At 41.9% G+C, this 72,089-nt stretch overlaps 1 long non-coding RNA gene across 1 annotated transcript; it reads right to left on the reverse strand.

The window, feature by feature from the left end:
• Nucleotides 1–21,111: 21,111 nt before the first annotated feature.
• LOC142820881 (uncharacterized) lies at nucleotides 21,112–42,528 on the reverse strand. The gene is made up of 4 exons (XR_012897836.1): nucleotides 42,398–42,528; nucleotides 32,545–32,708; nucleotides 30,882–30,954; nucleotides 21,112–21,982 (listed from the first exon to the last, which is right to left on the reverse strand). It is a non-coding gene; the product is annotated as an uncharacterized LOC142820881 (long non-coding RNA).
• Nucleotides 42,529–72,089: the final 29,561 nt, after the last annotated feature.

Raw genomic sequence — 72,089 nt, forward strand, 5'->3', positions numbered from 1 at the left:
CGGGATGGCAGGGCGCAGGTGGGTGCCCTCTCGTTGCAGCGTGGAGGCAAGCCAGTTGCAAAGCTCCAGGAAGGTGGACTTCCGCATCCTAAAGTTTTGGAGCCAAGCCTGATCATCCCACTGCTCCATTACGAGCCGGTCCCACCAGTCCATACTTGTTTCCCTCCTCCAACATCGCCTGTCCGGGAAAAAGTTCGGAGGCAGGAACAGTGCTGCTGCATCCTGAAGGAGCGGCTCCAGTCTGGGCTCAGGTTCCGGACCAGGCATTAACAGCATGATCATCTCATGCAGTTGCAGCAGCATTTGAAGCACCGTGGAGTGGGGCCAGCGCCTGGCCAGGGGACGCTCTCGCTCCATGGTAAACGAAGGTTAGGAAAAACCTTCCAACAAAAAACCCACACTGCTGTGCTGTGCCAGGAAGCAGGGCACTCCACACAGGCACTGCAGAACCTTTGCTATCCCTGCAGGCAGCTGCAGCAGCAGAGCAATGGCTAGTCGGGGGGGGGGTGCCCCTTTTAGCATGCGTCTCTGCAAAGTGCAGGCAGCTGCACCAGGAAGTACATGCTGCCCCTGTGACCTGGCAAAGGAGTTCCGGGTACTTTCTTCTGTCGACAGAGCGCCCTGCAGTCTGGACGCTCTCTGTCGACAAAGCAAAAACTTTTGTCTATAGTTTTGTCTATAGCTTCCGTAGTCTGGACGCTCTTTGTCGACAGAAGTTTTGTCGACAGTATCTGTCGACAAAACTTCTGTCGACAAAGCGCGGTAGTCTAGACGTACCCATAGATAGGCACTATATTTGCCCTTTTTCCATCTTCTGGAATCTCTCCCCACTGCCATGATTTTTCAACGATGATAACTAAAGGCTCAGATATATCCTCGATCAGCTCCTTGATTATTCCAAAATGTATTTCATCAGGCCCTGGCGACTTGCAGACATCTAACTTTTCTAAGTAATTTTTAACTTGTTCTTTTTTAATTTTAACTTCTAAACCTACCACATTTCCACTAGCATTCACTATGTTAGGCATCTCTTCACCATCCTTCTTCTTGACAAAAACTGAAACACATGAGACATTAAGCACCTCTGACATTTCCAAGTTTCCTGTTATTGTTTCTTCCTCTTCACTGAGCAATTGGCCTTCTCAGTCCTTGGTCTTCCTCTTGCTTCTAATATACTCGTAGAACATCTTCTTGTTACCCTTTATGTCTCCAGCTAGATTTAGCTCATTCTCTGCCTTTGCCTTTCTATTCTTACCCCTGCATGCCTGTGTTGTTTGCTTATATTCATCCTTGGTAATTTGACCTAGTTTCCACTTTTTATAGAACTCCTTTTTGATTTTTAGATCATATAAGATCTCCTAGTTGATCCAATGTGGTCTCCTGCCATACTTTCTATCTTTCCTAAGCAGTGGAATAGTTTGCTTTTGAGTCCTTAATGATGTTCCTTTAAAAAACTTCCACCAATAGAAATAATATACATTTTTATTGCACCAACCTCAACTATCCTTTGTCTTGGATTATTTTGGCAGTACCTTTAGAAAGCATCATCAGAGAATGAAAGATCAATAAAGATTATAAAGTTCAAGGAATGCACTTGCTGCTTATCAAAGAGCAATAACGTGGGAGTCTGCCAAATTCAAAAGATCATGAAATGTGACAAAAATAGGAGAACAAAGCGTCAAGGTAGTATTGATTTAGTACTGAATAAGCACTCTTCAGAATCAGCACCAATGCTTCCATAGAAACCTATTCTTTCTTTGTACTACAAATATTGTGCACATTTTACTTGTGATGACATTCACTCCAACAAATATATAGGATCATCTTGGAAAATCAGAAATGAAAGCTGCAGCATTAAACAAAGCAATAATGTATATTTTCCTTCCATTTGGCATTTCCATGTACAGAGGACTACGGGGTTCTGATGACTACAGAAGGAATAAAACCTTACTTGAGCAGTATGCAGATAAGCAGGGCCTTATGCAAATAATCACATTGTGACAGGGTGGTCCCCCCACAGTGGTGAAATAGGCTTAAACAGCCCTTGTAGTAGAGGACTCCAGAACACGGGCGAGATCCAGCCTGCCAAGCCACCAGATCCAGCCTGAGAGTGCCTCAGCCAGCTCCTTGCCTGCCCCACCCCTGCTCGGCACTCAGGAAAGCCAGCTGCTGCGGGACCATGTGCTTCTGTGAATGCTGAGAGCCTCGGGGAGGTGGCAGAGGCTTCTCACAGTGCTCCTCCCCCCACTAACTGCCACTGGCCAGTTTGCAGCCAATATCAGCTGCCTGTTTGCAGGACAGGCAGAATGTGAAATGCCCTTTCCCCCTCATCCCTGGGGCTCACAGTGTTTATAGCAGCAAATATGGCCCCTGTAGCTGCTGTAAGGAGTAAAGGAGCAAGGAAGGCAGGGACCCTGGTTAAGGAACCTGATGGACTGCTGGCTGGGAGCCACCCAGGTAAGGTCTCCCAGTCAGAGTCTTCCTCTGGCATCCCAACCCTCCCTTCCCCAACCCTCTGCCCCCCTCCTGCACCCCTATCCCATGTAACCCAAACCTTCTGCACCTCTGCTCCAGCCCCCATACATCTTCCCAGATACTGCATCACCTCCTACACTCCTCCTCAGGTCACAACCCCTCCCAGATGTTGCACCCTAGTGAGCTATCCCTGGTCTCAGCCCAAATCCCTGCACCCCCTCCTGCATGCCTGACCCAGGTTATGACCACCTCCCAAACCCTGCACTCCCTCCTCCTATACCCCTCAACCAGGCCAGAATTCTTTCCTGCACCCATATCCCTCTCAGACCCTGCACCCTAATCCCCTGTCCCAGGTCACAACCCAAACCCTGCACACCTACCCAGGTCACACTCCCCTCCCAGACTCTTCACCCCCTCCTGTACCCCAGTTTGCTGCTCCAGGTCACAATCTTCTCCTTCACCCAAACTCCCTCCCAGATCCCACAACCCCATCTTTTATCCCAAGTTCCCTTTTGCACCCAACCTCCATCCCAGACCTCCGCATCTCCTCCATTAATATAATGGAAGACTGCAGCCCTGAACCACTTACCAAATTCTTGGAGTTGCCCTCCATCAAAAATTATTGTTCACCCCTAGCTTAAGGGTAACGGGGTTCTCCAGAAGTGGCGGACTCCAGAAAATGGTCATCGCTGTTGGGAAACACCCTGGTGGAGGGGCACAGTGGTGTGAAACAGATGTTGGTTCCAATGTGGTGGAGATTGTGAAGAGAGAGGTAATAACAGGTGAGACACCAACTGGAAGATTGAACTTCTGGGTGGTGAGAGCTAATTCCCAAACGTGGCCAGAAGGAGGCACTGTACAGCAAGTTGAACCTGTTACACATATCTGCTATAATATAAATTACTGAGGTGCATCACTGAAGACACCAAAAGATAAAATAAATCTGTAATATACTCACTCCTGTCTGCTAGACTCATAGGGTATGTCTACACTACCCCGCTAGTTCGAACTAGTGGGGTAATGTAGGCATACCGCACTTGCAAATGAAGCCCGGGATTTGAATTTCCCGGGCTTCATTTGCATAAGTGGGGAGCCGCCATTTTTAAATCCCCGCTTGTTCGAACCCCGTGGAACGAGGTATACCGGTAGTTCGGAATAGGAATCCTAGTCCGAACTACCTAGTTCGAGCCACGGGGTTCGAACAAGCGGGGATTTAAAAATGGCGGCTCCCCGCTTATGCAAATGAAGCCCGGGAAATTCAAATCCTGGGCTTCATTTGCAAGTGCGGTATGCCTACATTACCCTCCTAGTTCGAACTAGGAGGGTAGTGTAGACATACCCATATGTATTAGTTTAGTTCAACTATGAACTTCACATATTAGCAGAGTTTCTTGCTGTCTTGTAGGAGCTATAAGTATGACAGACATTATGGAGCTAATGTGGTTGGTTTACAGACTAGAACTTTTAAAATCATCCTACTCTAAAACACAATTCTGCCGGGCTTTATTGGAACAACCCCACCAGGGGAAATCAGCCATCCTACTTATAAGAAGAGCCCCCATCCATAGAAGATGTTACAATACAAGTTAATCTGTAGTCATACTGACTAAAAAAACCACACCCAAAAAACACAATCAAAATGCATATCTGAAAATGAAACATTCAGAAATAGTACATATAAACCAACAAGCTGCTACCCTAATGAACAAAACAAGCTGTTTAACATCAATTTAATTATAGATATCTGATGAGACATGCTGACCAAAAAAAAAAAAAAAAAGTCTGAGGGGAGAATTCTACAAAAGTGTTGCACAGACTTAGTGGATATCAAAGACGAATTACAACATCTGGATACTAAGCAGTTGACTAGAAAGACTAGTGATGTTGCAAATCAATTCTGGGTTGGCAGAGTACCTCATAACAATCCTGTCTTACCTTTGTTTCTTAGGAGTGATTTGCTTGTACTTCCTGCTTCTCCTGTGTTATATATCAGGCAGAGTAGTCACCTCAGATTCTGCTTTTAGCACAAGAATAGAAGAGAATGTTATCTTCTTCAGAAAAGACAAACAGCATCATATCAGGTTTTACTAAAATGCTTTCAGTTCCAGAGGTTTAATTTTATCAACTTTATAAATGGACAGTAATGTCAGACAGTCAGCACTTATGGGCTGTGTCTAGACTGGCAAGTTTTTATGCAAAAGCAGCTGCTTTTGTGGAAAAACTTCCCAGCTGTCTATGCTGGCCACTTGAATTTCCACAAGAACACTGACTTTCTACAGTCTGAAATCAGTGCTTCTTGCGGAAATACTATGCTGCTCCCGTTCGGGCAAAGCTTTTGCACAAAACTTTTCCGTTAAAAGCATTTGTAGAAATCATGCCAGTCTAGACGTAGCCCCTGTGTTATCATTTTATATTAGCCAATAACTAAGGTTGCATCTAAACAGCGGCGCTATTTCAGTATAACGTCAGTTAATCTCATATAGCGTTCTGCACTGTTTACACAAGAATCCCATTATTTCAATATTCATTCAAAATTACAGGCTTCTTATTCCAGCTTCCTGTAAACCTTGTTGCACGAGGATTAAGGAAGATGCTGGAATAGTGATTTATTTCGAAATTTAGCATTGTATAGACAGTGCCAAATTTTGAAATAAGCTATTTCAAAATAGGCTATGCAATTTGCATAGCTCAAATTGCATAGCTTATTTTTAGGTACATGTTACTGTGTTGACATTCCCTGAATGTGACTTACATCCATTTCTTATTTTAAGTAAAATAGGTAATTTAATCTTACTGCGGGGTAAGGTTATGATTTTGAGATGGAATTTCATAAATGTCAAACATAATGTAGGTTAGACATTAGCAACGGATCAATGATCTTGGAACAATTTTGGACTGACATTTTGCAGATGTCCACTCATTATGCAAAAATTAATTGCATATAATAATACACTAGTCCATTCTGGACTAGCTGTTACCATGCACTTGCCCATGTTGGGGCTAGCTGTTATCTATAACAAAATGTCATCAGAATCATCTGTAAATCTGTAATTCCACCAGACAATTGCAAAGAAGATTTTTGTGATGGTGATGGGTTGTTGAGTCTATATCTCATCTATCTGTGGCTTAGAAAGAAAATAGCACACCACTAATACCCGTTAGAGTAATTTTGTTGTAGCTATTTGAATGGTCAGGCTTTCAGAAAGTGAAAGAAATGCTAAAATAAAAGAATGGTCCAGCATTAAATCTTTTTCAGGAAAAAACAAGCATATTTAACTTTTCTTTATCAAACTGAATAACAACTTTCTTCAATTCCTCCAATTTTTCTGTTTGTTTCAAGCGCTCTGTATCCCTTTTGCATTCATTGCTGATACAAGGTGAATCTATCAAAGTTAGTGTTAAACACAATGAACATTCAAAAACCAATATAATCTATATCTTTTTTAGACCAACCACCAGTCATCATCCAGAGAAGGGACATCATTCATAAGTGATATCAAACCAGTGAAGGTAATGAAAGGGCTTCTTATTATATATTGCTTCTGATCCAGCTCGGCTGCTGAGGCTTAAATACTGAAACCGCACCACTAAGGATACAATGAGAAAACAATGTAAACCAACCACATCAAGGTACCATACAAAAAGTAAACAATCTCTTTCCCGCCTCTCCCTCTCCCCCCCCCCCCCCCAAAAAAGTTACCCTTAGTTAGAATCCATTTCAGCAAAACACAATGCACATGAATGGTCCTCATACACATAATCACACTGAGGTCACTAGCATTATTGCCACCACTTGGGGTTTTGCAGGATAAGTCCCTGAGGTATGTCTAGACTGCATGCTTCTTTCGGAAGAAGCTTTTCCAGAAGAGATCGTCCAAAAAAACTTCATCCAAAAGAGTGTCCACACTGAGAAAGCACATCAAAAAAGTGATCTGATTTTTCGACAGATAGTGTCCACACTGAATAGATGCTATCTCGCATGTAAGCTGTGATTACTATGGGCGGAATGCCCACCAGAGCACCTGTGCTTTTTCATCTTTCCTCTTCTTCCAAAATAACTCCCTCTTCCCCGTTTCATACAGGCCTTTTTCCAAAAGAGCTCTTTTGGAAAAGGCTTCTTCCTCATAGAAAGATGTTTACCAATGTCGGGAAAACCCCTCTGTTCTTTCGATTTTCTTTCGAAAGAACGCGGTTGCAGTGTGGACATAATTGAAGTTTTTTCAGAAAAATGGCCATTTTTTCTGAAAAACTCTGTAGTGTAGGCAAACCCTAAGACATTGGTAGGACCATCCTAAAACATATCTAGCTGGATAGGGCATCTGTGCTGCGTATATCTAGGGACAGGATGTTAAGCAGCCATGGGCAGCACCGATTCCAGAAGCCCCATCCCTCAGCTGCCCCCACTAGGCAGGCCAACAGCTTCCACAGGACATGAGGTAATGTGTGGGGGAGCATGGCTCCACGTACCTGGAAGAGATGGGGCTTCTGGCAGAAGGAGAAGGGCCAGGGTAGCTAGCCCTCACTTCTGCATGGACCATAGTGCTGGACATGCCCCCCCTCCCAGCCAGGCCCTCTCAGAGAATGAGAGGCCCAGTCTACTCTGAGTTTAGAGGCCCCAGCACCAGCCTCAGGCCCCCAACATAGCTAACTTCTCATTCACAGAGTCATACTAAACCCCAAAGAATATATGAAAATGAACACTTGAGACATTTATTTATTAACAATTAAGTCACTATACCAATAGCATGTATATTAAAAAACTCACTTAAATTGTGAGTTTCCACTGGCAAGCAAAGCTGTTCATTTTAGGAATGATTTTCTGACTTTGTGTTGTGCAAACTCATTTACAATTGAAGAAAAATCTAATTTATGTGCAACATCACTGTTAATGTTAAGCATTGTCAAACACTCCTGTCCCATGGTAGAACTATGATCGTTGTTTACTTATTTTAATACATTGAATATGCATTCACTTGCAGCCACTGATACAGGGAAATTTTAAAAAAATACGTAATGCAATTCTGATATTAGGAAATAGAGTCGACAGGCCAAGATCGAATATTTCTTGAAGCAGTCCTTTTGGCTTGCAGCCTGATTTAAAGTGGAAGAATGTATACGTTTCAGGAAGATAATCTTGTCACAGAGATCTCTTGAAATTTTGTTGTACCTTTGTTGAAACTGTTCAGACGCTAAATATAAATCTTCATCACTTAGTTCTCTGAACTCCCAACGCAATCCAAAAAGGATACAAATTTGGCACAGTGACTCAAATTAACATATAAGACTAGATTTGATGGAGTCAATAATAACCAAAAATACTTGACTCAATAGTGCCTTTCTGCATCAGATTGAGATGTTAGACTGTGATAGGTGGAAAACTCAGATGAAATGCCAATACCCTGTGCTACTGATTTGGACTCAAAGGATTGTATTCCATTGATCTTGAATCTTTTGAATATCTTTAAGATGTCATTCAATGTCATCCCTCTCAACATCTATGATAGCATTGCTTGCTTCATTTTTAGCAGCTCCATCCACTTGCACCACTTTCAAATCTTCTCTTCATTTTTATAAAGGGGTTCCCTCAAAACACAGTAACACAAACTAAATTCACTAAAGGCTATTGGCTATACAAAATTTTAATTGTATATATTTTGCTAGGAATATTATATAATAATGGTATGGGGGTATTATTTACTATGGCTCTTATAGCCTTAATTCAAAGTCTTGAAATTTCATCTGCTAGCATGTTTCTGTTATTAAATTCTTCTAATAACTGGTGCGTTATCATGAATATGAACACAGGGCGCTTGCCAGATTAGATATAAAGTTTATTAATCAACTAGAATTAAAAGTTTATCACCACAAAAAAGCTTTTAAAAATTAATCTAAAACTGGACAAAGAGATAGCTTACAGCTGAGCCTGATATGGTTATTGTATATGAAGATACAAAAAAAAACAGAATACACAAATCTCCTATGCAGAGATACACATCTAATTTAAAGGTTAAACTCACCCTCAGACCAAGCAAAATCACTTTACAGTAACAGAATTAAGTACTACTTTCAAAACCTCTAAACTATGCAAAGACTGTAAACTGCATTTCATAACGTAGAATCACTAATCACAGAAGCTACTCCAGTTAAACAGATGAAAACTCAGAAGTTAGAAGCTACTCCAGTTAAACAGATGAAAACTCAGAAGTGACTGAAAAATTGGCAAAGGCCCAAGGTCCCACAATGATTTAAATAAAGTTTGCAGGTATATAGAGCTTCTTTTGTTGTCTCTGTTATAACTGCAAAGTGTATAATACATGGAAATGAATTGGTTGAAAAATGTCAAAATTTGAGGCCCCTTTTTCTCCTGAGGCCTTGGTCAAATGGCCCTTCTGGGCTACCACCTGAACAAGATTGCCCTTAGCTCTCATGGCCACGCGGTTCTCCAACAGCGGCTCTTGTCTCTGCTGCTGCTGCTGCTGCTGCTGCTGCTGCAGCAGTAACAGTGGTAGTAGCTGAGAGCCCAAGGCCTCTTTGAATCACTGGGCTCACAGCAACACTGTCCTCTTTGCTCCCTTTCTGCAGGCCTGGCCCCACTGTGGGCTGAACCCAGCCACAGCTCACCAGATGGTGACTAGCAATATGAGGGTGGAGTGGAGTATGCAGGAGAATCGGGGGGCAACTACATAGCTGGCAGTTTTTCCTTCAAAGTGCTGCTTCTCTCTGGCTGGCTACACAGCCACCCACTGCTCCTCCTGAGTCCGTCTCCCATGTCTCCCACCTGCTGTCCTAAGGCTACTGCCCTGCTCCGGTGGTTGCTAACTCTCCTGGACCAGATATCATTGCACCACACCTATCATTTTTTCCCCTGTGGATACTCCCGCAAGAGATTTATAGGGGTTACTGGGTACCAAAAAGGCTTGGAGCTAGCTCCCCTTCTGGAGGGAAGGAATGGTGCTACACTCTTCTCCTTAAAGGAGCAGAACACAGCCAGGGAGTGTATTAATTCTTCATTTAGCTTTAACCGTACAATACATATACTAACTAACTAAAAGTCTTTGTTTACATTTGTTAGCATATGGACTGTGCTGTTATGTTGATCAAGTCAGGCATCATCAAGAGGGGAAGGATGGGAGGGAGGGAATGAAGGTGTTTAAACAGTGTTTTTGATCTGGTTTCTCCCCCTTGGTCTGAATTATCCATTTTCATACCACATCACATCAAGTCCAAACCATTACAGGAATGTCTGCCTCTCTTTGCACTGACCAGAGGATGTTTGGATACTGATGTAAACCCAGTTCTGCAGCCTCATAGGAATCAGATGTCATCCTGAGTGTACATACTTTGCAGCCAAACTTTTGTTTAATGGAACCGAAGCAGCAAAACAAAGAAAACTGCCTAATTTTTCAACTTTGAGGTGAGAGAAATACAAGTAAACATTATGGGTGTGTCTAGACTTCACGAGGCTTACAGGAGCGGTCGACAAAGGCTTCCCTTGTCGACCACACCATGTCTAGACTGCCGCGCTGTGCCGGATCAGCTAATTGTCAGCACAGCGCAGAGGCCAATTTTATTTTAATGAAGCAGGGATTATTTAAATCCCCGCTTCACTGATTATGTTGAGTAAACTACTTTACATGGCTCCGTTGATGGAGCCATGTAGTCTAGACACACCCTATAATTCTGGACACTGACAGCCCTAAACTTGATGCCTCAAGAATCTGTAAAGAACTTTGCTGAAAATATTTTCTTCATCTTAGCAACAGAGCTAAGATTTATCACACATCTGCCCACCTTCAGGCAAATGAAGCTCCTTCTGAGCTGACATCTTAGGCATTGTCAGTTTCATCCAGAACAATTTACTAACTTGGAACCTAATCTTGTAAACCCTTAATAATTTGATAAATCCCATTGAAGACAATAAGGCTGTTTACATGACTGTGGACTACTTTTGTGGTAAGAATTGCAGGAGTCAGTCCTGTCCCTATAAAGGAAGTTGGATCTCCCATTGAATTGCAATGTTTGGGTGCAATACCACAATGCAGGTGGATGCAGTTTTTGCCTTTTAATTATAGTAAATCATACATATGCTGAAATCAAATGGTTCCTCACCCAACTCACATATTCCATAAAAACACTCAAATACTACATATTTGGGGGCAAAGTGAGTAGTGAAGCATGCTGGTGTTTGTATATGCAAACACCCATTTCATCAATGTACTGGAAAATACAGTTGAACTTAAACTTTCTTCAAATTCCAGAGAAAATTAATAGTCCTGGGTTTTTTCTGTGTTAATCCACGGGTACCTGAAAAAAAAATTACATGCCTTCAAAGAGAAAAGAATCAGTCCAATTACTGAAAAAAGCAATTACTGAAAAAAAATCCTTCCAACTAGTGTTCAGAAGGTCATGCTATAACCTCATGAGCAGAGGCTGGAGAGGACACCTTCAACATTACAATCAGCAAAAATAATAATAAAAAAAAAATCTAAAAGAGATAGAGGTTCACAGACTTGCAAACCCAAAAAGAAAACCTGTTTTATTATGCTTTGAAAGACCTCAGCACATACCAGGTTTATGAACATTAAAAAGTTAACTGCAAAGGAACTGAAACCTATTAACCTGAATGTGTTGCAGCCACAATGCTCTCATTGATTAAAGGTGCAGTCATATGTGAACAGCTAAAAATTAACCTTGCCCCTTTAGGCTAAACAGAGTCATGTCCCCATCTCCACCTATGCTATTATATAACAGATAACAAAACTTAAGTGGAGCATAGTTTTGGCACACAGGGTCTCAGGTATTTCCAACAATTTAACAGAATCTCTTTTGGGAATAATCATGTACATGAAATAGCTGGGACTTACGTTTATGCTATTTCCACATATGTATATTCATGTGGGTGTCTGACACTATGAATATTAGCTATGCTTACTATATATTTGCTCCTGTCATAATGCCAACAAGGTATTTAGCCAGCACATGAAGTGACAAGTCAAGTTGAATGGCCTGTTAAGGAACACTTAGCTCAGACTGGACCCCAAAAAACACTGATCTACACTTAAAGAACTTTTCTTATGAACATTTTGACTTATGAGTTGGATAGAGTGCAGAGACTGTTTTAGCTTCATTGATTGATCAGTGATTTTTGATCAGTTGCTTATCTGTCCAAAGAGAGTTCCGCCAGGCCAATTTTGTTTGTTAAACAGATGCAGTTTTTAAATTTTAGACAGGTAAAGTGGAGAGGATATCAGAGGAGACTGGGAGAGTATGAGGTCCCAGACTGGGAAGGAGTCACATGGAGAGTCATGTGAGGCAGTCGCATGCCCACTCTTGTGTTCCCTCCTCCCCATAAGTGCATCACCAGCAAGAAATGATTCCTACTGCAATCACTGATAGTGTGGAACACACCTCAAAACAACCACCCCCTCACCCCCAACCCCCAACAATAGGGGTATGTCTAGACTACATGCCTCTGTCAACAGAGGCATGTAAATTAGACATACCGACATAGTCAATGAAGCTAGGATCAGTTGACAAGGAAAGCCTTTGCCAACTGATCCCTTATGCCTCATGAAACAAGGTTTACAGGATCAGGTCGGCAAAGTGTTTCCTTGTCAGCCGATCTCCGTCTTGACCGCCGGTTTGTGCCGACAAATAACTGAGCCAGCACAACATGGCAGCCATTTTTATTCTAATGAAGCAGGGGATATTTATATCCCCCGCTTCGTTGACTATGTCGGTATGTCTAATTTACATGCCTCTGTCAGCAGAGGCATGTAGTCTAGACATACCCTAGGATCTGATGTATCCTAAAGCAACTGGATCTTTCTGGAGCAACCAAATGTTTCTACGAACTTTTCTACAGAACTGCATGCTCCCTTCATGACATGCTGCTCAAACCATCACAATCTGTCATTCACCAGCACACTTTCTTCAGAGTCTGAAAATACGGAGATGCCTCCTGCCTTCTCAGAATTTTACTGCTGCACATGCTACTTTGTCCTATTTATATTCTGGTCAGAGTCAAGACGCAGTGAACTCAACAGCCATATCAGATGACAGCCTTCTGCAAAAACTAAAGGACTTTGAGGCTTCTTTTAACAAAGGTACATTGTTTCAATATAAAATGATGAAACAATGGTACATTTCTAAATAGTATCATTAACTATTAAAAAAGGAAAAGGATGTTAAGAAACTTCTATTTTCTGACTAACAGCTGTCTTGCAAATCATTTACACTTCAAAAAATCAGGAATATGTTGTTCTTTTAATAATTTTAAAAAATTAACACAAGAAAATGTTAAAAACTTCAAAACATTTACTTTCTCTTGCTCATTGAAATTACAATGGCTGCCAACAAGAGCAAAATGTTTCCACCAAATGAAAGTAGGCAGCATAGATATGCAGTGTCGCTTAGTGGCTGGAAAATTAGAGTAGCCTTAATAGACCTGGGTTTTATTCCTCACTGACCATGTGGCATGGCAACTAATCAGCCTGAAACATGTGGCAATAACTTCAGTACTGCTCACTACACATTTTCCCTTCAAAAGGCTTTTATTTAATAACATAAATGCATAGTTAACTACTGGCCATTTTTACACTTTGAAAAATAACCCTCTTTCCTGAACTGAGGTGCGAAGTGCTAGTTTGGTCCTAGCCCACTGCCACACCCTGTGTCTCTTTCCAGTTTTATTTTCCAAATATACACACACACACACACACACACACACACACACACACGCCACTTCATCCCATTCTGGGGCTACAAGACGTTTTCCAATCTGCGCCTCTGTCTCTCCTGAGAGACAGTAGGGCTACGTCTACACTGGCCCCTTCTTCGGAAGAGGCATGCTAATTTCTAACTTTGGAATAGGGAAGGAATAAGAGATCCTCTGGAAAAGGGCTTTATTCCGGAGGATTGCGCCAGTCTGGACGCTCTTTTCCGGCTTTTCCCCAAGCCGGAAAAAAAGCGGCGGACATGTTTATTTAAATCCCGTGGGGGATATTTAAATCCCCCGCGCATTTCCCTATTCCAAAGTTAGAAATTAGCATGCCTCTTCCGAAGAAGGGGCCAGTGTAGACACAGCCTGGTTCTTTATAAAGGACATTTCTTCAGCTGAAGTTGATTAATGAAAAGGGCTTGCTTTCATCTTGCCCATAAAGAAGATCACCCTGTTATACATTGAAATTAGGGGTTCAAATCCTAAAGTTCTTACGCAGGCAAACTTCCATTGAAAAAGGACTGCAAGATTTGTCCCAGAATTAAAGAGATACACAAGTGCTATCCTATTTCATATTCCAGTTTGAAAGATATACTTGTTAGAGTAAGATACTCTGAGTGAAACAAACAAACAAACAAAAAGAGGCAGCTACAAATACTGAGATTTTAACAACTGTTTAAGCTAAATATGGGGAAAATGGAAGAGAAAAGAGAAAAATTGTTCTCTAGAAATACATGAACATAGAACTCTGCTGCCAAAATCTGAGCATGCCAAAACAATATGAAGACATGTTTAAGTTTATGGCATTGAGTAAATGGAACTCTTAAGAGAAAAGGCTACATTACATACTTCACAGAGTATTAGAAAGGACTGCAGTCATGCAATTGCCAGTTGTCAGCAAGTCTGCTACACAAAAAAGAAATTTTTTATTATTGAACATGAAATAACAGCTTGAAAATCACCTTTATCTTGTCATCCTTGTAATAATACGTGTTGGAGAATTAATGTGCTGTTTTTACAGTGAGTATTGAGAGGAAAAAAGCAGTAGTGAATGTAACAGGCCACATTCAATCATTCAGGAAGGGCAGAATGGTTAAAAAGATGTTGTGATATACTGGAGTTATTTCAAAAGGTTTTCATTAATCTGGATTCCTTTACCAAATAACCAAGTAACCCTGTCCTGCAAATCCCTTCCTTAAGTAAATATTGGACTACTTACTTGAGAACTCCTAACTCAAACAAGTAGTTGCATCGAACAAAAGTCAGAGTGTGGGGTAAAGACTTTTCCAGACTGACCTGTTGGGCCCTTAACAGGCAATCTTATATATGTGTAATTAATTTTCAGCATAGAAATAGTCCCACTGACTTCAACAGAATCATTCACATGACAAACATTATGTACATGCATAAGGGTTTGCATGATCATAGCCATCATTAGTGAAAGTAAAAATAAAGTTCAGCTCACTCCCTCAAAAGCATTAGGCATTTAATTCTCCTTGATTTCAAGAGCAGTTAGGTGCCTAAATGTCATTATGTTGGGATCCAGACATGAACTTAAAAATAGTTTAGATTTGTTCAGATCCAGAATTTAGGTTGTGTCATTTATAGAAAATGGAGCCAGTGTACTACTAGGATCTGAATTTCCTCAAAGTTTAGGGTAGCTTGGATGAGAGATTTTGGTTAAGACACATCACTGGCATCGAGTTTCAGAGAGGTAGTTGTGTTAGTCTGGATCTACAAAAGTGACAAGGAGTCCTGTGGCACCTTATAGACTAACAGATGTATTGGAGCATAAGCTTTCATGGGCAAAGACCCACTTCGTCAGATGCATGCACATCTTTGCCCACGAAAGCTTACATTCCAATACATCTGTTAGTCTATAAGGTGCCACAGGATTCCTTGTCACTATCACTAGTATTGGGCTTTCGATTTGTAAAAAGGCAGGGCATACGATTATAATTTGCAAGATGGACTAGGCATACTAAATAGTGATAGAGATGCAGCCGTGTTAGTCTGGTCTAGATGAAACAAAAGACAGAAGTTTGTTTCATCTCAAAATACTTTGAACCTCAAATCAACCTGTAACAGCTCTGAAAGAAACATGCAACTTCCTCTGCTAGGAGAAGTGGGGGTGGGGAGAAGAAGGAGAAACTTATTATGAAACCTTATTTGGCGATTGCTCCAATGCCAACAACACGGGCTAGATAGTTCGAACTATGTAGTTATTCCGAACTATCTGTACGCCTCGTGGAACGAGGTGTACAGATAGATCGGAATGGCTACGTAGTTCGAACTATCTAGCCCGTGCCGCGTGTAGCCGCGCGGCACGGGGTTCGCACTAGCCGGCTTTTAAAAATGGCGGAGCCGGCTTTATGCTAATGAAGCCCGGGAAATTCAAATCCCGGGCTTCATTAGCAAGTTCGGTATGCATACATTACCCCGCTAGTTCGAACTAGCGGGGTAGTGTAGACATACCCTTTTATAGTACAAATGATAATTAATGCAGGAGTGTGTATTCCTGAGGCACATGAATTATAAGGGAATGGGGCTTGACAAATATATATTTTTAAGGGAAGACAGTGAGAGGTGGACTTCATTTTCCAAACTGCCATGCAAGTGTAACAGACAGAAATTCTCTGTCACTTCACTTAGTTATTGCTCAGACCACATCAAAGGACAAAAACATCAGAGAAATGTTGAGAGGCATTAATATGCATATTCTGTATATCTCTTCTGAAACAGGGACGCAGTCAGGCAGATTTAACCCTGTTCATATACAGAAGCAGAAACACTTTTTTGAAATTATGAACAGGTCAATTTGTAAAATGTGTAATGACCCAGCTGGAACTATCATGTGTAAATCAATGTTTGAAGCTCTTTGCATCAAAAGAAAATGTTAGCTGAAAACAGTCTCACTTTTGCCTCAAAACATAGGCTTCATCATAAAGCACACCATTCTGAATTTCTATATTTAACAGCACCTTCCAAATTCAAACAGCTTTGACAAAATGAAAATCATTAACATTTAGATAGCTAAAGGCCTCATTACAGCAAATATGCTATAGCAACGCAGCAGTGTAACAGTAGTTAGTTGTTAAATGAAGTTACAATAACAAAACATTAGAATAATCAAATATTTTCATCTAGAAAGGTCTTGCACCTTTGTGAAATGTATTTTGGTTTGGTATCTGTCAGAGGATAAGAAAATAAGAGTGGCCATACGGGTCAGACCAAAGGTCTATTTAGCCCAGTGACCTGTCTTCTGATAGTGGACAATGCCAGATGCCCAAGAGGGAGTAAACAGAACAGGTAATCATCAAATGATCCCTCTCTTGTCATCCATTTCTGGCCCCTGACAAACAAAGGCTAAGGATACCATTCCTACCAATTGTGGCTAGTAAGTATTGATGTATCTAGTTCTTTCTTGAACCTTGTTAAAATCCTGGTCTTCACAACATCCTCTGGCAAGGAGTCTGACCCATGTGCTGCATGAAGAAAAACTCACTTTTGTTTGTTTTAGCAAGAATAATATTTAACAAAACATACCTTTAAGGTATTTTTGCTTTAGCCAGATGTGCATGTGTGAGTGTGTATTACACACAAAAATTACACCACATTCAGGAAGCATTCCAGCACACAAAAGTCAGGAAATACCAGAATTAAAGTTGTCTATACAGTCTCATTTTGGTCTCTTTGTCATATCATCAGTCACCTCCACTACTCCCTAAGGTACATGACATCCTTGTTAATTGATCATCCAGACAATCTCTGGGAAGATGAATAAAGTGGCCTAACTGTTTATTTAGTTTATGTTCATCCCCGGGCCATATAAATTTTTAGCCTCCTTGTGATTGCCAGCCATGTTGTTGCATTCTTTCCTATACTCTCTCTTTGGAATTTGTTAATCTTCCATTCTAGTAAAACACCCATAGCCACTGTGATTGTCTATACCATTATGTTCACCACTTTGACAGAATTCTGAAAAATTTTGTCCATACTATGCCTTGTGAGGCATCATTTGAAAACTCAATCTGCTGAACAGTATTGTCCTGATAAAATATGTGCATCAACACTATATGTAAAGTGCTAAGATGTTACTGTAAAACACTGCTACATATTCCAAGTTAGAAAGGCAGGCCCAAACCAGTTTGGCACACCAACCAGGTGTTAATAACCATCATCTACTTAAGCACCCATTCTCTCACAAGAGAAAGACATGAACAAGAAATCTGCATTTCAGCACAAGGATGGTTCAAGCTTCATGTCCACAAAAGACTGTTTATCACCATGACTCTGCAAGGATGTTTCTAGCATAGCGAGCTGAATTATAAAGAGGAGAGAAAAAATGCCTGACTTCACTCTTCTCCATCTTTACTGTTGGCATCGACTCTTAAAAAACCTGAACTGGGACCCAGAAGGGGGAAATCTGATGGGGTGAGGGATTCTGACTGAAAAGCTCAGCCAGTGGACTGCAAAGAATTGGGTGGAAAAGCTATTTGCTTTGAATCCATTACACTTTAAGTTAGATGTCAGTGCCATTTTATGTTTTTTTTTCTTTTGTAACCAAACCTGATCTTTATGTCTCATTACTTGCAGTCACTTAGTTAAAAAACTTGTTTCACTTTTCTCTAGTGAGTGTGTTTGCATTAAAGAGTATAGAAACTTGATGTAGGATGACAGTTGGTGCACATAGTTTTCCATTGCAGAAATGAATGGGCTTTGTATGAGCTATTGTTGCTCAAGGCACTTGGTAGTTTAAGGCACACATGTTCAGGGGCAGTCTGGGACAACCATATCTTTTGGTGTTCTTCTCCAGGGTAATTAAGGAGTCACTAGCTAATAAAACTCAATATTGTGCAGCTGGGGCAAGTTACATCCTGCAGGCTGCGTGTTAACAGGCCAGCTGTGGCTGCTCACCACTAAATTCATGTAAAAGGCATCTCAGGTTGGAGAACTAGCACCACACAGCTATTCAGCAGTCCAGATGATACTCTGGGGAATGTCACAGAAACTGAACCATTGCTGATTGAGGGGGTTGCTGGGTTTAGCTTCAAATATCCTTGTTTGTGTTCTGGTCCTGCCATTCAATATGGAGCAGTTGACAGACAAGAATTGAAAATGTCAATCCAACTGTTTTTTTCAGTCTTCCTCAGACCTAAACAGTTGGTATAATCATGATGTTATACATTCAGTTTCATAGCAAGGCCGGTGTCAGAACATCCCCACAGAGACCACTAAAAAGCGCAAAACATGACAGCAGCTGCTGCTCTATAGGCATCTATATCTTTTGAGTATCCTCCAGCATTCTTTATGATGATGCCCAAATATTTAACAGTTGCACCTGCTTGATGTCCTATCCAAACAGGTTAGTACTGAACTGTTGCAATCTGGAACTTGGAAGTAATGGCCAGAGACTTAGTTTTATCCAGATTAATAACCGGACTGATGCAGTCTGCTGCTTGCCCAGCCAGTCTGGCTATCAGCTGCAATGATTCACCAAACTGAACTAACAAGGCTATGGCATCAGCATATTTGAGATCTGAAAGCAGAATGGTGCTCACCTCACCACTCCCAACAGCTGCCTCCTCAAGTTTATCCATCAGCTAATCAGAATTGATATCATTCAGCAATGGTAACAAAACAAAGCCTTGCCAAATTCATATGGCATGATTTTCTGACTCCAATAAGCCTTCCTGTACCATTATAGGGCTCTTCTCTCAATGCCACTATCAGGGGAGCTGAAAGCCTCTGTGGGCCCCTGGGCAAGTTGGGAGGGAAGCTCAGTGCTCCCAGAAGGGGCAGGGCTCGGACAGAAGAGGTGGGGGGGAGCCAGCCCTCCACCACTCAGAGCATGGACTGCCCCCACACTCCTCAGAGCTGCATGGAACTCGCAGTGCTTCGGTGGCAATTTAAAGGGCCCAGGACTCTGGCTGCCACTGCTGCCATAATAGCAATTGGAAGTCATGAGCCCTTGGAATCATCAGGCCCCAGGGTAACTTCCCCCTTTGCACCCCCCTTTTCTCCATTGGTGAGCCTGGTCACTATCTCCCTCTGCCCCCAGTGCAATCGGGGTCTGTGGGCAGAGAGCACGGAAGTGTGCCAGCCCTGATCCTTCTGCCTGAGGTCCAGCCCAGGGCCACTTCAAAAATTTGTGAAGTTGCCCCCTTTCTAAAATCATTGCCCATCCCTGCCTCAGATCCTACAAATCTGCTTTATGCTCTGCAGCCCAGGCCTGAGGGAAATCTGTTAGAAGTGCTGAGCATTGCTCATTCTATTCAATCAACTTCTCAAAAAGCTGTTCTGAGGTAAAGAGCTGGTATCCTTGTGACAACTAGGACTAAAGCAGCACTGAGTATTGCAGCCTGAAAGGGCAGCATTGATTTGAGACATTATATACAGTCTATTTGCATTATTGCATACTTCTTTTTCCAGAGGACCCCATTTGCATGCAGTGCATATGCTGAAGATGGTTTGGGGATCAATTGGGAGGGGGGGTATAGCCGCGTAAGTCATCATCGGAGTAAGAATTTGCAAATCCACCACACATATCTGCCACTTCAGCTAATCAGGTGCTGATAGCAGTAATAAGTTGTCACCATCTATTTTGGCAGTGCTACAAAAAGGCCCATGAACAGCAATTCCAGACCCTACGGCAGAACTCTCAGTGGGCCCCCACACACTCAGAAGCTATGCTCGCATGGCTTGAACAAAGACATTTTGTGAATGGGCCATTATATTCAACACCCAAATGACATCAAAAGCTGAGTATCAGGCTCTTACATCCTACTCCCTTAGCCTCATTGAGCATGGATACTTTGACAGGGTTTTTTTTCCCCCTTTCTTTCTCTCTCCTCCCTTTCCCCCCCCTTTATATTCAAAATCTGCACCTCTTCCTCCATATTTGTCATCTGAAGAAGTGGGTTGTGCCCACAAAAGCTCATGACACTATTTATATATTTATTAGTTTCTAAGGGCATGTCTACACTACAGCATTATTTTGAAATAAGTCCTGTTATTTCAAAACAACAAGGTGAGTGTCTATACAGCAAGCACTTTATTTTGAAATAACAGGCTTCTTATTCTAAAATAATAAACCCGCATTTCATGAAGAAAAATGCCTATTTCATTATTCCTTCCTATGCCTGCTTGTCCCTAGGATGTGGGGGTAGCAAGGCTCCCCTGGAACATCTATGTCCCTGCAGGAAAGTGGCTGCTGTCTAGGCCACAGATGACCTTGCTCGAGGCACATTTCCATCATCTGAACTAAGACCTCTCGGTGTTGGCTCCCACATGTGGGCTAAGCTTCAGGCACCCTGTCTCCCAGGATGACTCCCTTCTCTCTATTCTTCACAACTGGACCAGCTGCAAGTGAGGCATGTCCACCACCACCCACGCCAGCCTCATGGCCCCATGAGAGCAGACAACTCCCATGCCACAGACGACCACAGGAAGAACTGCAGTGAGAACACATTGCCGGCCTGCATGCCTTATAGTGGTCTCTGGAGCAGCAGGACTGGAGGTTGGACACTGACCTGGAGGTGTGCCATGCTAACAGGAAACTGCTGCACCGTCGGCTGGAGATGTCCCAGGAGATCTGTAACTCATGAGTGGCACACACCACTGCTGCTGACCACCTGATGGCCACCAGTCTAGAAGCCAACCCCCTGCCTGCTCCTGCTTCCGCCCTTGCTCCTCCAGCTTCTCCCCCTAGTTCCGCTCTCCATGGCTGCCAAGCAGTGGGACCATCCAAGGCAGGCACCAGTCCCTGCCTCATCCCTGAGTCTTCTCTCACCCCTTATACCTTCCTCCTTCTCCCTCCCAGGTTCTTTCCCTAGCCCCTCCCCAGTTATATTTACCCTAAATAAAAAACAGTTTATTCTTTCAAAAACAAGTCTGGTTTATTGTATCTGCAGGGGATGGGAGGGAAGGAGGGAAGGGAGGACAGGAGAAGGGAAGGGTGTGGGAGGAAAGGCACAGAGGGACAATGCAGAGGCCCCTTGTGGGGAGGCCCAGGGGAGAGTGTCAGAGGCCTCCTTGTCTAAAACTCTCCCTCGGGGCCTTGCGGATGCACACACCCACCTGTTGGGCCTGCTGGATGGCAGCAGCGTGTGGCTATTCAAAGGCCCTTGCGAGCTGCTTGGCTTCTGCCCCCACCCCGGCAGGAATGTATCCCCCTTGTTCTCATGCAAGTTGTGCAGGACACAGCAGGTGGCCACCACCTGGGGGACATTCCATTTACTGAGGTCCAGGTGGGTGAGGAGATAGTAGAACCTCCCTTTGAGGTGGCCAAAGGTAGTCTCCATGATGATGCGGGCCCTACTGAGCCTGCCATTGAAAGGTCCCTTGATGGGATCTAAGTGTCCCGTGTAGGGCTTCATTAGCCAAGGGAGCAAATGGTAGGCTACATCCCCACAATACACATCAGCACATCCATATCCCAGACCCTGATGGTTCAGTCAAGAAAAAACGTGCCAGCATGCATCCTCTGGAAAAATCTGGAGTTCCTGAAGACACAGGTGTTGTGTGCCTTCCCTGCCCACTTGATGCTAATGTTGGTGAAGTGGCCTCAGTGGTCCACGAGGGCCTGCAGTACCATTGAAAACTACCCCTTCCAGTTGATATAATCAGAGGCCCAATGGTCGGAGTCCTGGATGGGGCTGTGGGTGCTGTCAATGCCCCCCTCACACAGTTGTGGAAGCCCATAGCATCAAAGCCAGTGACTATGGGGTCCATGTCACCCAGGATGATGACCCTATGCAGCAGGAAGTTGTTGATGGCCCTCTCCACCTGTGAGAATACAAACAGACAATCACTGGGTTGCAGAGTCCTCAGGAGTTGCCCAAACCTCCCCCTGCCATAACACACACACACACACACACACACACACACACACACACACACACAACAGGAGCAACCTCCAACTTATCCCATCCCTGGTAGGGCTTTTTGAAGGTGAGTCTTCAAAACCTCGAGGGAGGGAGAGTCCATCCCTCTTCCCCTTCCCTAAGGAGCCCCATTCCAGCTCCTGGGAGAATAGCACAAGAACGCCAAACCTGCATGAGCATGGCACTGATGGTCTATCTCCCCAAGTGAAGCTGGTTCTCAGTGGATTGATAGCTGTCTGATGTGGCAAGCTTCCAAAGTGTGATGGCTACCTGCTTCTGGAGGAGGATAGTGAGTCAAATGTGGGTGTCCCATTGCCTGACGGGAGGGGCGAGCCACTCTCATGATCCAGGAAGGTGTCTTTCTGCATGCAAATGTTCTGGAACCATCGCTGGTCCTTCCACTGTCCTATGATGATCCGTTCCTATCAGTTGGTACTGGTCTTCCAGCACTAGATGGCTGTGTCTAGACTTCAGGCTTCTTTCAGAAGTAGCTTTTCCGGAAGGGATCTTCCAAAAAACTTCTTCCAAAAGAGCATCCACATTGCCAAAGCACATCGAAAAAGTGATCTCCTTTTTTGAAAGTGCATCCACACTAAATGAATGCTATCTTGCATTTAAGCTGTGATTACTATGAATGGAGTGGCCACCAGGGCACCTGTGTTTTTTCCTCTTCTTTTGAAAGAACTCCCTCTTCACCGTCCACATACACCTTTATCCAAAAGAGCTTGTTCGGAAAAAGGCTGCTTCTTCATAGAAAGAGGTTTACCAGTGTTGGAAAACCCCCTCTGTTTTTTCAATTTTTTTCTAAAAGATCACAATTGCAGTGTGGATGTAAGTGAGGTTACCAAAAAAAGCTCTGCAGTGTAGACATATCCGAATTGGCAGTGCATGGTGTGCTGGGTAGAATGGGAGGAGCTTTTCTGCATGAGCAGAATGTGGAGAGAGGTGAGGAGGTGTCCTGCAGTGAGCTGCCAGCAGTAATTGCATCAGGAAGCATAGCATGAAGTCTAAGAGCCAGTGAGTGCTTTGCAGCAGGTCTGGCTCCATGGCAGAAGTGCTGGGTGCCTGCAAGGGCAACCAGAGCGTGCAGTGAGATGTATTTGCTATCCCTAAAGGAGGTAGGCAAAGGTGAAGAGTCTGAGACATGGCTATAGAGGGTACTCCCTTTAAGAACAAGCCTCAGATTGTTTAAGGCAGCATCTCCAGGAAGCCTGAAGTGCTTCCGGGAGCTTTAAATGCAATTCAGCCTCCAATCACTATGAACGTGGCATTTCTGTATAGATCTGAGCTATTTCAATGGGCATTTGTAGTGTGGATGCCTATTTCAAAATAGATATTTCAGGAGTTTTTATTTTGACTTAGCTTATTTTGAAATTAGCGTGTAGTGCAGACATGCACTCGAAATAAGCTACACAATTTGCATAGAGCAAATTGCATAGCTTATTTTGACCTAAGGGTGCTGTGTAGATGCACCCTTATGGTATTTCAAAATTGCTTATTTCGTAATTTGTCTTCACAGCACCAAATTTCAAAATTACGCGCTATTCCAAAATTCCCCTTAACTCTCGTGGAACAAGGGTTACCAAGATGTCAGAATAAAAGCCAGTTATTTCAAAATCTATTTTCAAAATAGGCCGCTTCAGTAGACCACAATAGCTATTTTGGGATACTTTCAGGATCCCAAAATAGCTCTGCAGTGTAGACATACCCTTAGGCACTACATGGCCATTGTTTTTGGTTACAGACTAACACGGCTACCCTTTGAAAGCCTAGAAGTAAACAGTCATTAAATCCAAACAAGAACAAAACATTTATAATCATTTGATCAAACGGGCTAAGCCTAAGGATGTTTAGACCCATATCGGTTGGCTCCAATGTGGTCAGGCCGATGTTAGCAATGAATCCTTCATGAGTTTTCTTTATACAATTCAAACAAGTGATGTCTTTGCCAATTACAGACTTCAGCTGAAGTCATGTTGACACGGTTCACCCTTATTTCTAGTATTAGTTTAAGTATTCCCGTTGAAATTGGGAAGTTAAAAAGATATATACTTAAAGTCTTTTCAGGATCAGGACCAAAGTCCAAACAATAAAAAATTAAAATCAGGAATTGCATCTAGATCTTAATTACTGGAGATTGTTTTTCCAACTGATATATTAATTTTCAATTCCAAGAACACAAATTAGTTTAACAGAAACTAAACAGATATGGTTTCTGAACAGATGTGAGGAAAAAATTCTGAAATCATGGATATTATGAACAGGTTTAAAGTATTGAATATCCACTTCTTCCTATAATTTTATTAACTAGTATGTTATGCTGATCTTATACGTGAAGACAAACATATTTTTGAAGTTATTACATAGCTGATCTAAAATAAAATGATAGATTAATGTGCCTCACAAAAACAAAAATCAAATACATTTACTTGTATGTGTTTCATCAATACTACAGTGACAGATTATATGCATGTCAATGATCCCTTTGCATATGCAGCTTTATTGGGTTTTGTTGTTGTTTTGTCTTCCAAAGCAAATATTCTCTTCTCCACCTTTGATGTTCTAAAGCAATTTCTGCTGCAGAACATCTCTATTATACTTTCCCAGACATGGCTTAAATTTGGCCTCAAAGGAAAAACATCAATGGCTAAGTTTGTAAAAACTGTAGTTGTAGGAATCAGCGAGTTCTGAACAAATTGTTGCCTTGCATCCTGATTGCTCATCAAAATACTAATTTCACTTCTTAATCAACCACAAATATTTCAACGGAGCATATTCAAAATAGGTACTTTAAGTATTTTAATATAAATGTATTTAGCAAGTATTTAGCAAGTCACTATTCCATGGATTTCAAACTCCATTTAATCCTGTCATTCTAATTTCTATCATTTGGATCTTGCTTTTCATGAACACTTTCATATCATATATTAGTTTCTACACAGATTATCTACAGTGCTAGTCACTCAAAAATACTTTTTGCATTCCAAAAGTAAGCTGCATATTCTTGCTCCTGTTCTGTTATAATGGACTTAATGTATTCCTATTCATGGACTACTTCCTAAAGCCTATATCGTATTTTTTCATTCTGTGTATTTGACAGATAGCTGCTTTTGGCAAGGATTCACAATTAGGTTCAAGGTTATGTCACTGCATAGTGTCCATAAATTTGGATTAGAAAAATTGACAAAAAAAGTTTTCAAAGTTTGTCAATTCCTTTAAAAAAACCCTGAAAATGTTGCAGAGACCATGCAATTTGTTCTGATGGAAACCATGGCTCCATGGTGGCCTGGGATTTCACAGTCTGTTGAAAGGTTTTGTGTGTGATCTCTTGATCTGACCTCTGGGCCTCTTGGATGTGCATCCAGGTGTCCAAGAAATTAAGAAAGGGAATACTTGCTATAATACATGTTTCCAGTAATTCATAAAGTAGAGATTTGGTGACAGATGTCTTAGTTTACCAGTTATGTAAAGAGGCAATGACAGAACTCTATGAGGGTATGTCTACACTACAAAGTTAATTCGAACTAACAGACGTTAGTTTTAATTAACTTTGATAGAAACTACACTAGTGCTCCGCTAGTTCGAACTTAATAGAACTAAGTAAACCTCATTCTACGAGGACTAAGCCTAGTTCGAACTTACTAGTTCGAATTAAGGGGTGTGTAGCCCCTTAATTCGAACTAGTGGGAGGCTAGCCCTCCCCAGCTTTCCCTGGTGGCCACTCTGGCCAACACCAGGGAAACTCTATTGCCCCCTCCCAGCCCCGGAGCCCTTAAAGGGGCATGGGCTGGCTACGATGCCCGTGCCAGGTGCAAGCCTGCCAGCACCCAGCTAGCAGACCCTGCACCTGGCACGGCTCAAGCCAGCCACCCGATGCCCCCCAGCCCTCCCCCTCTTCCCGGGACCAGGCTGGCGGCTCCCGGGAGCTTGCCCGGGACCGCAAGAGGCGGGCACCCGCCTGGTCTAGTGCGGACATCGTGGACCTCGTCCACGACCTCCGCACTAGGCACAGGAAAGTGGCCGTCTAGGGCAGGAGAGCTGCCGGCCTGGCCACCCAGGAGCAGGTGTGCATGAAAATCAAGGTGGTCCACTGAGACCCCTGACCTTGAGCCCTGAGCTTACAATGGCCGTACTGGGTCAGACCAAAGGTCCATCTAGCCCAGTAGCCTGTCTGCCAACAGCGGCCAACCCTAGGGACCCTGGAGGGGATGGACCGAAGACAGTGACCAAGCCATTTCTCTCATGCCATCCCTCTCCAGCCTTCCACAAACTTTGGGCAGGGACACCACTCCTACCCCCTGGCTAATACCACTCCATGGACCCAACCTCCATGACTTTATCTCACTTCTCTTTAAACTCTGTTCTAGTTCTAGCCTTCACAGCCTCCTGCAGCAAGGAGTTCCACAGGTTGACTCTTTGCTTTGTGAAGAACAACTTTCTGTTACTAGTTTGAAGCCTACTACCCATTCCTTTCCTTTGGTGTCCTCTAGTCCTTCTATTATGGGAACTAATAAAGATCTTTTCTTGATGCACCCTCTCCACACCACTCATGCTTTTATAGATCTCTTATCCCCCCTTAGTCTCCTCTTTTCTAAACTGAAAAGTCCCAGGCTCTTTAGCCTCTCTTCATATGGGACCTGTTCCAAACCTCTGATCATTTTAGTTGCCCTCCCCTCTCCCACCCTCTCTCTTCTCCTCTCCCACCTCCTTTTCCCAGTCTCCCACAGTTTTGTTCAATAAAGAGAGATTCTATTTTTGACCACACGTTTTCTTTATTTTGTACATCAGGAAGGGGGGCTAGGGAAGGGTAAGTGGAAGGAGGTGAGGGAGGAATGGGGTACGAGCCCCCGATGGGGAGGTCTGGGCTGGCTCTGGGGGCTTCTGGGGGTTGAAGCTCTCCTGCAGCCCCCCAATTGCTCCCTCTCCCCAGATGGCAGCCTGCGGCAAGTGCAGCCGGTCTGATGGCCGAGTGCTGTGATGTGCCCAGTGTGGGCACTCAGGGCACTCCAAGCCAGGACTGCTTTGCAAGCGGGGCACCCCTGAGAACTGTCTGTCCGGGGTGGGGGTCGGGTCCCTTTACGCACAGCCCTCGGCTAACCTGAGGTAGCAGCTCCACGCTCTAAGTCCTCATCTGATGCCCTGCCGGCACTGCTTCCGGCCATCCTCAACCCCGGTTCAGGGTCCACTTAATGTGGACATGCTAGTTCGAATTAACTAAACGGTAATTCGAACTAGTTTTTTAGTCTGGATGCGTTAGTTCGAATTAGCTTAGTTCGAATTAAGTAATTCGAACTAAATTAGTTCAAATTAGCGCTGTAGTGTAGATATACCCTGAGTCAACATGCCACAAGTATGGTTATTTTTTTTGTTTAATTTTCTTACACAAGCAGAAGCCATCCCTTAACTAACACTGTTAAATAATAAGTCCTTGTATACACTATATTTATTAATGGTCTGAAAGTACTTTATAAAGCATAACAACGGTCCTTTTGAGTAATTCTTACATAACTCCATTTTACAGAACGTAAACAAAAGCAGACTTTAAATGAATGTCAGTGTGCAGTATTGGCTGGGTCCTTCTAGTGGATCATCTCCAGTCTCTTGTAATTCAAACAGCATGTGGGATCTAGGCAGCACAGAATAACTGTTTCTAGCATTAGGCATCTCAGGCGTGCTCCCAGGTGTAGATGTACAGATCCTCTGGCACCCTATCTGTGTTGTGGGACTCTGCATGCCAACAACCCTAGACTGTAAAACCAGTGATCTGATAACCTAAGCCTCACTAGTCACTTATGCACTCTCTCCCCAAGTTCTACCTCTGGAGTTATCTAGTTCATATTTCAACTCCTTGGACTCCAGGTGGCAAGTAAAGTAAGGAGAACAGGTTTTTCTAAAACCACAGTAACTTTCAATCTCCAAGCAAACAGGGGTTATAGATGTTTAGGTTTTTATTGTTTTACCTACAAACTACTGCAAAGTCCTTCAGCCTACTCTGTGCTTCAGAAAGAGACGACCACCCTGCAATCTGCCTCCTTTAACCCTTATAGCACCTGGAGGTAAACAGGCAATGAAAGTGCTCAGCAAGAGCAAACATGGACCACATAGAGTTTTATAGCTTTTAAATATAAATGTTCCCGCTGTCATGTCACTAAGAGCCCAGGTAGGTGGTTAGCCAAGAAGTTCCAGCCTCCTGGAGTCCAGAGTAGGAAAACCTACTTTATCTGCAGCAAAACTAAGGATCTGAGGGTGGATCTTTTTGATTGGTGAGACAATCATTGCTGATGACTCTTGCCATTGTCTCTTTAGTGAGGAATACAGTGTTGCAACCAACGGTGTGTCTAGACTACAGGGTTGTTTTTTTTAAAGTGGCCTTTTTTCAAAAGGCATCTAGGCTGCCATCACTTTTTATTTTTAATTAAATCGAAAGAACGCGGCAGTTTTTTTGACCGCAGTAAACCTCATTTTATGAGGAAGAACGCCTTTTTTGAAAGTGCTCTTTCCAAAAAAGGTGTTCTTGAATGCAAACAGGGCTTTTTCGAAAGAGAGCATCTAGACTGCCTGGGCACTCTTTTGAAAAAGCGACTTGCTTTTTCAAAAGATGTGGTTGCAGTCTAGACACTCTCTTTCGAAACAGGCTTGTAGTCTAGACATAGCCCAAGTCATTTCCAGGATATTACAGACTAGGTGGGCAATATCTTATATTGGGTCAATTTCTGTGGGGGAGAGAGATGCTTTGGGAATTTACACAGTTCTTCAGGTCTAGGAGAGGTACTCAGAGTGCCACAGCTAAATACAATGTGGGACAGATTATTTAACATATGAGTTAACCTATTTCAGGGGACCATTCAAAGTGAAGTGGCCCATTTATAACCCCCCTAAAGGGCAAGGCAGCTGTAATTAGAGATTAGATTGTTGCAATAAGGCACAAATCTACTGTCTCTATTCAGTTTGTGATTTTTAGTATCTAGAGAAGTTATAAACTTAAGTTCCAAGGCTCAGCTTTTGAAAGTGTACTGCAGATTTCCCCATTCAGGATGAGGACTAATAGGTCAAATAGGATATGTCCACACTATGGGATAAGGTTGAATTAAGATATGCAACTTCAGCTACATTAATTGCGTACTTCGACTTTTCTCCTCGAGAAAGCAGGACTACTGGCATTGACTGGAGTGCCCCTCTCAGTTCAAATTAGTGTGTCTTCACTAGACCCACTAATTCAAACCCTAGAAGATCAACAGCAGAAGCTTCAATCTTCTCTGTACTATATACATACACATACAGAGTAATCACTTTGTGTGGGGGAAAAAGTGTTCGCCCAAAGGTAATGTGGAGTTTGTCTTATTCTCCTGAGAAAGTTCATGTGAGAGCAAGATTGTAGGAAGGGTAAGGTTGTTTTTGATGTGGGGTAGGGGGGAAGGTTGTTGTTATTTTGGATCTTTTTCAGGGGTGTGTGTATGTTTTGTTTTTGTGGGTTTGGGTAGGGGGATGTTGGGTTTTTTTTTATGTAGCAGGGGCTTGGTGAATGAGAAGGCTCTCATAGGAAGATAGATTCCAGTGAGGTTTGCATACTGGAAGTGCTGTCTTATAATTACCAAATGGAGTTACAGTTAGTTCATGATTGCCCATTTGTTAGACATTGACTAGTAGAAATAACCTTCAACAGACCTAAAATTATTGCTGTTGGCTTCACATCTAAGACAGTAAAAAGAAATTACTGTAAGAGTTATGACTTACATGAAAAGCATAAGAGATTAAGGGGACCCTGTCTTTGCAGCCATGGACCACAATCAAGGAGCTGTTTGCCAGAGTGTCAATAGATATTGTAGGGCCCTCTCACTATTGCTTTCCATTCCTGGAAGGAGTTGCATACACTTGTTAGGGTGGATTCTACCACCAGATACCCTGAGGCAACACCTCTGTGTGATGTGGACATAAAAACTGAATACTGCCCAGTGATCATTTAGTGGAGTAGATTCAATGAGTCTGTTTATAAAAAAAATTCTGATTCTCTGGCCCAGAGGCAAAGACTTGGAGCAATGCAGCTCTAGTTTTCTCTGCAGACCTCATTACATCACACAGCCAGGCTGCCTTCCTGATGCTTCTGGTTTGGGGAGGCAATGCTCTCCCCCACCATCCAGAATAGAGCACTGATATTTGGGAAGACTTGAATCAAATGCAAAAGCAGGAAATGTTCGACCTTTTTGAAGCACCACAGACAGGTATTTTTCAACTGGCCAGGTTCAACAGAATGAGATTATCTGTGGTGTGCCACTGAAACTACAAGCTTGCCAGGCCCCTAGGCATGGCGAACACTACACTCTTTAATGAACTCACATAGAAAATAACAAATAGACAAAACAACCCTATCCCATGTGGGTGAGCACTTTGCAAAATCACTATATCTGAACTACCTGTCCTCACTCTCAGGGGAAATTGCACAACTGTTTCAAAAGACAAGCTTCGGAGCTTCAATTCATAACTTTACCGGACACTAAAAATCATGGACTGAATAAAGACACTAGAGTTATGGCTTCTTACAACAACCTGTAACCCATTAAAAACTCTCTGCCCGACCTGCTTTCCCTCCTTTTCCTCCTCATGACTGGAGGAGTGTTAACAGGGCACTTCACCTTGAATGGTCCTTTGAAATGCACTAACTACTTAAATAAAAGATGGAACTGTTTGTTTAGCTTAACTGAGGCCCACTCAGTACTTCTCCCAGTCTTGAAAAGCTTGGTGTAATCACAAATGCTCATGTCTCTCATGAAAAGAAGTTGGGCCAAAACAAAAAGTTACCTCACCTTACTCGCCTGTCTTCAGGGGAAGTGTTGGACGTCAACTGTACAGCTTCCTTTGTCTGTCCTTCATGTATCTCTGCAGAAAAATCACATTTCTGAAAACTGTCCTACACCGATTGTAACCACATTTGCTACAGACTTGTACAGACATAGGGATTTATCACAAACATAGGTCAAATGGTAACACAATGGCAAATCGGGAATAGCTTAGAACATGACCTCAACCCTACGAAGTTTAGGAAACTGGGGATCTCCACCAGACCACCTTTCTATCTTGCTAAATGGGAGAAGAATCTCAGCTAGATGCTAATTCACTAAAAGGAAGGAAGCCCCTAATATAGAAAGTTTCAGAACTGCTGGTCTAGAATGATACTATATTGACACAGGGTATGTCTAGACTACATACCTCTGGCGACAGAGGCATGTAGATTAGGCTACCCGGCATAGGAAAATGAAGCGGTGATTTAAATAATCGCCGCTTCATTTAAATTTAAATGGCTGCTGTGCTGAGCTGATCAGCTGTTTGTCGGTTCAGCGTGGTAGTCTGGACGCTCTGCGGTCAACATCAAAGGCATTTGTCAACCTCCCTGGTATGCCTTGTGTTATGAGGTTTACCAGGGAGTTCGACAAATGCCTTTGATGTCGACCGCGGAGTGTCCAGACTACCACGCTGAACCGACAAACAGCTGATCGACACAGCGTGGCAGCCATTTAAATTTAAATGAAGCAGCGATTATTTAAATCACCGCTTCACTGTCCTATGTCGGGTAGCCTAATCTACATGCCTCTGTCGCCAAAGACATGTAGTCTAGACATACCCAGAGTGATTAGGGAACTATAAACAGAGCCATCCCATCCACAGAATGGTTCAGGGTGGCCACCCAAAGTACCACACTTTGGAGCCCCCGCGGCAGCCACCCCAACTGTCCTATGAACAGAATGGTTCCCCATATCAAGGTTAACTCCTGGGGCCAGGGTAGCCTCAGGAATTGCCTCTAGGGCTTTGCATGAGGAGGCAGCAGGGGTTGGGTCCATTCAACACAATTGCAGCATTGGGAAACAGACCACCTGGACTGGGAGATGGGTGGCAGAGTGTAACAGGCTGCTGCATCACTCTCCTTCCTATGGCTCCTGCTGCCACAGTGAGTGCAGGGAGCTCAACCCCTTCTGCTGCCCCAAGTCAGGTCTCCAAGTAATCCTCCGACTCCCGGCTCTCAGGGGAGAGATGGAAGGGGGCAGAGCAGGAGTGGGAAGAAGCAGGGAAGAGGTAGAGCAGGGACAGGGATGGAGCAGGGGCAAGAAGAGGCAATAGGGGGTCAGGGCCTAGAAAAAGGGGTTGCCCAGAGCCCACGTCTCCCTAAAATACCTTGCCTATAAATAACTGATATATAAAAAAAAGTTCTTCCTCCCAATCCTGTGCACTCAGACTGCTAAACCACATTTTTCTATCAACGGCATCTATGGAATTTTGAGATTAAATGAGAAAAAATAATCTGTAAATACCACCACACGCTTCTCTTAAAACAAACAGAAAAGCAAAAAACCTGAAAATAGTCTTTTCAAAAAAGATTGGGGCTTTTTTTTAATTAATAACTTGTAAAAAATCAAATAAAATTCAAGTTTGCAAGGAGGATCATATTTGTTAAAAAAAAAAGTTTCCAATTACCTCTTTCTTTTCCAGAATGTCATTGATTTGCTGTATCTCCATGGGCAAGACAGCTTTTCTGTACTTGAACGTCCCTAATGTGTAATCAGAGATTATAATGCTTGTCCACCTTTTTAAATGGTTACATCACATGTGAGTTGTGTGTCTAAATCACTTAGGTACTTCTGAAAATGAAATATAATAAAGAGAGTAAATAAAAATAGAGATTGGAGCAATGTTATAAATTATTCCAAAACTTTCTTCATTTTTGTTTGTTAGAGTGTGCCAAAAATAGTTTAAATGCACAACCCATGAAGTGCTTCCAGACTGTTTCATTTAATTGCTGTTCATTATTTGATGTTTGAGAGTGAACATCTAAGTCAGACAGAAATAATGTCTGCTCCCTCAATAAGAACAGAAATGTAACAGGGAAAGTGATAGTGGATACTTTTATTCAGTCTTGAATATTTTTATTTACATGTCAACATGTGTATTCATAGAAACAGAAGCCATATTCCAAATATATGCAGAGGGGTGAAAAGGTTTGCAGGAGTATTCACATGTAATTATTATGGTGAATGAATATAGTTAAACTAAATGGCTGTTGGAAGTCAAAGGTCCACAGCTACCAATTCTGAGCGATTCTGTAGAGCTTTGATTCATATTCAGTGTAGATATTTAATGGCATGGATAACAAGCTATGTGATTTGACTTAGTGGTGTCCCTCACAACCTCCCATAGTCTGAGACTCCAATCTTAAAAATAAGTATTTTGTACATCTCTCCTAAAAGAAAGTACTATGTAACTACAGATAAAAAAATAACCTTAACAAATCTAAGGGTGATAACCTGACCTGATGCCAAGAGCAGTTTTGCCATTAATTTGAATGGGGGACTAAATTTCACCCTGAGCCTTCAAGCAAAGATAGGAATTATACACACAAAACCAAAACAAAACAAAAACAAAAACACAAAGGGAAAGGTTGAACAGCTCTAAGAGCTGAAAGATCAAATGAAATGGAGTAAATAACACAGACAGACCCTTAGGAAACACTAACCCTATAGACACCGGACCACTACATTTGAAATCTAAACTACCACCTTAATGAGAATTCACAGAGCTGATAAATACACATCTATAATATGTTTCTCTTTAGTTGAAGTATTAGTGTGCCATAACAGTTAAATTTCAGACACTTCTGAACAACGGAGTATTTGCAAGAGTGGAGTAGAACTACTATTGAAGTATTTGTTCAGATGCTAGCCACTTAACTTCCTCTGATAGAGCCAGTAATAAATTGGAGGTGCAGGATTAACCTTATTTAAAAGAAAAGATGAAGCATCCAAGAGTAGGTCTAGACTGCATCCCTCTGTCAGGAGAGGTATGCAGATTAGGCAGGTCGACATTGCAAATGAGGCAAGGATTTAAATATCCCACGCCTATTTTGCATAAAAATGGCTGCCACGTTTTGCCCACTCAGCACTTTGTGGGCAAAAAGCGGCAATCTAGAGGGGGATCTATCAAGAAAGAAAGCCTTTTTCGACAGATCCTGTAAACCTCCTTGCAGGAGGTATAAGGGATCTGTCGAAAAAGGCTTTCTTTCTCGACAGATACCTCTCTAGACTGCCGCTTTTTGCCCACAAAGCTCTGTGCTGAAAAAAAGCGACGGCGATTTTTATGCAAATTAGGTGTGGGATATTTAAATTCCTGCCTCATTTGCAATGTCGACCTGCCTAATATGCATCCCTCCCCTGACAGAGGGATGCAGTCTAGACATGCTCTATTTCTCTCGGGGTATGTCTAGACTAGATTAGGCAGATCGAAATTGCTAATGACATGGGGATTTACAAATCCCGCACTTGATTAGCAAAAAAAGGCCACCACTTTTTTTCGGCATGGAGCTTTGTCAGAGAAAAGCGGCAGTCTAGAAGCTGATCTTTCGCTAAAAAAAAGCCTTTTCTGATAGATCCTGTATACCTCGTTTTACAAGGCATAAGGGATCTATCAGAAAAGGCTTTCTTTAGCGAAAGATCAGCCTCTAAACTGTCACTTTTCTCTGACAAAGCTCCATTCCGAAAAAAAGCGGCGGCCATTTTTTTGCTAATCAAGCGCGGAATATGTAAATCCCCACATCATTAGCAGTTTCAACCTGCCTAATCTGCATCCCTCTGCCGGCAGAGAGGTGAAGTCTAGACATACCCTCAGTGTTTTCTCTTTCACTGTAGTTGACAATTTTGACATTCTGAGTTGCTGCAGTGGGTTGAAACACTGTTTTCAAATCTCGAAAACCTAACTCCAGGGCAGTCTGAATTTTGTTGAGGTCCTAATTTCTTGGCCAAAGTATAGTAAAGGTTCACAAGACAGAGAAACACAACAAGTAAATAATTTGGGTACATTTAAAAGCAACCCAGAGGTCTGGAATTGACCCACAGTCTGTCTATTGGCAGTCCTTTCCCTCCCCCTCCTTGTCTCCTCCCACATGCCTTATTCAAATCCTGCGTTGGTAACAATTGAAACTATCACTCCAGTTTCTGCCTAGTCCTGATTTGTTCATACCACAAAGGTACTACAAAATGCAGCCTTTGATCATGTTTTTCTAAGCACGAATTGCAAGTGAATCACTTAATTATTCATTTGCTGCTGGCTTGATTTCAGAAGTATTCGAATGTCCAGAACACCTAAGCAGGTTTCTTCCTTTCCCCTCCCCAGGAGCATGACCTGCTTCAGCAGCATGTCGATCTCCACTGACTTATTTCTGTGTGAGGTGGTCCTATAGGATTTCCCTCGCACACTCATCTTCTTCAGAATGCTCATCTGGGGCTGGCCCTTAGCTGTCGGTAAAGCCAAGCAAACTACAGCTGAAATATGCATTCTGCAAATGCCTGTACCTTTATCTTTTCAAGATAAGTATCCATTGTGCTTTCTTCCACTTATATTTGCTGGGGAGAAGGCAGTCTCATACTACTAAAACTCTTCTATTTAGTTTTGACCTGAGAGTTTCCTTTAGCTTTCATTCAAGTGTGAAGTATGAAATGTTCATTTATAAATTAAGCTACAGTGTGAGTATTGTAATAGATTCAATTGCTAGCTTTTGAAAGGCTTGTGAGGTCAGTTTTTATGCCAATTCATCTGAGGGGGCTCACAAAGGAATACCAAGTGGATTTTTGAAACCATATTTTGAACATTTCATTTTTAATATTTTTTCCATTTAAAAAAGCCCTTCTGTATTAGACTCATTGCTTGCTGGGCTATTCACAGAAGTGAAGAACAGCTGCACGTACTGTAGTAAAACAGGCAACAATACTCCCTGTTTCCTGACATTACATGAATCTGACATGCTTTCTTGGCAGTCATTGTTAAAACACTGAGGATTCTAGAGAAAGGATTGTGTCATTTAAATCTAATTAAGCCTTTAATAAATTCAATTTCATTGCTAACCATGATGCATTCCTTAGTCTAAATTCATTGTCAATTCTCCGGTAAAGAAAAATGTTTAGTGACAGAAAATTGAGGGCATGACACCATATAAATTAGGTATGTCAGAGATGAGAGACAGAGTGATGCAAAAACAGAACACGAGTAGAATGTTTTCCCACAATGTATAAAAAAATTCTAGTTGATATTTTTGGTGATTGGATCATTACATATATTGATATCATATGCAAGTGATAATGTATCCTTTTAAAAATTATAAGTGTAGTAAGATGAGGGCCATGAGACAAACCCATATTGCATGGGCCTGATCTGAGTTCTGAGGCCTAGGTAACAATGGACAATACATGGCTAAAGAAAGGTCGAGATAAGCAGGAAACAGACTTGTTTGTTTAACCAGGCATAAAGAAGCTGAGACAGCACAACACAGCTCATTGAAAACGGCCATGACACCCACTCCCCATAAATACCAACTCAGGGTCAGGAAAAGGGTCTAAGATAAACAACCTGATATTTGTGGGGTGTAAACAACTACTAACTCTAGTTCAAGAAAAGTTCCAAGTTGATACATGATGGATGGAGATGGTCTAGTCACATCACAAGGCACAAGGTGATTGGTGGTAGTCTGGAAACATCAGAGGGTGACAACCTCACATGTCAGCAGTGAGGGTGTGTACCTGTATATAAGGTGGTGTCTTGGAGTACAGACTTTGAATGGCCTATGAGGTAATGGAAGTTTTTCATTGTTTTGAGCCATTTCATTGTTAAGAGGTACAAATGTATAGTGGTTCAGTAGAGTCTGTTAACAACTATTAATGTACTTTGCTTAATAATAAACCTAGCCTCGCACCTTCACTCTTTACCAGATTTGTGGTCTTTGGGGGCTCTCTTGGAATCTGCTGTGAAGACTAAGTGCACAAGTCTACACAGCATACATCACTGAGTATACACGCAAGCAGCCTTCTGGTTATCATCATCAATGGAGTCAGAGACGCATGAGGACATCGTGACAGTGAGTCCTGGCCCCTGCTAACTAACAGCATTGCTGAACAGCTGCATGAGTAACTACAATAAACTATAAGTATCACCAAAAAAAGGAACCATAAATTATTTGAATGACACTTACTCACTATTAGCTTTCTCTAGTAATATAGAGTGTGATGTTAATTTGTGTAGTTACCATGAAATAAAGCCAGTTATTAAGGACTGTGTGGATGATGTCACAATGAAGACACACTAAACTGCATAGGCAAATTCATTGAAGGTTACAGGATAATTCCCTTATTCATTCATTCAAGTTGTAAGTTTCTTCAGAGTGGAAAGAAAGGCACTCTCACCACCATCTTCAGAGTGTTACACGGCTGGTGAAGTTTGAGTTTAACAGTTCAGTTTTAAGATTAATTATGTCAATTTCCATTCATGAACATTGAGATGTAGTATTTAGTAATGAGGCAGAAGAGCAAAGGAGTCTAGTGGTTATGGCAGGAGGCTGGGCTCTGTTCTTGGCTATGACACTGACTCAAGGGTGACGAACTTAAAAAAGCATTTAATTAATAAAGAGCAGTCTCACCACTGTACAGATAAACTTTCTAGTTCTCTCAAGTGAAAAGCCAAGAAAATGCTTGGAGCTATATAGGTTAATACTCCTCCTTCAAGGAGGTCAGAGCCAGATTTTCAAAGATATTTATGATGCTAAAGATAAGTCCGTAGTGGAGTTTTTCAAAAGCCTAGCCCTCTATTGACTTGAAAATTGCTTTTGAAAATCTACACTAGGTATTTATCTGACTCTTTGGCTGTGTCTAGACTACACCTCTCTGTCGACAGAGAGATGTAGATTAGGCACGTTGAAATTGCTAATGAAGCAGGGATTTAAATATCCCGCGCTTCATTAGCATAAACATGGTCACCACTTTTTTTGAAATGGAGCTTTTTTGAAAAAAAATGGCAGTCTAGATGCAGATCTGTGAAAAATAAACCCTTTTTCAACAGATCCTGTAAACCTCATTTTTTGAGTAATACAGGATCTGTCAAAAAAGGGTTTATTTTCAACAGATCAGCATCTAGACTGCTGGGGGGGTTTTTTCAAAAAAGCTCCTTTCAGAAAAAAAGCAGTGGCCGTGTTTATGCTAATGAAGCATGGGATATTTAAATCCCTGCTTCATTACCAATTTCGACATGCCTAATTTATATCTCTCTGTCGACAGAGAGGTGTAGTCTAGACGTACCCTTTAGGTACCTTTGCCTCTTAGACAAAGGGACTAATCCTTGCTCACTTGAACTGTCCCATCGATGTCAAGGTTGACTACACATATTACAGAGCTGTACTCTTCAGAACAAGTATTGCATGCTTGAGTTGCTGAGTAACACGAGGGCTAGTATACATATTAGTATGCATGAAACACCAACATTAAAAACAAATAGAATAGGGATATAGCCTAACCTGGCCCATACTATAATTCTGTTCAGTTTTGCTAAGTATCCCATAATCCCTTGCATTTACTGAAGTGCTGGCATTCGTAGAAAGGACATGTGCCAAAAGTCAAGATACAAAAGTCAAGTTCTATGACTGAGTACAAGCCAGCTACATACCTTCGCAGACCAGCATCTGGAATGCTAGTATCCAAAAGAAAGATAAGGAAGGAACAGAAGGGAACAGGGACAAACTGACGAGTTGGAGTTTTGCAAGATGTAAAAAGATGTTGAACTTGTAAAAATCAACTAAATGATACCAGCTAAAATGTGAAACTTTGGGAGCACACCTTCTATAGACTTGCAGGGCCCTTGGGCAAGGTGGGAGGGGTGGCTTCACTCTCCTAGAAGGGACAGGCTTTCAAAGGGGTGGGGCTAGCCACCCCCCAGCCAGTCCTTCAGTGCCGCATGGAACATTCCACCTAGCGCTCCAAGGGCAATTTAAAGGGCCCAGGACAGTAGCAGTAGCTGCAGTCTAAAACCCTGGGCCCTTTTGAATCAATGGGTGCTGGAACAATTGCTCCCTTTACACCCCACCCATTGGCAGGCCAGTCAAAACATTCACACTTCACAGGATGGTTTCCCAAGACCAGTCTACTACAAAGACTACTACAAATATTACTACTACAAATATCATATAGGAACTTCCTTGTACTGCATTATGAGCCTAGAGCAAGAAGTCTGACTGACATTGGTTATTTGGTCTCAACTATATTTCATAACAAACCAAAGTGTAATCAAGCAATTGACTGTACAATTTATCAACAGCCTCCTCTGTGCTTCCCTACCCCAGGAGATGTGCTATGAAGTGTAGCTAGTTTAATTAAATTTTTTTTAGCTTTTTTCATCCATAGATCTCACAGCTCTTTAGAAAGAGTCGTTATCCCTATCATATTGATAGGGAAAGTTTCAGAGAAATGAAGTCGCTTGCCCAAGACGATTAAAGCAGATCAACAAAAGGGATGATGACAAACCTGAGGTCTTCTGGGATTCTAGGCAGGCAGTGAACCATACTACCTCACATAGCACGAATGTATAGACGCTTATTGAACCTGGGATGAATAGTGCTTTGCATGCGATAGAAGATCAGTAGAACATTTAATATTTAAACTGTCATCTAAGCCCAAATACAAGAAATAAAGCTTTTTTTTTTTTGTTCAGTCACTTTTAATTCAATTGACAATTTAACACTGCAAATAAAAGTTAAGCTTTAATTTACTGGCTCAGTATGTTTTGTGGGAAAATTAAGTCTTTTGGGAATCTATGTCTGCATAACAAAATTTATTATCTGTAATTAACTAACCTTAAGAAAAGCCCCCTTTTAATTTCCTCCTGTTAACATATCCGAAAAATGAAACTTTAACAAGCATTAGCCTAGAAGTGTCTATATTAAAGTAAAAACTACTACAAATATTAAATGGATGTTGCACTCAAGTTATAAGTTAATGAAAGTTTGGTCATTATATTGCCTCTCTATTTGGATGCATACCAAGAGACCATTTTTATGCATCAGTTACATCTGATAATAAAATAAACTCATGCCTACATTGATATTGGCTCACAATTGAATGTATATCCAAATTCACTGCAAATCCCTAAGAAAGAGTGTTCTCAATCTTTATTCTTAAAAGAAAGTCATCCAGTTCTCTGAAGTCTAATAACAGTCTCCAGATTTTGTATTTTTTATTTTGAGCCTTTTGAAGAAAGCAACTGGGATTTTTTTAAAGAATTCAAATAAAAACTTTTCTGTCAATCTCTGTTTTGAATTTCTCTATTTTCAGAGGTAGTAAAGCAGAATGAAGCCATCTAAAAATGTTATCTCACCAGAGAGGTTTCAGAAGAATTGTGTAATGCAAGCATGCTTCACACTGAGTAAAAATTTAAACTGATTTAAAAAAAGAAAACCCACACACCACTACCATGAAAATTGGTCAGTTCTTCTGCACTCCAAACATCTAACAGGGCCACAGCAAGAGATTTAAGTCACCCACAAAGCAGACTGCCCCCTCCTCCACCTGACATGATATGAACAGATGCCATTACTTTGAGGGAGCCCTACATAATAGATTACATACCTTTTCCTTTCCTTTTTTAAAAGGTTGCTTTTGTTAGGAGCAACTTATTTCCATTCATAAAAGTTGAGCACACCATGAAAAATCATGGAGACATTTTCAACTAATAAGTGTGTATGCAACAGGAAGACAGGGATGTTAAATAGATTGTCCACTCCCTTGCAAAAAATTGACAGGATGGAGAACTATAGAGTTTCGTGTCATTCTGAAGAAAGGACAGGGTTGCCAGATGGTTTAACAAAAAATACCTTGCCCTTCCCCCACACACACCGCACCCAAAAAAGCACACCGGGAAAAAATTCTGTTGAGAAAAAAAAAGGAGGGGAGCCCAAAGTTATTAAGAAAAAAATGGTTCTGCGCCTTTAAATGGCCCCGCGATCCTCACTCCCCTGCCAGACATGACAGGTGAAAATTGTTCCCACTGGGCTTGCCATGCTCCTCACTCCCCCGACCCCACAAGACACGGCAGGGGAAAATTGTCCCCGCCGAGCTTCTGTCCGAGGGAAACAGGAAATACCAGACTTTTCACTGGTATTTTCTGGGTTTTTTACTGGACAGAGGACCCAAATAACAGGCAGTCAGGGTGAAAACCAGATACCTGGCAACCCTAATTAGAAATAAGGCAATTAATACATACCAAATGCACATGGCTTTACTGTCTGCAACCTGCTGCCCCTCTTTCTGCTTCCCAGGTTCTCTTGAAATCACTGAGTGCTTCTGGGTACACATGGAGAAACTTATCAAGGGGTAATATAATGGGGCTAGGAGATAACAGTAATTGGGGAATAAGATGACCAGGGCTTGATGAGTTTTGAAAGTGTGGGCAGAGAGGGAAGATAATATACTGGAGACATTGTACAGAAAATAGCAAGATTGATATGTGTCCTGGGTGTGTGAAAAGGTGAGAGTTGAAGTCTAATACACAGTTAATGCCCCCACACCATTTTTGGGGGGTAGCGTAGTCAAAATAAGATTACAGTGACTGATTGACTGGTAAAAACAAGTGCTTAGATTGGGCATGACATAGTCCTGCATACTTATGCGTATAAGCCATTAGCAGTTGCACACAATGTGCATCGCATGTAGGCAGGACCGCATTATGACTTTCGTGGGCCCTAGGCACTTTTGCCTTCATGGGCCCCTTCCTACATTATATATATATATATATATATTAAAAATCATTGTTATATAACTTTAAAAACTTAAACTTTTTTTTCTGTTTTAGGCAAAATGTAATAGATTTTCATGGGCCCTAAATGTTTCATTTTTTTCTGTTGTGAGAAAAAAATGTAAACATTTTCTTCAACCCTAAAAGTTTTTTCTTCTGATTTTAAAATAAACTAAAACATTTTCGTGGGCCCCTAAAAGTATCGTGGTCCCTACGCACTGTGCCTACTGTGCCTAATGGATAAGTCAGCCCTGCGTGTAGGGAACATTAAGGTGTTTGGCCAAGACTGAGATGAATCTCACACTCCGGAATACTATTTAAATGGTTTCTGTCTTCTTTAAAATCCACTATCTTTTTTATCATGCACCATTATGTTCAAGCTGCTGTAAAAACATATACTAAGTACTGTGAAGTTCAATAATAGAGATTACACACTGCATTCACACTTATCCCTTTCATCATTACACTAAATAAAAATCAGCTGAAGAAAATCAAATGTGACGCTATTCTTGAACATTCAATATCCAAAATATGCAAGTGACTAAGTCATAAAGAATGCACTGAAGTCTTCTGTCCAACCAGAAATCAATATACATAAGAGCACTAAATTTATTAACAGCAGAGTTAGCATTTAGCAATTTGTAGAGACTACTTCGCTAGTGTGGTGGGCCATATTGTGCCATCAATTTATAAGCATAACTTCTTACTGAAAATCTTAAATCTTGGTACTTACTGCTGTGACAGGGTCAATCCCACTCTTGAGTCCCAGACCCATGTTCAGTCCACAGTCTCCAGTCTAGGTACCGCAGCACAGGTTTTGCTTATCCTTTTCAGCGTTTTGTGGAGGGCTGTCCCTTGGCAAAATGGCTGTCAGGACAAACAATTCTGGTCAGCTATGGCTGGGTTACAAGTCCTCCCCAAAAGCAACAAGGGGTCCTGCGGCACCTTAGGCTATGTCTACACTACCACACTAGTTCGAACTAGGGTGGTTAATGTAGGCAACCGGAGTTGCAAATGAAGCCCGGGATTTGAATTTCCTGGGCTTCATTTGCATATTGCCGGGCGCCGCCATTTTTAAATGTCCGCTAGTTCGGACTCCATGTCCGCGGCTACACACGGCACGGACTAGGTAGTTCGGATTAGGCTTCCTATTCCGAACTACCGGTACACCTCGTTCCACGTTCCACGAGGAGTAACGGTAGTTCGGAATAGGAAGCCTAATCCAAACTACCTAGTTCGTGCCGCGTGTAGCTGCGGGCATGGAGTCCGAACTAGCGGACATTTAAAAATGGCGGTGCCCAGCAATATGCAAATGAAGCCCGGGAAATTCAAATCCCGGGCTTCATTTGCAACTCCGGTTGCCTACATTAACCACCCTAGTTCGAACTAGGGTGGTAGTGTAGACATACCCTTATAGATTAACAGATCTATTGGAGCATAAGCTTTCGTGGGAAAAGACTCACTTCATCAGATGCATGTAGTGGACATTTCCAGAGGCAGGTATAAATATGCAGGCCAGAATAAGGCTAGAGATAACGAGGTTAATTGAGTCAGGGAGGGTGAGGCCTACTTTAGCAGTTGATCTGGAGGTGAGAACACCAAGAAAGGAGAAACTGCTTTTGTAGTTGTCTAGCCATTCACAGTCTTTGTTTAATCCTAAAATGATGGTGTCAAATTTGCAGATGAACTGTAGCTCAGCAGTTTCTCTTTGAAGTCTGGTCTTGAAGTTTTTTTGCTGCAGGATGGCTACCTTTAAATGTGCTACTGTGTGTCCAGGGAGATTGAAGTGTTCTCCTACAGGTTTTTGTATATTGCCATTCCTGATAACTGATTTGCATCTATTTATTCTTTTACGTAGGGACTGTCCAGTATGGCCGATGTCTATAGCAGAGCAGCATTGCTGACACATGATGACGTATATTACATTGGTAGATGTGCAGGTGAATGAACCAGTGAGGGTGTGGCTGATCTGGTTAGGTCCTGTGATGGTGTCGCTGGTGTAGATGTGTGCAGAGTTGGCATTGAGGTTTGTTGCATGGATTGGTTCCTGAGTTAGAGTTACTGTGGTGCGGTGTATAATTGCTGGTGAGAATTTGCTTCAGATTGGCCGGTTGCCACAGACAAAAACTACCCTGATCTACCACTACAGCATAACAAATACCATAACAAATACCACAACCTTAATCAAACCAAAAACATTGTGATATATATAATGGGCCCAACATTGCTTATTTCAAGCAGTATTCCAACCCCCCCCCCCCAAAAAATACAGAACATTGACTTGCAAAAAAAGTGTTATATTAAATCTAATTTAGCTCTCAAAATGGGCAACAAAAGAAAAGAAAATCACAGCACAAAGCAGATCTAAAGTCAACTAGAGTACTCTATCAACAGCATTTTGGACAGTCCCCTCCTCCTTCTGGCAAGATCATCTTTGACAGAGGTCCTCAAAGAGAACTTGTTGTATTCAGGCAACCTCTTCAGGAGGATCTTGGGGTGCACCAGCTGGCTCTTCAGCCAGAAGCTGTTGCTTTGGTGCTGATTCCATTAGTAGCAGTAGCTTCTTTAAGCAGCCCAGGACAAGGCAGTCTCTACTAGCAGGTTCTTTCTTAGCAGCTCATTTTACCAGATGTTTTTGATTAATAAAGAGGTACCATCACAGATACTGGAGTCTGAGGAAGCCATTAGCTAGTGGCACCAGCCCTGAGGTATGCACAGAATTAGTATCACACAAAAAGCAATCTCTGACATATACCCAGGAAAACAGGGCTGAAGCTATCCCAGCTGTCCTGAGACTCCACATTAAAAGTTAATATCAAACATTGAGTATATAGTTTAACCTCTCACTACCCTAAGTCTCTTGACAGCTCAATCCCTTCAAGACAGATGATGTAATTTCATTAGCACATATGAAATTCATTGTTGTGTGGTATTATGGACTTAAACGATTTCTATAAGAGTAAATTTTCCACAAAAAAGCTTAAACTTTATCCTTAATGCACAATTTATCAGGCTCATTTATTATCCTGCTTTCCATGATTAACTCATTGGCATGTACACATAAAATGCATAATTTAGTTTAATTACTTTTGATTGCTTAATGACAAATCCAATGGACATTTTGAAAGTGAGCTATATAATGGCAATTTGGACATTTTTATTAGCTTTCATAGTTAAAAATGATTACGTTTTCATTGTATGTCAGTATATAACAATAACTCAGAGTACAGGAGAACACTTACACACCAAGTTATCTATTATGGGGGGCTCCAGATCAGCTCCCACTTCTTTATTCCTTGCAAAGTGGTCCTGCTTTTTGTGGACCTTGTCCATCTTTCCAGATGTAGAAAAATGAAATGAAAGTCACAAACATCCAATGCATCTGAAGGTACTTCCTCCCCCTGCCCTGCCTCCTCCACCCCCCATGGCTGGGACGATGAGTCAAGCTCAGTTGATCCATCTTACCTAGGGAATTTACTGTTCTCCTTAGGGTCAGAAATGTAGGTTTCCTCCCTGGGAGTTCCACTGGTTCAGGAATCATCAGCAGTCAGCTGCTTTGGGCAATTCTGTTTCTCCCTCCTCTGATGACAACTTTTCTTCCTTTTAAAGACCTTCTACTTATCATACATGAAGGACAGGGCTGGAGGAACGGAAGCCAATTCTGTCATCAGGGCCTCTTGGGTACCATCCTTGCCTGGGTGAGCTGCATTATGCCCAACTGCATGCCAAACACAATTTCATCTTCAAGCAGGAGGAAATCTAGCTATTTCAAATATCTAAATCTACACCCAATCAATAGTAATTGTAACAGAGAGGAAAGGAAAGGAAAGGAAAGGAAAGGAAAGGAAAGGAAAGGAAAGGAAAGGAAAGGAAAGGAAAGGAAAGGAAAGGAAAGGAAAGGAAAGGAAAGGGTTTAGGCCTTCACCACATTCTTTATCAAATGATAGCCTGATACAGTACAAGTTTAGTTATCCACCATATTGGGAGAAATGGGAGTGCTGGTTAGTGAAAAATTCCATTTTGCTTAGAGTTTTACTTGCCAATGGGATATCAATTTTAAAGAATTAGAACATAATCAAATAAAGTGTCCAATAGTATAGAGAGCCACACCAAACCAGTAGTAGTACTGCACTGAAGAGTGGCTGGTTTCTTGAAGCAATGATGTGCATACAGGTAACATTTTTATCCGGTAGGTTATCTTATGACACTACAGATTGGTATGGGCAGCACATGGTGTACACCCAAGTCACTAAAAATACACATTACACTAACCATCCTGAACAAATTTAATCTTTCTTTGATGATTAAGAAGGCACTTCAGGATCTTGCAGTGCCTCAGGGTCATCATTATCAAAATCAATTATCATTGTAGCTGTAGATAAGGTCATTAAGGTCACAATGACATGCCCTGGAAGTGCTTTTTTGAATAAAGCCCTGATCTCAGCTTGTTACATGTCATCTGCTTCTTTTGCATAAAAGTAGAGTGTGGAATGTGCAATTGCATAACCTCCTCGGCAGTATACTAGTCCTAGTTATTAGACTGAAGATTTCTATTAGAAGATATCAGAAATGCCAGTTAATAGAACTTTCTAGTTGGTAAAGTGCCAGATATCAGTTTTTACTGTACTTTTATTGCCAATTTTTATATGACCTATGTCCCCCTTTTCACATAGTGCAGACATATTGTCAAAAGTTGCCAAGAAGATTACAGCCAAAAAGCTGATAGTTTGAAAAAATATTCATGCGGTTAAAAAAAATCAATAAGCTCAGAAGCCAATAAAAAGGTAATTGCTCGCTAGTTCACAGAAGGAAATAGAAAGGACTGGTCTTCATTGGATTTTGCCTTTAGTTAATCGTAAGTTAACTCAAGATAGTAAGTGAATTTGTAAAGGCCAGCAAGGAAACACCTCAACTGTTTGTTCCAGAACACAAATTTGTGTTCTACCCTGTGCTCAGTAGAGTTCTGGTCCTAGGCTGAGCTAATTTATTCTTTCAGGAGTCTCAACTCAGCGCTAATCTCCATTTCCCAGAAAGCAATTCTACCTCAAGAACTCTAGTCTGAGACCAAAGCAGAGAGTTATCTGTCCTGCTGTTTTCACAACTCTCTCAAAGATCACTCCCTCTACACAACTTTTTGGAAGACAAAAGTGAACAATCCAGCATGTCTTCCATACGTGAAATGTTTGCTCTCACTAAGAAAAAGGTAGGAAGAGTATATGAAAAATAAACCACCAGCTGGTGTTACCTACTTTAACAAAAAACAGCATTTTCATTTCATAGGTGTATGCATATAATGTGATATAACAACTTCTAGCTTTAAAATATATATTTCTCCAGTTGTTCAGAGTGGGCCATGCTCATCCCATCCTAAAAAACCAAAACTCTTTTAAGCTATTTATGAAAAGACCCTATTGATTGGCATACAGAAAATTCCAGTCCCCCAAATCAACCATTATCTTTGGAACAGAATTCAGTCTCTCTCTAAAACTACCACTTACTTTGGTTTCACTACCAGCCTCTGGTCATTTTTACAAGCTTAAAAAAATGCATTTGTGTGAATGTTGATACTTGCAAATTATTTGCAGAATAGCTGAAGAGTAAAGGATAAAATTAACACAGTGTTAGTGTTTGTGCATAAGATTCAACATTTATACTTTTTGAATATAAAAAAGGCTTTGTCTTTCAAAAATGCTGCTACTTTGCCAAATCAAAATCCTCTACTTTTATGCAATGAACTCCTTTCTATAGTTTCAGAGGGGTAGCCATGTTAGACTATAACTAGACTGCAGTCTTATATTGGAAAAAGATACACAATTTGCAGTATGCAAACTGCGTATATTTTTTCAATTTACTTTCGAAAGAGGCTTTTCTGAAATTTGGTGCATCTACATAGCGCCAAATTTCAGAAGAAAGTGCTCTTTCAACACATCCCTTATGCCTCATAGAATGAGGTTTACTTGGATGGCGAAAGAGAGCGTCAGCTTTTTCGCAAAATTTTTAGAAAAAGCGGATGCGTTCCTTGGATGTGTTTCCTTGGATCCTGAAAAACAATGCACTCTAGATGTATCCTTAGTCCATAACAGAAAAAACTTTGAAAACAACCAGTACCTTAGGGTATGTCTACACTACAAAGTTAAATCGAACTAACAAATGTTAGTTCGAATTAACTTTGATAGGCACCACACAGGCAAACCGCTAGTTCGAACTTAATTCGAACTAGTGGAGCGCTTAATTGGAACTAGGTAAACCTCATTCTACAAGGACTAACACCTAGTTCAAATTAAGTAGTTCAAATTAAGGGCTGTGTAGCCACTTAATTCGAACTAGTGGGAGGCTAGCCCTCCCCAGATTTCCCTAGTGGCCACTCTGGGCACCACCAAGGAAACTCTTCTGCCCCCCTCCCGGCCCCGGGGCCCTTAAAGGGGCACGGTCTGGCTAAGGTGCCCGTGCCAGATGCAAGCCTGCCAGCACCCAGCCAGCAGACCCTGCACCTGGCACGGCACGAGCCAGCCACCCACTGCCACCCAGCCCTCCGCCTCTTCCCGGGACCAAGCTGGCGGCTCCCAGGAGCCTGCCCGGGGCCACAAGAGGAGGACGCCCGCCTGGTCTAGTGTGGACCTCATCCACGACCTCCACACTAGGCACAGGAAAGTGGCCATCTAGGGCAGGATAGCTGCCAGCCTGGCCACCCAGGAGCAGGTGTGCATGAAAATCAAGGTGGTCCAGTGAGACCCCCGACCCTGAGCCTAGAACATAAGAATGTCCATATGAGGTCAGACCAAAGGGCCATCTAGCCCAGTAGCCTGTCTGCCGACAGCGGCCAACACCAGCTACCCCGGAGGGGATGGACCGAAGACAATGACCAAGCCATTTGTCTCGTGCCATCCATCTCCAGCCTTCCAAAATAGAGGCCAGGGACACCATTTCTATCCCCTGGCTAATAGCACTCCATGGACCCAGCCTCCATGAATTTATCTCACTTCTCTTTAAACTCTGTTACAGTTCTAGCCTTCACAGCCTCCTGCAGCAAGGAGTTCCACAGGTTGATTATTTGCTTTGTGAAGAAGAACTTTCTGTTATTAGTTTGAAGCCTGCTACCCATTCATTTCATTTGGTGTCCTCTAGTCCTTCTATTATGGGAACTAATGAAGAACTTTTCTTTATGCACCCTCTCCACACCACTCATGCTTTTATAGACCTCTATCATATCCCCCCTCCGTCTCCTCTTTTCTAAGCTGAAAAGTCCCAGTCTCTTTAGCCTCTCTTCATATGGGACCTGTTCCAAACCCCTGATCATTTTAGTTGCCCTCCCCTCTCCCACCCTCTCTCTTCCCCTCTCCCACCTCCTTTTCCCAGTCTCCCCGAGTTTTGTTCAATAAAGAGAGTTTCTATTTTTGAACACACGTGTCCTTTATTTTGTACATCAGGAAGGGGGGTTAGGGAGGGGTAAGTGGAAGGAGGTGAGGGAGGAATGGGGTACGAGCCCCCGATGGGGAGGACTGGGGTGGCTCTGCGGGCTCCTCTCCTGCAGCCCCCCGATTCACCCCCCCGGATGGCAGTCTGCGGCAAGTGCAGCCGGGCTGATGGCCAAGTGCTGTGATGTGCCGAGTGTGGGCATTCAGGGCACTCCAAGACAGGACTGCTTTGCTGTCCCTCATCGAGTTAGACAAGTGAGTGTAGAACCCCTGAGAACTGTCTTTCTGGGGTGGAGGTCGGGACCCTTTAAGCACAGCCCTCAGCTAGCCTGAGACAGCAGCTCGACGCTCTAAGTCCTAATCTGATGCCCTGCCGGCACTGCTTCCAGCCATCCTTAACCTCGGTTCAGGGTCCACTCAATGTGGACATGCTAGTTCAAATTAGCAAAACGCTAATTCGAACTAGTTTTTAGGTCTAGATGCACTAGTTAGAATTAGCTTAGTTCGAATTAACTAATTCTAATTAAGTTCGTTTGAATTAATGCTGTAGTGTAGACATACCCTTAGAGACTAACTGCATTTTAAGGTGTTGCAGAACGATTCGTAGTTTGTTAAGGGTTTTTTCCTTATTATAGTGGTATTCAGTGTGTTTGGATAGAGAATCAAGCAGCAGATATTTGTTCATTGGCAACTGGAATGTATTTGACATTATTAGCTTGGTTTACAAAGTTATTATATCTCAACACCTTGCCTATCAATGCAGTTCACCTAGACACAGAGATATAAAATACACAGCAATTCATTGCCAGATTTAAACTATGATATGATCAGCAAAAAAAAAAAAAATCAAAGCAGAACAGACCAATACGTAGGATAGATCTATCTTGCAATCACAGAGCATGACTGCAGGCCATGTAAGAACGTTAGAGCTAGCTTTAATCTTAGATCGTTTGGATGCAGACTTCTAAGTCGAGTAATTGGCCAGGGTTCCAGGCAAGCTTGTACTGCCCTAATGTGAAGCTCATATTGTGAAGCTTCACTACTACTTGTACTTGGACTCATTAAATTATAGCTAGCTTGGTCTACATGAGCTGCACACATAGCCAGTGATTACAAAATAGACCTGGGTCGTATCAAATGCACAATACAACCCATGTTTTCTGGACCTACAACCAGACCCAAGAGCTGAGAAATTCCTGTATGGCTGTCCTAGAGGTGTGGAGGAGAGAGAGAAGAGTAGGGTGGAGGGGATTAACATCCAAGCCTAATTAGAAAGAGAAAGAAATAAACATGTGACTTGAGATGGCTGCATATTGCCTAATTTCTCTTACCTAAAATATAGCCACTTAGAATGGCTGAAAACTAGTGTCATAGGTGAAGGTAGCTACTTTGAAGTGATCTCTGCTGTCACATTGTAGTATGTAACAGACAGGCAGCAGCTAGGACATAACTATATTCTTTAATGCAAATAACTTTTAATTCTACAGAAATAATTTGTAATTTGCATAATATCTAATTGTAATTTGTCTGTGACCCAGTAATCTCTGGATGCTAACTGGCAAGAGACATAAAAGAGACAGAGATTATAGGGATCTCCTGGTTCAGGAAAGTTCATTCTAGTTCATCAACAAGCATCACGTATGGTCTCAAAATTTGTGTTGTACTGGTCATCAATAATATTGCAAAACACATATGTGGATTAGGAATACACAGGGTGTGACGTAGTGGGGGTACTTGCTGGGCTGTGGTGACCCCTGCTGTCTGGAGCAAGACCCAGCAGGGAAAACCTCACTATGCAAAGGTAATGCCAAACTTGTTGAACCAGACACCCCCCATGGAGAGGAACAAAGGAAGGTGGAGGCTGCCCTGGCTGGGGGGCAGGGCTGGAAGAGAGTGAGTTTAGTTGGTGTCTGGGAGCATGGAGGAGACAGCCTAGGGAAAGGGGCTGGATTTTAGGAGCCCAGTCTCCCCCATCGCAAGGGGGCCTGAGGCATCCTAGCCCAGCTCTGTGACCAGATTACATCTGTGCTGTGCTGTATCCTGGAGAGGCAATAAACTTCCTCTATTCCACCGGCTGGTGCACTCTGTTTTTGCCATTTTGGGGTGCAGGAGACGGGGGACCCCCAACGCGCCGTCACACAGGGAAAGCCATATTCCTACAGGTCTGCATCAAGGGACTGGTCACCAGCAAAAGTAAAAAAGAAACATTGCCAGATTTGAACTATGATATGATCAGCAAAAAAAAAAAAAAAAAAAAAATCTAATAGCAAACCTATTGTTTACATGTAAATTAAGTATAACTTGAGCCTCCATTCACTCCTAGTGAAATCCCTAAAGAGAAAAAAGTAATGGAAAAAATAAGCAGTAGGGAGTGAACCCAATCTTGAGGTAAACAAAAATACTGTGCGAATTAATTTGGGGTTGCAAAGAGACACTCTGGGCACTCTTTTGCCTTGGATGTAAATTCACAGAGCATTTGCCATGTAAAAGAGTGATTTCAACCAGTCTTGATTGAAAACTCTAGTGAGAACTTGTGTTAGATACTCTCCTGTCTAAAAAAGCCTGGTGTGTTAATTACGAATTTGGGAAGCGCATTATGAATTTGTTTAGTATGTAACTATGTGTTCCCAGTACTGTTAGGCTGCATCTAGACTGGCATGATTTTGCGGAAATACTTTTAACAGAAAAGTATTTCCGTTAAAAGTATTTCCGCGAAAGAGCATCTAGATTGGCATGGATGCTTTTGTGCAAAAAGTGCTTTTGCGCAAAAACATCTGTGCCCAGTATAGACTCGCTTTTGCGCAAGGAAGCTCCGATGGCCATTTTAGCCATCAGGCTTTCTTGCGCAAAAAATTAAGGTGCCTGTCTACACTGGCCCTCTTGTGCACGTATTCTTGCGCAAGAGGACTTATCCCTGAGTGGGAGCGTCAAAGGATTTGCGCAAGGAGCACTGAATTCTTACATTAGAACGCCAGTGCTCTTGCGCAAGTTCAAGTGGCCAGTGTAGACAGCTGGCAAGTTTTTGCACTAAAGCGGCTGCTTTTGCACAAAATCTTGCCAGTCTAGATGCACCCTTACTGTCAAAGAGGGTGGTTCACTGTAAATATATCAAAGTGCTGTAATACTAAGCAAAATGATGATCCTGAATTGTATCTTAAAAGCAGGTGTATGCTGTTCCTTTGGAAACAGTAGACCTAGCAAATTTATGAGTATTCAGTGGCTGGACATTATAGGGAATGCTCCAAGGAGTGGTGGAGTGGTTACATGCCTATCACTTACTTGTAAAGAGAAAGCGAGACCTGTAGAGACCTGGAAAGCAGAGTTTGTGTTGCTAGAGGCTGGTGGTTTCCAGCAGCTGATGTACAGAGAAGCCTACCTCATGCTAAAGGTATCAGGTAGTTAGATGCCTCACAACCATGGGGAGCATCCTGAAAGCGGCCACTAGATTGAGTGAGTTTTTGGCCCCACTTATTCATGGGGAGGTAGCTTTATTCATATGAGTAGTTCCACCAAAGACAGTGGGATTGCTCAGGTGTTTAAACTTATTTATGCACATAAATATGTTTACAGGAATGAGACATTTAGAATTTGTATTTTTGGCAAAACAAGTATGTCATTAAAACAAATATGAGGGTAGAAAGATATCCCATCCAATTTTAAAAAAAATAGCAAATAGGCAAGCAGCTGTTAAAGAACAGAAAACCTGAAGAAAGTAGAAGAGGAAGATTCCTATAATGAAACTATCAGAGCAATGAACATTTGAAATAACTGCCTCCAAAAAAAGCTTAAGAATACCAAATATACTGAGTACAACAAGCTACCTAGCTTTCTAAAACACATGATTTCTTAACTCTACTCCTAGAACATGTACAATCTCTGTTCATACTTTAAACTGCTTTTTAACTGTAAGAAACAGAGTTCTGCAATTTTGCCCACCTTTATCAGGGTGGAAAAATACAGTGTCTGATTTCATATTTCACATTTCATGCACTACATAAATACATTGAATAGAATCACATTCCTCACTCTGGGTTACTGCTCACTTGTGTCAGGAATAATACATAGTAATTTGTGTACATACCATATAGTATGTCACAGCACTCCCAGTAGTACTAGCCATGACAAAGTATTTTATAGTTACATTTTCCAGCCACCAATGCCTTTTTGTTTTGTCTATTCAGCAGTAAACTTCTCTAATAAGAAAATATGAAGCAGCATCAGAATAAGCAAAATAAGCACATGATTCTGGGATACATGCTAAACTGAACTGCACTGTAACACAGATTTATACCCTCTAAGAATCCAGTCATATGTATTAATGTGGCATAATTAATCAAAACTGTCTTTTTAGTCTGTGTACAGGAATGTATATGCTAACAGGATATATGATTTCTGTAATTACCACTGAAATGCCAATAATTTTCTGAAGGGCTAAGGTTTTGTACCATATGAATTTTCTGCTTATACTTTCTTCCACTTAGCTTATAATTGAAGAGACAGTATTTTTCTTGTTACTGTGGTTAAATATGCACAGAGGTGGGGGATCAGTAAGCCCTGTAAATTGAACAGCTAGAGATGTTTCCTATGTAATTACCTTGCCTGGAGTTACAGGCATTAAGTGCAATAGTTGATATTACCACTATTTTTACCTTGCAGAGCATAGTGACAGCTCTTTTTATTTTTCTAATTGTATAAAGAGTTTCTTTTTACACTTTGGCCTCTTACACCTTGTTTGTTACAAATCACAGCTTTCTTTCCTTACACCTTACTTATTAATTTAGTACAAATGAAGAATTACATTCCTCACTTTGCACATACAAGCACTGCATGATCAGTCAATAACAGTGAAAGCTTTGTGTATGAGCCTGTCAAATTGCGTCAACTCAGATTCAACACTGGGGCTACGTCTACACTGGCCACAATTTCCGGAAAAGGGATGCAAATCAGGTGAGTCAAGATAGGGAAATCCATGGGGGATTTAAATATCCCCCGCGGATTTAAATAAACATGTCCGCCGCTTTTTTCCCGGCTTGGTGGAAAAAAGTAGGAATAAGAGATCCTCCGGAAAAGGGCTTTATTCCGGAGGATCGCGCCAGTCTAGACGCTTTTTTTCCAGCTTTTCCCCAAGCCGGAAAAAAAGCGGCGGACATGTTTATTTAAATCCGCGGGGGATATTTAAATCCCCCGCGGATTTCCCTATCCTGACTTACCTGATTTGCATCCCTTTTCTGGAAATTGTGGCCAGTGTAGACGTAGCCTGGTGGTTCTAGGTCATTTAGAATTAATTATCCACAGTGGTCGCCTAAGCAGCAGGAGGTTAGCATCCCGTTCAGTTTTCAGCAACATAACAAAAACTACTAATGCTAAGTATGGTCACGGTCATCTTGGGAACTGAACATCTTCTGCACTAGGTCATGGTTCAAGATCATTACTCTTATCGTTGTGGCGTCAGAGCAGCCATCAAGTGCTACAAGTTGCCACAGCCACCATGTGCTGTATTTTTTTTTAAATATAATGGAGATTGCCTATCTCCTAAAACTAGAAAGGACCTTGAAAGGTCATTGAGTCCAGACTCCTACCTTCACAGCAGGACCAAGTACCATCCCTGATGAATTTCTGCCCCAAATGGCCTCTGCAAGGATTGAACTCACAAACAAGGGTTTAGCAACCCAATGCTCAAACCACTAAGCTATCCCTCCCCCCAGTATCAATTCAGGATCCCAGTGCTCCAGTTCACTGAGCCTTCTCAGTTCCCCAGATCATTTTCTGGACTCTCTGTTCCCATTAATTTGACACCAGTGGAGATAAGGAGAGAAAAATCATGCTATTGGACAGTTAGTAACCTCCACTGTGAGAACAGTTTTGCAACACCCATAATTTATACAAGTTAACACCAAATCTAAATTAATAAGCTTTGTCGTCTGTGTTTCATGAGTAGCAAATTATTGACATTCACCCTTTCAAAGTCTAGTAGTTCTCTCTGCAAATACAGGCAGTCCCCGGGTTACGTACAAGATAGGGACTGTAGGTTTGTTCTTAAGTTGAATCTGTATGTAAGTCGGAACTGGCGTCCAGATTCAGCCACTGCTGAAACTGACCGCCAGTTCTGACTTACATACAGAATCAACTTAAGAACCCCAAGCATCCCCAAGTCAGCTGCTGCTGAAACAGATCAGCAGCTGATTCCAGGAAGCCCGGGGCAGAACAACTCTGCCTTGGGCTTTCTGTAGTCAGCGCTGGTCAGTTTCAGCAGCGGCTAAATCAGGACGCCTGGGGCAGAGCAAGGAAACCTGGAGCCTGGTAGGGAAGAGGTTTGCTAAGATGCAGATCTGTTTGTTCCTGCACTTTATTCCTTGAGAAATAACAGCCACTTGATAGGTGAAGATACCTCAGCTTTAATGATCACTAGCCAGAGGCATCAACTTGTCCTTTGTCTTAGACTCTCTTGTCTGGTAAACAAACTTCAGTCATGATTTTGGCTGAATTTAATATCTTTAGATATAATGTCACACATTTCACTATGGCACTATAGTCCAACATGTTCATTTTCAAATACAGTTTAAACCTCCCAAATCCAGGACTTTCTGGTCCAGTATCATCCATGATCCAGCAAGGCCATGGATGTTGCTGGACCAAAGAGCTCCAGGAGAGGGAGCGGGGAGAACGTGAGGTCCCAGCTGGGCCAGCAGTAACTAGGCAGGGGAACCCTGGCATCAGTGGAGCCAGGCAGCATCAGGGAGCCTCCACCCCAGCAGGGAACGCCCCTGTGTTAGTGGTGTCAATTGGCCAGAGAGTCCCTGGTAGCAAGGCCAGCAGCAGCCAGGCAACCCAAGCCAGGGAATCCTGGGAATCCCCTGGCAGCAGCAGGGCTGGGATGGCCAGTGAGCTCTCACTAGGAAATCTCTGGCAACAGCGAGGCCAAGTTGCAGCCCAGGAGTGCCAGCTGGGGGACCCTGGAGGCAGGCCAGGTGGCAGCAGGGGCATCTCTGATGGCCACCCCACTGGGGAACCCTGGGAAACCCCCAGCAGCAGCAGTGCTGGTGGCAGCCAAGTAGCCCAAGGTCAGGAAACCCCAAGGAACCTCTGGAGGCAGCAGGCTGGCAGTGGCTGAATGGGGTTGGCGGCTGCAGGGTGACCCTGGCTGGGGAACTCTTCGAAACCCCTGGCAGTAGAGCAGGAAGTCCCAGCCTTAAGAGTGCTGGAGAGAAGAACTGGTAGCAGGACAGCCAGCAGGGGAGCATTGACCTCCCCTCGTCCAGCAAATTCCCTGATCCGGGACAGCGCAGGTCCTGAGGTTGCCGGACCAGGGAGGTCCAACTGTAACACCTCGCACGATAAATGTTGTATGAAGATTACAACAATTGTCTGTAGGGCATGAATACAGGGGTACATTCTATCAGCATAATTATAGTGGAAACAATCAACAAAATGCATAGTGTCAAATCAGGATTCACCGTGCATGCCCAAGCAGGAAAGTCAGAGGGCATAAATCCTCCATTGCTACCCTACTATTGCAGGTATGTAGCCTCTACAGAGATCTTACACCTCTTCCTAGGCATGATGTGGGAAATGTGTAGAGCCTGGATTCTGTCCGCTCAATGGACCAGGCTGGACAGCTGCATCAGCTTGCTGACAGGTGCATGCTACTCCCAATATAGAGCTAAACAAGATACACTGATTTCTTCATGTTTCAGGGAAATGTACTTCCTATGACTGGCCCTTAGGAAGTGCAAAGAACACTCCTACACATGCTCTCATGGCAAAACTGCAACCAAGCCCCTTGTGTTTAAAAGCATCAATAAGACAAGCAAAGACCGTAGGAGCTATCAGGATGAATTTAAAGAACTGAGGTCTGGGAGGGAAATGGACTGTTTATGAAAGATTCTTTGGTCAGAAGTTCAAGAAGATTCTTGTTTTCTTAACCAGCTTACTTTTCCTGAAGTCAAAATCTAAAGAGAAACCTCTTTCTTGTTCAGACATACCATAAAAGCCTGAAATACTACTGGAAGTGCTCAATTTAGTTTGCAAATAAAAGAATAAAAAGACAAAGTACAGGAAAAAAAACATAATTATAAAAGACACTCGAATGTGGAAAAAGGAGATTAAACCTTATTAAAATATCATTCGTAGGCATTAGCAACAGCTCTATAATTAATAACAAAACAGTTGACTGCACTAAGCAGTATAACAGAAATTAAATTTCCATTTATGTACAAGAACTGGATTCCATAAAAAGGAGGAGAGTTTTGGTCTGTCATCACTTTCCTTCCCTACATCTCCCTGTGAAGATTAATACTTTCCCAAGGTTCATATTGAAAAATATAAATACATATGCTTGCATAGAAAGATAATTCACTGGGTTCATCTTGTTACCCAAGACTTCAATTATAATATAAAATGGATATTGTTTTAGTTTCTATTTTGCCATCATTGTAGTTGGAATATTTCAGCCATTCCCTATCTAATTATGAACACTGACGAAAAATAAAAGCTTCCTTTTTCAAGAATAAACTACAATATAAAACTGACAAAATAATTAAAGGTTTCATTTTAAAAGTGCAGCAAATTTCTTCCCTGGCAATAAAATGGTTGTTATCACGGCAGTCGATGACAAGGGCTATTCTGTGTTTTGCGAAGAAACATTTAGAATTCAAACAAAGCTCTCTGAGTAAAAAAGAAAATACCAAGACTCTGAACCAGAGACTATCATTACATATTGTTTTTACTTATTTTCAAAATGTTATTTTTTAAAATGTTACTTTAAAAACATCTGATGATTTACACATGAAACATTGATGTTAGCTCTTTTATATGCATACAGTTACACATTACTTTAAAAATAAATAAATTAGAGTGTCATGTTTAAATAAATATTAAATTTTAAATAACTAATATGGATGGATAATATATTGTGTTTCAGAGGTCTCTGATTAGCAAATGGCTATAAAGTTGACACTGCCAACTTTTAATGAATATGAACAATTTTATTTATGTGCTCATTTGCAACATCAGACCAAATGTAATGGGACTCAGGTTCTTAGTATGGTTAGACTAGGATTTTCAAAGGAGCACATAACAGGGTTCACTCACTTCTGTCAAGACTGCCTTGTGTCTGGAGATTAGCTCTCGACCATCTGTTGCCATCTTTCATTGGTTGCTTATACCATGACCACACTCTTTGAGACTGGATTGGGGCCAGAGAAATTAGGTCCTTTTTTTGTGACTCAGCCTGCCGACCTAAGTTCTCCAAGTAGTTGTCCATAGCAGGCAGTTTTCCAGTTCAAGGCCAGTGCCACTTTCTTAATGTCTGATGGGGGAACCCAAACCAACTCATTACTCCAGGTTCTAGTCCTTAAACCTTGTTGTTGTTGTTTCCTTGGACTCCCTTGCACCTCATTTCTTGTATCTCAGTTTATCAGCCCAAGCTTCCTCTATTCTTAACAGCTATTTCCTGCCTCCCCCTCTCTCTCTCTCTCTCTCTCTCACACACACACACACATACTCTTTAGCTTCTTGCTAGACTCTCTAATCCAGGGAAGACTCTCAAGGCCTATTTCCCCCTCCTAGAACACAGTCTAATTTCTAGCTCACTCTCTAAGAAATTATACAATACCTCTCTGTTAGGGTCATCTATGTCTAACTTCCTGGCTTTATACAAGTCCAGTCTTCCTCTGCCCAGCTGGGCTTCATCTTCTTCTAAGCTCTTTGAGGCCCTAGCTCTCATCCAGCTGCAAGTTATAAGGTTAATTGATCCTTTCTCACCTGCACAAGCCTTGGGTGGCATAACAATGAGGTGCATGACTCTCCCTGAAAATAACATAAGTTGTGCTTTCTCTAACCCTACAGTACATACAGAAAATCATATTAAAGATAACAACATGTTTAAACTTAATGGCTGTGTCTAGACTGGCCAGTTTTTCTGGAAAATCAGTCGCTTTTCCGGAAAAACTTGCCAGCTGTCTAGACTGGCTGCTTGAATTTCCGCAAAAGCACTGACTTCCTACTGTAAGAAATCAGTGCTTTTTGCGGAAATACTATGCTGCTCCCGTTCGGGCAAAAGTCCCTTTCGCGCAAAACTTTTGCGCAAAAGGGCCAATGTAGACAGCTGAGATTTGTTTTCCGCAAAAAAGCCCCAATCATGAAAATGGCAATCGGGGCTTTTTTGCGCAAAAGCGCGTCTAGATTGGCCACGGACGCTTTTCCGCAAAAAGTGCTTTTGCGGAAAAGCATCCATGCCAATCTAGATGCTCTGTTCCGAAAATGCTTTTAACGGAAAACTTTTCCGTTAAAACCATTTCTGGAAAATCATGCCAGTCTAGACGTAGCCACTGTGTGTTCCTCCTCCCTTTGTGTTTGAATTTATCCAGACTGTCTTTCATATCTTTTCCAACCAGCATTTGTTATTAAAGCTTATTGTGATATCTTATTTTACCTACCTCTTACAATTCTGCCCACAATTAGGATACATTTGTAGGCCCAACTTTCCTATCAGGTCCCCTGGATAAGGTGCTGGACTAGCAGTAAAGTGACCTGGGTTTTATTCCTAGTCTGTCCATAGCCTACCATGTGCTCTTCAGTGAGTTACTTATCTATTAAATGAGGATAATTCTCACCCTCTTCTGTAAGCTGAGTTGATCTCTATAGCTAGACAGCACTACATATGTGCAACCTGGAATTAGCTAGGAGACTAACAACAAAACAGGCTTTTGTCTGGAAACTCTGATTTGTTGAAACAGAAATATTTTTCCTGAGCGGTAGCATTTTGATTAACGTCCATGAAAACACAAGCAGGGTTCCAATGAAACTTGCTTGGTTTCCCTCGCTTGCTTGGTGGCTGCAGGGGATTAAATAAAATTAGAGTCCTTGACTTTAACACCCACAAGAGCACCACATCATTTGTAAATTCTAGGGTTCAAAGCTCTAGGGCAGCCCTACCATTCTGACCCAAGGTTGGAAAGCCCAGGTATCACTCTCTAGGCTCTATGGCATGGAGCTGGCAACCCTGGCCCTACCTGAAGCTTCTAGGTTCCCAACTATCCATTAGTCCCCCAGGGCTGACAGGGAACCTCAGCTGCAGTGGGAACCCCAGAGCTTGAAATCCATGTCTCAGATTTATTTTGCAACATTCAAAATGAAAATGTCTCATTTCAGAAGATTTTTTTATTGAACCATAAAAAGAAAATTTCATTCCTGAACAGTGATTTTCTTTTTCTTCAGCATTTTGGGATTTCCCACCCAATGGAAGTTTTGACCACTTCTAATATCAAGTCCAGCAATTGAACAAAAGCAATTGGCAGACAAATAATTGGACTTAATTATGTTGCTCTGTCTGAAAGATTTACTACTGAAAATTGCTTAACTGGAATGTAGAAGTTCATAGACTGATCACATCAGTGCTAAGCACACACTTGCCATCAGCAACTATGTCAGTGACCCACAAAATTATTCTTCATCAGTCTCTGTAAGTGAGTGGGAAAGACTAAGGGTATGTTTATGTAACTGCCTTGAGGTAGGTTTGAACGTAGAATCTCTGACGCTTAGTATAGGAGCCTCTACTTGCTTCAGCTATAAAGCCAGTTGGGTCACAGCCCCTACAATAGTGGTCTCTTGGTCTTATCTGTTGCTGTGGTCTAGGTGCCATACTAGGGCTGTGTCTACACTGCACCCCTTTTCCCGAAAAGGGATGCAGATGAGACAAGTCAGAATTGCAAATGAAGCGGGGATTTAAATATCCCCTGCTTCATTTGTATAAACATGGCTGCCACTTTTTTCCGGCTTGGGGCTTTTCCGGAAAAAAGCGCCAGTCTAGACGGGATCTTTCAGAAAATAAAGCCTTTTCCGAAAGGTCCCTTATTCCTCTTAAAATCAGGAATAAGGGACCTTTCGGAAAAGGCTTTATTTTCCGAAAGATCCCCATCTAGACTGGTGCTTTTTTCCGGCAAAGCCCCGAGATGGAAAAAAGCGGCAGCCATGTTTATACAAATGAAGCGGGGGATATTTAAATCCCCGCTTCATTTGCAATTCCGACTTGTCTCATCTGGATCCCTTTTCTGGAAAAGGGGTGCAGTGTAGACACAGTCTAGATGTGTGGGTTACAGCTACACTTGCACTACATCAACAACATTTTCCAGCTCACAGGTGATTAAAAATAACATGAATGACAAAGTTTCACCGTGGCAAGTGAAGGTATGAACACTGCTTTGTTGGCAAGAGCGCTCTCTTGCCAACAAAATGAAACCCACACATAGGAGTTGGAAATATTTTGTCAGCAAAAGAGCTGACAAATAGCTTTCATACAAGGTGACGTTTAGTGACAAGACTGTGTCGACACAATCTTGTTGCTAAAAGCTGACATTGTTTCAGAATAATTGGTACCTATTGTTTCACTCATTATATCAGTTGACTCCATGAAAGGGGAGACGGGGGATTTTGTTACAAATCCATACCCATGCTATTTTTCTCAGATTGGTAAGTTTCACATAGTTGAAACCAGTGTTCTTGAATAGGTGATTGGCTGTTCAGTGTTCTTAGTGGCATGAAACACCACAGAAGACAGGAAAAGATTTCTAATTTCATACAAATACATTTCAGATGATGTGAGAAAATCTTCAAAGAGAGTGAGAGTAATAGTGGGACTTTCTGCTTTGTTAGGGTTCCACATGCACACATCCCCTGGGCCCACTTTCCAGGTCACAAGCTCACACCCATGCTTCTCTCAAGTCCTGCACTTCAACCTGCTTTTAGACTGGATCACCGAGTTAACACTCCCAGGCTATGTTTACACTGATGGTTTCTTGCACAAGAAAATCTTGCACAAGGTTTCTTGTGCAAGAACTCTTGCGCAAGAAAACATTCACACTGCCATGTGGGGATGTGCTTTTGTGCAAGAGCATCCATGGCAGTGTGGACGCTCTTTTGCGCAAGGAAGCTCTGATGGCCATTTTAGCCATAGGGCTTTCTTGCACAAGAAATTCTTGCTGAGTGTCCACACTGCCCTCTTGTGCAAGAGCTCCTGCGCAAGAGGGCTTGCACCTGTTAAAAAAGAGCATAGCTCTTGTGCAAGGAGCCCTCTCTTACCATGCTGTACTGTAAATTTCCTTGCACAAGAGCAGGCAGGCAGTGTGGATGCTCTGCGGATTCTTGCGCAAGAATGGCCGTACTTGCACAAGAAGCCGCGAGTGTAGACATAGCCCCGCTGTTTCACCTTTGTAATGCCTTTGGCAGGTGCAGCTGGGTTTGGATCCTGATCCAGACTGCCCTCTAGGAACCTCTGACTAGTGTGAAATTGCAGTAAGCCATGACAGTTTTGTTTATGATGATGAAAATGATTTGTTTGTCCATTAGAAAGACTGGGGATAGACACAACAAAAGCTAAAATGCACATTATCTTTCCTAAACCTTGGCCTTTCATTGCTTACAGCTTGTGGGTGGCTTAGGTAGACCACAATCCCACTATACCTCTCAGTCTGATTCCCTCAGTATCTCACGCCTTTAGCCATTGCAAAAGACTTTATACCAATTTTGAAGTTCCTTTGCCTGACTTTGGACACTATACCTTATCCAAACTGGTTTATGCATGTCTCCATAGGGATCTGCTGTAGTATCTTAAGGAACATCTACACTTGCACCCTAGTTTGAGCTAGGGATGCAAATGTAGCCGACCGAAATTGCTAATGAAGCAGGGAGTTAAATATCCCATGCTTCATTAGCATGATCTCACCCGCGCATTATTCCGCTCGCCAGCTGATTCAAACCAGGAAGTGTGCTCTAAGACACGTTAGTTTGAACCAAGGGGTTTGATTCGAACTAACGAGTCCCAGAGTGCACTTCCTGGTTCGAATCAGCTGGCAAGCATAATAATGCACGGGCGAGATTATGCTAATGAAGCACGGGATATTTAAATCCCCGCTTCATTAGCAATTTTGGTCGGCTACATTTGCATCCCTAGCTCGAACTAGGGAGCAAGTGTAGACGTACCCTATGTAACAGAGTCATATTATTGTTCTTTGGAATACAAATGACCTGAAGAAGAGGTCTCAAAGCTTGTACCTTCCAACAATAGAAGCTAGTCCAATAAAGGAGATTGTCACCTACCTTATCTCTCTCCTTTGAGGTCAAGGCATTTAAGGTTTTCAGCTTGGTTGTTACAACTCCAAAGCTAACTGGGACTGATTTTAACTCTTAACAAGCAATGATTTTATTTTATATATTGTAAGCATTCTTCACAAACCCAAACTCATCTTCCTTATAAAAGTCATTCTTACATTAAGATAGGCTTTGGTTGTAGATCTCGAGCTGTGCAATTGAATATGTTGTTCAGAATGCAGCTATACACTGTAAGACTAATTACAGCAACAAAAGTTGGTGAGGGACGGGGGTTGGGAGTGGGGAGAACCATTCTAATGCCTGAATTTCTGTGTAACTTAAAACAATTTTTAAACACTCCTTATTTCATTCTACCCCACAACTTCCTATATGTATGCTGATTCTATTCTCTTTGTTCTCTGGTCACAATGATCAGGGGTGAAGACTGCAATGTCACATCAAGTGCCTAGATCATGGGGAGTTTGTTCTCCACAGGCTTTAATGGTACTTTGCAAATTCCATGTGTACACAGTCATTTGAAAGTGCTGTTTCCTAATATAGTAATTTGTTTACCTTTTAGTAATTGTATAACAATCCTAACAACATTTAACCTTCTAAAGAAAGTTTTTCTTTTTGTTTGAAACACCCAAAATGGCCTCTGTGCCTTTATCACAAACCTCAGATTCTACCAGAACTCACAATAAAGAGGCAACCATGTTCATTTCTGGCTCTGAAGTACCCTTCAAGAAGTTTAGCGCAAACAAGAATGCATAATTCACACTAAATATATTACTTTAGAAAACTAGTCTATATAAAATACAGCTATTTGAAAGTAGGCCAGATCAGTACTGAGTTGAGACCCTTGACATTTGAGAATTTTATTTCTCATTTCTGATGTATAATTTGCCCATTCAGCCTTTAAGCAGAATTTCTGACTCATACTTGAGAACATTTTATGCTCTGAAGTAAAAAAGCACTTAAAGATTTTTTAATAGTATTTCCTTGGTCTACAAGAAGCTTAGCCTCCACTAAATTTGGAGTTGGTCTACAAATGTAAAGAAGACTTGATTCGTGTGTGTGCTTTTGTTTGTTATGCTCTATTGACAAATTGTAACTGTATTTTTAACCCATTAGTCAATCTTTAATCCAGAATTTAAATTTAGGAAATGGAGTAGTGGAGCCTATTATTATACTTTTTATTCTTAACCAATTTTACACTTTGTTATATCCAAATGGGATGCAATTTCTATTCTTTTTATGGAATATCCCATTCATGTTGAGAAACCTTCTAAATATAAGACATTTATGAGATGCTAATTTTCTCAGCCTTTATAATTTTACAGACATTGCTATAAACCAGATTAAAATTAACCATCTCTCAGTTTGTCCAGCCATGTAAATGCTTGTTGTTTTTATTGATTATATAAAAAGTCTATATTGCTTTGGCAAACAGTATAAAAGGACTATAAACTAAGCCTTAGAATGCGCCCTGAAAATGTTTCTGTAAGTCATGTTTCATTGCTTAGTAGAAAATGTATTTATCAATGCAATATTTGTTATGCAAATTATGAGAAGAGTCCAATTCCTATAAGCCTTTATAGCCTCTTTATTTATATATACATTATACACGTATTGAAACATTTGAATGAGAGATAGATTCATAGCACTGATGGATTCATAGCACTGACTGATCCACAGTTTCACACACACACCACATCAGGACACGTTGGTGTTTTTACAATTTACACATTGTTATCTAAATACTACAACTGCACACTTCCTTCATGAAGCAATTCACTATATCTGATTATTAGCCGGGTGTCTCTTTTTTCATCTTTCTGATTTTATCTATCTGATTCCCTAGAAGTCAGGCTTTCCAGACTCCCAGATTCTCCCCATCTTGGGAAAATTCTTGCTATAAAAAGTTGCTCAAGATTTACAGGTTAGTGAGGGTTTAGCATGGGAAATTTCCCTGTGGAATTCAATATGATCTCTGAAGGGTTACTTGAGAATTTAGGTCCTGAATCTGCCTTCATTTACACAAGTGAACTTCAGCAGGGTAATCCCTTGCACCTTAATTTTCTCGACTCACAATATTCTTGCACCTGTGACTATGTCATTAATTTCAAGTCTACTCACATGACTGGCTGTCTTTCCCATGTACTCAGTTCCCGCTCCCTTACAACAAATTTGCTCTAATTTCTGTCAGCTTTACTCTAGTCTGGATTCTCTAACCTCTTTGTTTCTTCTTTTTCCTCCTCCAAGCATTACACCTTCTTTCAATTCACTCTCCCTACTCCTTGGAACTGGTTTGCAATTGTTATGTGCTACAGGCATCTATTATCTTTCAAATCCCTAATTAGAAACATACTTCTTCCATGAATCTGTTACAAACTTGTGTAACAGAATGTGACTGCAATCCTTTTTATCTTGACTGGTATCCTATGCATTTTACCAGTACACATTTGAGCTAGGTTGCATGTCCACAGGTCACGAACCTACCATGTTGTCTATGGAGTTGTGAAATAGTGTATACCATCATCTCATTCTAGTAACAAATCATACAAAACAGAAATGTAGATGTGAAGGTTACATTTGTGCTTAACCATTCTGACTTCTTTGCTGTTTCCTAATGTGCCAGGTATACATGAGGCAAACTGCCCCTCCCACTGCTCTCCATGAGATTCCATTGTGACTTCAGATGAATTCTAGACCTCAAAAGGACTCAGTACTCTTGCCTGCAAAACACAAGCTCTGGTGCCAAGGGCTGGCAGTGATACAGTTAATGAGAAGTGCACATGAACAAGAAGAAAAAATGACTTGAAGAGGAAGGTGGTTTGGAATTAAATGGGCTGTAATATTGTGCAGTTCAGCAATTTATGCTGTATTCTACTTCTGCAATTTATGCTATATTCTGTTTCTCAGTTTTAGTCTATGAATGATTTTTCCCTCCTGTTTATAAAAATGTCTCAGACCTGGCACCTATATTGTCATACACTGTAGATGGTGGAAACCAGTGTGCCTCTGTTGTCTGTAATCACCAGCGCTGGCCATCATTATATTGCTGAACATTTCTATGCACTTTTATGAGCTACTGCTCCAAAGAATAAGGCATCTCAAATTGCCGAGTGTTGGAATGGGGACACTTACATTTTCTAAAGTAAATTGCAATCTCTTTTTTAAGCTTGTTTATTTAATCTTGCTGTTTACCAGATAACAAGGGCTGCAATATTGAAGTGTCAACATTCATTTATGAACAATACTGAGATTCACTCAATGAACTCCAACAGTGCAAAGTGATTTGTATTCAAGACATATTGCCTAATCAGACTTAAATTCAAGTGAACATTTAATCAATTAGGTCTATTTGATTCACAAGCAATTAAAAAGCTTCTTTAATTATATCAAAGCTGGAATAAACAATGGATCATAGGCCAGGCCTTCCCAAATTAAACTGATAGGATCAGATCAGTATATAACTCAAATAATGAACAAGGAATTACAGTCAGAATGTCAGACAGTGTTCTATTTCTCATTATAATTTGATTGTTTTCAAAAGCAGATGTAGTATAAGATGTAAAAAAATAAAAACCTATTTGTCTTCTACACAGATTTCATTGTAGTAAGGTTTAAACACTTGGAAGAAGACTAAAATTACAATTTATTTTATGTTCCTTTTATTATCAACACTAATACTATGAAACTATGTGGAATTGCAATGTAAACTATGGTAAAGAAGTGTTTATAGCTAATTGATACTGGAAGGATTTATAGGCGCTAAATGAAAATGTAAATCCTGTGATGTAAAACAAAAGATAGGGTACACAGCAACATTATTTTGAAATAACGCTAGTTAGTCCGCATCTACACAGCAGGCAGTTATTTTGAAATAATGTCAAAATACTGTTAAACTGGAGTACTTCTTACTCCGACTCCTGTAACCCTTATTGTATGAGGAAAAAGGCAAGTCAGAGGAAGAGTGCACTATTTCAAAATAAGCTGGCTCAATTTGTGTAGCTTATTTCGAGTTAAGCCCTGCTGTGGAGATGCACCCATGGAAATGCATATACTCATTTTTTTTTCTATGAGTGCCCTGTCTCACTTTTATTTGCCAGTTTCTAGCATTGATCAGCAAAGCGGGTTTAGAAATCCTTTATAAAAATTACATTAGTACTTTACCGACACTTGCAAAATGCTTGTGTATGTGCTATTATTTGGAAATGATCAGATCTATTGAGTTTGCTACAGAAATTCTATATGTAAGTAAGACACTAAGAGCCAAAACTATTTAAACAAAAGTTTGAGACTCCCAATGCTGATAATCCTTCCAAAAGGTAAGGTGGGAGAAGACCTGCTAAACACTTCACGTATGACTTTAATGAAATGTGAGAGTCATACTCTGAACATAATAAACAATTGGCAGACTGAATCAGCATATTCAGGATGCCTGCTCAGTTTAAATTAAATGGAGTTTGACCCCCATAAGCTTCCAGAAATAGGCTCAGTTTAATAAGGATCCACAGCGCTGATAAGAAAATGAAATCTGGATTATCATTCTTTTATAAAGATATTTTCTAATAGAACTTTCATGGTCAAAATATTCCAAGCACTTTGCAAAAAAGTAAGGGTATGTCTACACTACAAAGTTAATTCGAACTAGTTCGAATTAACTTAGATAGGCGCTACACATACAAACCGCTAGTTCGAACTTAATTCGAACTAGTGGAGCGCTTAATTGGAACTAGGTAAACCTCATTCTACGAGGACTAACGCCTAGTTCGAATTAACTAGTTCAAATTAAGGGCTGTGTAGCCACTTAATTCGAACTAGTGGGAGGCTAGCCCTCCCCAGCTTTCCCTGGTGGCCACTCTGGGCACCACCAGGGAAACTCTTCTGTCCCCCTCCCGGCCCCGGAGCCCTTAAAGGGGCACGGGCTGGCTACGGTGCCCGTGCCAGGTGCAAGCCTGCCAGCACCCAGCCAGCAGACCCTGCACCTCGCATGACTCGAGCCAGCCACCCACTGCCACCCAGCCCTCCGCCTCTTCCCGGGACCAGGCTGGCGGCTCCCGGGAGCCTGCCCGGGGCCGCAAGAGGTGGGCGCCCACCTGGTCCAGTGCGGACATTGTGGACCTCATCCACGACCTCCGCACTAAGCACAGGAAAGTGGCCATCTAGGGCAGGATAGCTGCCAACCTGGCCACCCGGGAGCAGGTTTGCATGAAAATCAAGGTGGTCCAGTGAGACCCCCGACCCTGAGCCCTGAGCTTAGATTGGCCGTACTGGGTCAGACCAAAAGTCCATCTAGCCCAGAAGCCTGTCTGCCGACAGCGGCCAACACTAGGGACCCTGGAGGGGATGGACCGAAGACAGTGACCAAGCCATTTGTCTCGTGCCATCCCTCTCCAGCCTTCCACAAACAGAGGCCAGGGACACCATTTCTACTCCCTGGCTAATACCACTCCATGGACCCAACCTCCATGACTTTATCTCACTTCTCTTTAAACTCTGTTCTAGTTCTAGCCTTCACAGCCTCCTGCAGCAAGGAGTACCACAGGTTGACTATTTGCTTTGTGAAGAAGAACTTTCTGTTGTTAGTTTGAAGCCTGCTACCCATTCCTTTCCTTTGGTGTCCTCTAGTCCTTCTATTATGGGAACTAATGAAGAACTTTTCTTTATGCACCCTCTCCACACCACTCGTGCTTTTATAGACCTCTATCATATCCCCCCTCAGTCTCCTCTTTTCTAAGCTGAAAAGTCCCAGTCTCTTTAGCCTCTCTTCATATGGGACCTGTTCCAAACCCCTGATCATTTTAGTTGCCCTCCCCTCTCCCACCCTCTCTCTTCCCCTCTCCCACCTCCTTTTCCCAGTCTCCCCGAGTTTTGTTCAATAAAGAGAGTTTCTATTTTTGAACACACGTGTCCTTTATTTTGTACATCAGGAAGGGGGGCTAGGGAGGAGTAAGTGGAAGGAGGTGAGGGAGGAATTGGGGACGAGCCCCCAATGGGGAGGATTGGGGTGGCTCTGCGGGCTTCTTGGGGTGGAAGCTCTCATGCAGCCCCCCGATTGACCCCCCCCCCGCCCCGGATGGCAGCCTGCGGCATGTGCAGCCGGGCTGATGGCCGAGTGCTGTGATGTGCCGAGTGTGGGCACTCAGGGCACTCCAAGCCAGTACTGCTTTGCAAGCGGGGCACCTCTGAGAACTGTCTGTCTGGGGTGGGGGTCGGGTCCCTTTAAGCACAGCCCTCGGCTAGCCTGAGACAGCAGCTCCACGCTCTAAGTCCTAATCTGATGCCCTGCCGGCACTGCTTCCGGCCATCCTTAACCTCAGTTCAGGGTCCGCTCAATGTGGACATGCTAGTTCGAATGAGCAAAATGCTCATTCGAACTAGTTTTTAGGTCTAGATGCACTAGTTCGAATTAGCTTAGTGCGAATTAACTAATTCAAATTAAGTTAGTTCGAATTAGTGCTGTAGTGTAGACGTACCCTTAGTTAGCTCCAGACCCACAAAATGCCAGTTGCCTAACTCCCATTTTAGGAACTATAATCTACAATGTAAGCACCACGTAGGTCCCCAAACTCCCCCTGCTACATTGCTGCCTATTCCTAGAGGCACCTGCAATACCACATTGCCTAATTTTCTATCATTTAATTCCTCAAGACTCCTTAAATTTCTCCCTGGCCACTTTTGCTTCAGTCCTAGAGAAGAGGTAGTCTACTTCATAAATTTTAGCCCAGGGTTTAGGGCACTCATCTGGGATGTGTGAAACCCTGAGTCAGTCTACTCTGCTGCCTGATATGGAAAATGCATTTGAACCGGGGTCTCTTACCCATAACTATTGGCCTATGAGATTTTCTGGTATGGGTTTCTTCCACTAAAGTTGTTCCATGTAGTATGAAATATTTAACTATGCAGTAGATTAAAAATAAATGGCTATAATCTAGTACCTATGGCACATACCCAGAGTGGGAGATGCAAGACCAAATCCCTTTTCCTCAACAGGCAAAGCAATGAATTAAAGTAGCATCGCCTATATCCTGGGTGAGTCCTTTTATTTGTGGGCCAAAAGGGAGGAAGTCATAATTTTCCTCCTTCTTTGCCCCAGGTCTTTTGTGTGGCATTACTGTTTCCTTTCTTTCGAGAAAATAGCTTAGGTGCCTGACTCCAGAAGAAGATTCTCAGCTGCAGATTCCAAGTTGATACAGGAGTCTTCCCCATACCCAGACATAGGTACCTAGTTTCCAGGGAGTGGCAGGGCATTTGATTCAGATAGCCACTGAGTGTGCAGCTACACAGCACGCTTAACTCGAAATAAGCTATGCAATTTGCGCTATACAAATTGTGTAGCTTATTTTGAGTGTATTTTGAAATAGCTTATTTTGTACTTTGGCGCTATCTACACAGCACCAAATTTCAAAGTAACTCACTATTCCGAAATGCTTCTTAAGCCTCATGGAACCACGGTTACCGGGACATTGGAATAAACCGCCTATTATTTCAAAATCTATTTCAAAATAACGGGCTGCTTCAATAGAAGCTGAATAGCTATTTTGGGATACTTCTAAGTATCCCGAAAGAACCTCGCAGCGTAGACTTACCCTGAGTGACTAGGCACCTAGAAGCTATGTGATGCAACACTGAAGATTGCAGTGCTAAGTCCCCTGTAGATTTGGGCCTCAGATGCTAGTGTTACATTATATTGTAGGCAAATAGTTAAAAAGCACATAGGAGAATATTCAAAGAGCTACAAAAATACAGACAGAAGTCTGTAAAACATGTCTTGCAATTAGAGCTGGGCAATTTTTTTTTTGACAAATAGTCCATTCACTATGCATTTTCAGTCATCCCAAAACTGTTCATGAGTTTGCTAAATAGTTTGGATCAGATTTCTAACCAGTCCCTTGACCTAAAGTGAGGGTGGGCAATCAGCATCCCAAAGACCACACACAGTTTGTAGGAGTTAGCCCCCAGGGCCTTGACAGATGCTTTATTTACCTAAGCATCCACAGGCATGGCTGCTCACAGCTCCCTTTGGCTGTGGTTCAGCATTTCCAGCCAATGGGAGCTGTATGAAGTGGTGACCTGGCTCGTACCACTTCCCACAGCTCCAATTGGCCAGGAATGGTGAACTGCGGCTAGCCAATCATGTAAAAATGCATCTGGCATCCCACCAGGGGCTAAGCCTGGAGAACCACATCCAGCCCACAGGCTGCTTATTGACCACCCCTGCTATGGAGTCTCTCTCACATGCTCTGGCCCAATGAATATTTTATACAAAGTGAATCAGCTTCAAAAAGCATTGGAATGACACCTATCCCAGATACGCCAAAGCTTTCTTTGAATAACTAAGTTTGAGGGTGGTTTTGGTTGCTTTTTCTGTTTTTTACTTTTTAGCCATATGTCTTTAACTTGCCTCTCTTAACATTCTTCCATTTTCATTTCAAACACTGTTTTATCACATTTAGTAGTGTCAAGACTTTTCACAGTAGGGTTTACATTTGATTTTGGCACAAAATAGACAATTCCTAAGGCAACCCATAATTCCAATCCATTAGGTTAATGTATTGCAGCTGCTGTGAACAGTGGGCATGTAATCCTTTGTATAATGAAGCCCGATATGGCATAGAATATAAAACTAAATAAACTGAAAAATTACTCTGCAGATACCTGGCATGATGAGTTATTTGTCCCCTCCCCTCCTCTGCCCATAAAGTCAGTACATGCATGACCAACAGATTTCATTTTTAAAATTTTGCCTCTTACAACTGAATTTGTATTATAAAATATTCATATCAAGTAGCTGTAGATGAAGCTATATGTGCCCTACTTATTCATCAACTTATTTTTTAATAAACGGACCATTATTTACATTGCTGTTCATTTAGCATAATATTTATTACAATGCATAATCAAAGGTGTAAGTAC

This window comes from Pelodiscus sinensis, chromosome 1 (genome assembly GCF_049634645.1).
Source record: "Pelodiscus sinensis isolate JC-2024 chromosome 1, ASM4963464v1, whole genome shotgun sequence".
Lineage (NCBI taxonomy): Eukaryota > Metazoa > Chordata > Testudines > Trionychidae > Pelodiscus > Pelodiscus sinensis.